This window comes from Perognathus longimembris, unplaced genomic scaffold (genome assembly GCF_023159225.1).
Source record: "Perognathus longimembris pacificus isolate PPM17 unplaced genomic scaffold, ASM2315922v1 HiC_scaffold_5933, whole genome shotgun sequence".
NCBI classification, from domain to species: Eukaryota; Metazoa; Chordata; class Mammalia; order Rodentia; family Heteromyidae; genus Perognathus; species Perognathus longimembris.
The window spans coordinates 612,727-684,815 of NW_025961415.1; the positions used below are offsets into that span (position 1 = coordinate 612,727).

Genomic DNA, 72,089 nt, shown 5'->3' on the forward strand with positions numbered 1-72,089 from the left:
CAATCTGCCTTTAACAAAAGCCATTGTCTTACAATGAAAAAATGTTACATGGCAGGAAGTGTCATGACAGGATTGTCAACCTTGGACTGGTCATACCTATGTGCATCAGTCTGAGGTGAGATTAAACCTCTCCTCTCATAATTTCCTTCTATCCCATGCTGAGAAGATTAAGCTATAATCTTTAAAAAATGCTTCTTTTTAACTTTTATTAAATGAGTTTTTATATATCAAAAGTATGAATCATTTCACATGACATGTCCTTTGTGTTCCATGAATAAAGTATAATCTTAAAAGTTACTGTAGACCAAATATCATTGAAAAGTGCCAACCTTATTCACCTTTCAAATGAGGAGGGTGGGGGCCTGGAATCTAGCTCATTCATCCACCCAATGCAACTCCCTTCTCTGTGATTTTCTCCACATTTCCTTCCAACTACGTTGTTGCATTGTCAGTGTTTTTTTAAAAGCTCTGTCTTTCCCACTTCATTATTATCCACACCAGGAAAGGAATCGAGCAAAGAAGGGTGTCAGGCCCAGGTCGCCTCCCCTGGGGTGGGGATCCAGGCTCTGCTATGCTCTAACAGCTCCCTTTCTCACCCTCTCCCCTGGTCACCCAACCTGCAGGTAAGGCCAGAGTGAAGTGGGGGGCTCAGGAAAGACCTCAAGTGCACACAGCCGTACGAGATCACTTTATCCCCCTCCTTACCCATGAAGAAAGCCAGGCGTACGCGGATCTCAGAGACGCTTCAAGAGCAAATCTGATTAAATAAGGGAGGGGCTAAGGCTGATATGGTAGAAGGTGATGAGAGAATGGGTCATCGACCAGAGAGCTGACGATAGGCTGGCAAGCTTGTCACAGGACCCCCTCAGGAGCTAAGGTCACTAGGATAGCGCCACACCAGGGGCGAAAACCAGCGAGACTGGGGGGCACATGGGCTGGCGATAAAGTTTGGGGGCTGTTCGCAAAGCTGGTTCTTCTGGATCCGGACCCAGAGAATTGTGGCCTGCTTCCGCATTCCCCAGGGCTGGGGGAAGGGTGGCATCTCAGGGGCGCTCTCCAATGCCCTTCCCCCTCAAGGCCAAAGCTGAACCCCAACAGAAGGGTCTTTGTTTCTATAAGTTACAGAATTTCCTCGGTCTGTAAGTACTCTGAGATGCAATTATACCTGAAGTGAGATTAAAACTCTGGCACTATTTTGAAGAAAGCACATAGCCCTCTGTCCCAGTGTCTGTCATTTTAGATTTCACTCTGGGGGAGCATCTTTTCAATCTTGTTCTTAGAGACCAATAAAAATGCATCATGGGTATTCTTTCATACTCATCTATAATACAGATTCAGTAACTTTATCACAGGAATGCATAGTTATGAATATGAATCATATGTGAGTCCGATACCAGTGGCTTGTTCCTGTAATCCTAGGTAATCAGGATGCTGAAATTTGAGGATCAAGGTTTGAAGCCAGCCAAAGCAGGAGAACAGTGATACTCTTACATCTGATTAACCACCAAGAAGCTGAAAATGGAGCTGTGGCTCAAGTAGTAAAGCATTAGCCATGACTATAAAAACCTCAAGGACAGTTCCCTAGCTTAGAATTCAAGCTCTCGGAGCAGCACACCCAGACACACGGTCACACACATGTACACATACATAGAACTATGTACATACCGATTTGGCATTTTTGTAGGTGCCTATTATTCAGGCATGATTACTTTCTTAAGATCAATTTCTAGAAATAGACATTTCAAGGTAAAAAGGAAAAAACTTTGAAGAAAAAGGAAACAGTTCTTTGTATTATGACCATAATAATTGTAAGGTTAAATTTCCTTGTTAGCTGGTGAGTAATGTATTATATTATTCTCTTTTGAAAATCATGATAGTTTTCTAAGTAAAATCAAAATCACTGTTGTGTATTCTTTGGACTTGCAAGAATATTAAACTTTCTCCAGAATCTTCTGGAGGGATCTAGAAATGTCTTCATCTCTTTCCCTATATTCATGGGCTTCCCCATTTTTGCGACTGAGAGTAAAGGAACAATGTTAATTTAGTTAAGTCAAGTTTGCTTACCTGCTACATTTTAATCCTTCCTCCTTTCTGGAATATAGTTTCCACATTCGCATTCTATGGTACACTGGTAGCATTGTCTAGAGAAGAGTTATCATGGTACACTGCCTGATAATAGTAATGCAGTGATGGGCCCCGTGGGAGAATTAATCAAAAATACATTTTTAATAGTAAGTGTGGAAACGTCCAACTTCTCTGTCATTGTTACTGGCCTGGAAAAGTGTAGTCGTGCACAGCATTGCATTTAAATGTGTTCTGACATTTGCTGGTCCATCATCAGAAAACTCTTGGCTTTCCTGAGCCTTCATGGATTTCTTTAATAGAGTGGGTTTAAACTTAGCTATTTATTAAATAATTTTATTTTAAATTTAAATAAAAATTAGCTATTACATAGAAACCTATTCATTATTCATCTTGATGGGATAATGATTTTCAGTTGCATTCACATTGTCTTAAAGGACAAGACTTTGTTCCTTTTAACGTCTGAATAGTATTACATTGTACATATGTACCACATTTTATTCATCTATTCATTATCTGATATTGATTGACTTCATGTCTTGTCTACTGTGAATATGCTACAGTAAACTTGAGTTACAAATGTCTTGATATGTGGATATTGTTTCTTTTGAATCTACGTCAACTTGTGAGATTGTTGGATTACATGTTAGTATTACTTTTAACCGAGGGTGAGGGGTTTGTACATTGATCTTGCCAAGTTGCATTCCCACCAGCAGTGTCTAAGTGTTTCTTTTTCTCTACACCTTACTTAGTCCTGCTTATTATTTGCCTTTTTTAATAACAGCCATTCTCACTGGAGTAAGACTGAGCAGACTGAAATATTCTTAGTGTCCCTCTTAGCTTTGGAATTCTGTTTCAGCCTCACATCAAGTGATCTCTCTTACCATTTCAGACCCCCAGTCTCTACAATATATTTAGCAGATAATAATTGCAACTCAGAAATATTGATATTGATAACATAAAATCAATTAGTCAATTAATGTTAATTGCTCTGCTCTGTAGGTTTGAGAAGCAGAGCAGTGAAGTACAAGAAACAGTTCCTGCCTAGTGGTTCCATTGGAGGGGAAGCAGGAAGTAATCAAATAATCTGGCATAAATTTGCCAAGGACAGGTACAGGGATGGAAAATTACAGGAATGAGTAGAAAGTGAAATTCTCTTTAGTTCTCCTGAAAAAAAAATAATGAAGGATTTCATTTGTGATTGGAAAAGAGTTATTTTAACTTCCTTTCACATAATTTGATTAAACACCTACAGACTTTTCAAGGACAGTATCTTATATCTAACATTGTTTCCTTTCAGTGTCTTTCCCATTTTTTTCACAAAATTTTTGCTTCATTGTCCTGAGTTGTAAGCCATCTCCTTTTATGTTTCCAGTCTCCTTTGCATACACAAAGGACTACCTGATTGGATAAGATGTACTGCATAAAAGACATTTCCTCACATGATTATATCCACAAAGTTTCTGAACTTTTCCTCACAACCTCTATTTACCCTGGGCAGTTTGCTAGTGGAACACTATCAGCTCCTCTTTTCTCTGGTCACAAAGCCAGACTATTGGCTTCCCTCAATCACGGTATTCTGAATAACCCACTCTCAGCATATAAAAGGTAGCCCCAGGAGCTGGGGGAGGCAGAAGAGAAGAGGCAGATATATCCAGAATCACAGATAGCAGTTTATTAAGTACTTCTTCTGGACACTAGAATAGTTTAGATCAGAAAGAAGGGGGTATATATTGGTCAGGTCAAAAGTGACTTCATCCAAGCCAGAATGCGTCTGGTTTGTCTTAACATCAAAGAGTCAGACACATTTGTGGCTCCAGGGTCCAGGGTAAAGTGTCACATGTCTCTTTAATGGTCTTATCCACTTATAGTTTGTGGAGAAATTATACAGAGAAAACCCACTGGGGTTACTCTGGGGCAATGATGGTAGTTATAACTCAACACGACTGCAGTCATGTAGGTCAAATTCATATACGTGAATTGAGACTTGTGGTCAGAGGGCAGACCTACCTGTCATGAAATGGACAGGATGGATGAGAGCTTTGGAAGCTATGCTTCCCTTCAATGCTCTTCAGGCAATGGTTCCTGGTGGGGAACTGTTCTCATTTAGGGTCCCTGGTTCATTGAGTAGAATATACTTATACCTGAGCTGCCTCATCCACTGTTAAGAACAGACTTATATGCTAAACTCTCTGAACTCACATCTATCCAAGACTCTAACTTTACCTATTATTAGGTAGAGTCATTATACGTGTGTGTGTGTGTGTGTGTGTGTGTGTGTATTCCGTAGTTTAACCAGCTTTCTTAACTAATATCTTATCTTCAAATAGTAGGCTCTACAAAAAGCTGATAAAGATGATTTCATTTAAATATTCAAAACTGGGAATATATAATGAATTAAAATATAAATTCTAATTCTACACAACTCATCCTGCTTTGCAACTGTCATTCCTTCGTGTCCTGAAGATTTTATGTGAGAAGTCTCTGGAAAAAGTTGGGTAGGACAAATTGGGTAATTATCATTGTGCATCTCAACTTTTATTTGTGTATAGTATGTGTGTATACATACATATATGCTCTCTCTTTCTAAGTAATCTTCCTTTCTTTCTCTCTCTCTTCCCATTCTCTCCTTCTCCCTTTCCCTTTCCTTCTCCATTCAATACATTTCACATATGAAAACAGGGACAAACACACCAAAATTACATAATAATGAATCTCAGAAGATATTTGAGGTGGTTAAAGTTATAAAATACATTTGTTTCCTTTATATCTTTTTTCTATATATAGTGGAAAAATCTAGGGCTCAAAAGTCATTGGTGACTCATCTACAATCCCATTTTAGGAGCTGAGTAGAAAATCAAGCCATTGCTTTTCACAGAATGAAGCTCGAAAGGACTTTGGGGATATTGGTGATAGGATTCCATGCTGGAGTCCCTGCTACAGACCTAGCTCCTGTCAATCAGCCAAAGGCATTAAATAGGGCCCATTTAATCTTTACTGTGTTTCCATAGGGAAGTATTGTCTTCATTTGAGAAATGAAGAAACTGAGGCTGCTCACTAAGTGATATTAAGGAGTTTATGTGAACATCTGCAAGTAGCTTAGTGAAGATTCATATTCTGGGGTATTTGGAGTCTTTGTTTTCTGGCATTTTTCCTCTGGAGACAGTGACAAAATCCTTCCCACAGATTCAGAGTGTATTATTGTTATTAGGAAAGAAAGAGGCCTTACCCAATCGGTTCTGCAGGTTTAATATACCAAAGATCTTTTTTTTTTCTTATTGTAAATAAATCCTTTAATGCAGTTATCAAGTTATTGATCTTTGACACAGAAGTTAATAAAATAATACTTCACCTCAAGAATCTCATGGACTTAGAAAAATACACAATATTTACAGTACTAAATGCTCAGCTCACACTACCTTTGGGTTTTCAATTTTGTTAATTCACTGGAAATATGTGTGATATAAATTTACTGTGTGAATAAATGTGATGTGTGGTTATGTTTTTTTGTGATGAGAGATGGCTTACATGTGATTGTTTTTGAGTTTATTTTTTCATATTTTTTTAAAAATAACATTTCTTTTTAATGAGCAGCAATGTAATTACAGCATGGCTTTTACTACCCCGAATATCATTAGCAGCTTCTCTGTCTTCTTTGCTTAAGGCATATGTTGTAGTGAGCACCTAATTTGAGAACATTAGGCCTCAGTTTTCTAAGTAAAATCAACATTTGGGGCCACTGCTTTTTTCTGTGATCGAATGAGAAATGTAAATAAAATGAGGAATTTTTTATACAACGGGACTCAACCAGGACTCAACAGGAAAGAAAAATTGCTAACTAATGTCTCAGATTTACTAGAAAAAAAAAAAACACTTAGAGTCTAGGACAAACAGCTGACCCAAAGACATGGATTCTTGTGAAAAATTATAATAATGGAATCTTGCCTTTTATTCACCCCAGAATTTGAAAGATAGTGATTAGTGAAGAATTAAGGTAGATTTGGTTGGTTTTGGATAAGGTGAAAACATAAGATGCGATTACTACCAAGAATATAGTGAAAGTAGATGTGCTTTGGGATGAAAATCTAGCCAGTGCTATTAGAAAAAGGTAGGAAGAATGTGAAAAGTGATTTTAGAAAGTTCAAGACCCTTCAGAGGCTGACGAACAAACCAACTTATAAAGATCCATCTCATTGTAAAGCAGGATGACATCATTAATGGGGGGATTATGTTGTGGCATTGAGAGGAGATAATGAATACACTTTTAAACAGGTGGATTGGTAAACATGGGTCTGTTTCACCTTGATGTTCTGCAGAGAATTGTCTGTTAGTATGGGCCTTGGGAAACCAGCCTGGAAAGCTGCAGCCTCTGGTCCACCTTTTTTCTGCATGGCCGTCTTGCTTCCAGTGTTTCCCAGGTTCTGCCTCTGAGAAAGAACGGACCAACTATTGGATTCAGAGAGACCACAGAGAAAGAACACACAACTCTGGCCTTTACTGGGTAGAATTGCATTTTAGGAGGAAAATGGCTATATTCAGTTCAGCAGTCTCTGTACTAATGGTGTTTCTTTCTAAGTTCTTTTCTTATTTGTTAGTCTATTTCAAGATTATTTTTCTTGATTGCTTAAAAATTGATTATTGCAAAATTACCATGTATCTTGATATTTATGAGAAAATTTTGCTATTTTGGTTCTCAGAATCCAGTATCACAAATAAACAGCAATTTACATACTAAAATAACATACATTTGTATCTGCCATTTCTGTGGCTACTGAAACAAATTGTCACAAGTTTTGTATTATTTCACATGAAGGTGATGTCTGAAATCACTTTCAATGAGCTGATAAATGATTGGAAAATCTCTATCGTAAAGAGAGGAGAATCCATTTCTTTTTTCTTTTAGACTCTTGTGGATAAGTCACTCCCACCTTCTGAGCATGTAAAATCTTTCTCAAACTCCATATTACAGAAACGTATCTTATTGCATTTAGTGCTTGCTTATATATTCTAGGACAATTTACCTACCTTTAGATCTTTTCCTTAAAATATTTTAAACATTCCTCAAGGTAAAGCTGGCACGTTCCAGGGATTCTGGCTTATTATATTTTAAATGGGAAGTTTTCAGTCTATCACGGTGTACACTAATGATGTTTCTTTTAGGTCAAACAGGTTATACTCTGTTCCATGAATCCAATGTTCTCTCATTTCTCCTCCCCAAAACTCCCCTTCTCCAGCTTTTGTTGAGTGTATGCATTATTAATCGGACAAACACATCCATCTCTCTGGTTTTAGTTTCCTGATCTCTGGATGAAGCTGAAGGCTGATTTACACATTTATTTATAACAGAGTGTTGCGTGAGCTGGAAAATGACATTTCTGACTTGCCAAACCTGCATTTCTGGAAAAGCAATGAGTTGAAAAGGCTCCCTAAATTGTTATTCTTAGGATTCAAGTCCAACTGGTTCACCATGTATGGTAGGTCTGTTAACCTCTGCTCAGCTTTCCTGCGATTTTCTCATCCATGGTATTAGGTGGTGCAAAGAATGACATTAAAGTTACTCTGGCTCCTAGAGCACTCTGAATAGGATGTTGGTGGAGATTTCTACCGTGTCTCTTGACTGTCTCCCTTCACTGCACTTCTTGGGCTATAATAGAGGATCCTGGCTCCATCAAGTGTTCCCTAGCATTCTCCCTCTCTATGATGCTTCATGTCATCATCGTCTGTGCATCAACTTTGCTTTGAGCAGATTTGTCTCCATTTACTGATAAAATGCTGCACTTGGTTGGTTACAGAGTACCTTTTTCTCACCTCTTTTTCTTTGTGAATATAGAAATTGAGTTCTACAGCGACTGTGACCCCTTCAAGCTTTTCACGTATTATTTACATTTATTTAGCATTTGTCTACCATCTTGAACTTCCAGGTCCACTGAGGTAGAGGTGACAATATATTTTTCCCATCATTGTCTCCATATCCAGCCTTTTGAATTCTTCCCCTCATAAATAAAGTAAGGGTTGTTGGAAGGAAACCTCTACCTAGTTCAGGCAGAAGAGAGTTTATTACAAGATCCAAACCTCCAGCATGCACCAGATGTAGATGTGCAGACAGAGAACTTATGGTGGAGAGAAATTGCATAGTGGAGGGCGAGGAGGAGTTGTGGCCACAGTAAAGGTGGAAATGATCTCAGAGCCTGGGGGACCTCTCATTTCCAGAAAGAGGCATGATCTGGGTGAATGAGGAAGTGGCCTCCGAGCATAAAGTGAACTCAGAGCCTGGGTCCTTTTGTTCACTCACAGTCAGGTGAGTGACAGTCAAGCGATTGACAGTTACAGTTGATTACTAGTTTGGGGCAAGTGATCTCCAGTAATGCTACAGATGCTGTCCTTCATGAAGGGAGCTTTTCTCCCAGGCGGACCTAACAATAAGTACTTGTTATTAATGAATGCATTGGGATCTACCAGCCAGACCGTTTAAGTTTCCACCTTACAATGAGCAATTTCCTCAAATTTGGCCTTCATTGTATCCTGTGAATTAAGTTATATAAGCAATAACATAAAGATACAGAGTTAGGGGAAAATGGGTCTCATGAAAATGTAAAGCTATGATTTATCAGTAAGGTTTGGCTAAAAGAGATTGCCATGTGGTTCCGGCAGAAAAGAGTTTATGTGGGGAGAGGGGGCTGGAGAGCAAACTGCCAACCTGTACAAGATGGAGGTATGGGGAGAGAGAAGGGAAAGACAAAGGAGAGGAATTTGTGTTGAGTGGGATCATTTTGGAAATGTGGGGGGTGGGACCACAGCCAATATGGAAGTGATCTCAGAGGCATGACTGGGGCAGTTCAGGAAGTGACCTCAGCAGATGAGAAAGTGACCTCTGAGCCTGAGGTGAGGTCCTTGGCTGACTCATAGCCAGGTGACTGGCAGTCGCGATTACTGCTTTCAGGCAGGTGATCTCCAGTAAGGCTACTTGCTGTCCTTCATGAAGAGGAAAGGGGGAAAGGCTGTTCTCCTGGGAAGACCTAACAGTATTTTCTCACTTCTGCTATAGTGACCTAAGAAACTAGTCTCACAAACCTCATGTAACGGTATTATCCTAGTAACATATTCTTATGCAAAAGGAGTCATTCTTACATAGCAGTAGTTTTGAACACTTGTTTCAGAGTTTGCATATCAGAAGCATCAAAACAAAATTGTTGGAGCTGAATGAGTGGCTCAAATGTCAGAGGACTTGTCTAGCAAGCCCCAGATCCACAGTTCAAGCCCTACTACCACATATAAACCAAAAGAATAACTTAGGTTTCTCTCAGCCTCAGAGAAACTATGAATGAATGAGTAAATCTGAGTTTCCTAGCTCTGAATACAGATTCAGAGTACATGTGTGAAGACTCCCTTTCCCCTTTCTGAGCTGAAATGCCAGGGCTCTGCCTGCCTGACTCATGCCTCCACCCTTTTTGCCTTGGCTAGCTTCCTGGTTGCTCTGCCCTAACCTTTACCAGAAGGTACTCCCCAAGCTCCTTCGCTTTGTGCTGTGTTCTCGCTTCAGAAGGGCAAGGAGCAGGTATCTATGTTCACCCCTTTATCCTCTGGCCTAGTTCAATGTCTCACAGATTGTCTCATACATTGTGAAAATGTGCAGTAAAAGCTCTCAAGTTGATGAATTATTTAATTCTGCACTACGTACACAAATGGCACAGAGCTGACTAGCCAAGGCGAATACTGTTGAAAGTGGCCCACTTGGTAATTGTTTCCTTATACAGGAGGTCTTGTGCATTTCCCAGGCTGTTCAGAGAAGAGGAAATAAATGAGCAACCATCATGATAAATTAAGAGTTCTGTTAGGTAGTTGTGGATGATATGTGTCCTGGCTCAAAAGGATATAACTTGCCTGGGGAACTCCCTAACTAGATTTTCATTCTCACCAAGGACTTTGCTTTGCCTCTTCACTTTTTTTATTTATATCAGATGGGTGGTTGAGATAATTAAGGCCAAAGTCTGCATTGCATTATGGTTTGGAGGCAGCTATTGCCTTATAGTTTCATTTACACTTCCCTGGCTTCTCCTTAAAATTTTGAGAGCCTTCTTTTCAAAATCAAGACAGCTTTGTTAAACTTCTCCTTTCCCTCCTTCCTTGTTTCAATGAATAGGAAGTCCCCTTGGAAACTCACTAGGCAAACCAGAAGAGAAAGAACTAATGAAACAAGAGTTAGTGTTATTCTCTCTGATGCTACAGGGTAAAAAAGACAGAAAATATTTCCTGCTTTGGTAGAGCTTTCATTTTATTGTTTGCTCAACTCATAATAGTTTTTTTTAAGTTAGTTCCATTCCTCTTTCATTTATCTATTTTTTATTATCTTTTGTAAGCTGATGAACAGGGAGGTTACAGTTACATAAGTAAGGTAATGAGTACATTTCTGTAATGGTTTGTGAAAAAAAAGTCTATGAATTACTACCTCAACAGATGTAGTATTCTTTGTGTTTCATCATTCATACTAGTTCATACCATTTTTGTTCTCATTTTGAAAAAGACTCTCCTGATTTGTATCTCCTAAGGGTTATCTTCTGTTTCAGAGCAAAGAGGGTCTACATTCAGCCTCTGGGAGTGAATTCCATGATCCTAGTCCTGTTGATCTTATCATCCTGGTAAGTGATTGCTTTAAGAATGGATATGTTGCACAGTCCTGGACAATGATATAACAAGAAATTAAAGATTGAGTTGGGGTCTGGGAAGATTTGTCTTATTCATTTGATTTGCAGAGTGGTTATACTTACCTAAGTCAGATTAAAGAGTATGTTTCTTTTTGACATACGTTCTGCCATATTTGTTTAAGTATATGGATTTTAGGTTTTGTTTTTTAGGAAATTCACCTCTTCCTTTAGTATATGACAACAAAGAGGAAAGGGTCACGTTTCTCTTCTCTTACATACCACTATACCTCAGCACAAGAAAATGTTGAATGACCTAATGTGTGTGTTTCTGAGATCCTTTATAATATATTTTTTATCTATTAAATAATTAAAAGAAAGGAAATTGTATAAGGGAGACAGGGCAAGTATACTTGAAAACTTAAGGAAGACTGTGCAATTGATTCTTTCTAGAGAGAAACTCCAGAAGTGGGAGGTCCAGTTAACATTATTTCTATAAGGGTAAAGGGGCCCTTATCTCATATGTATCACTGTAGACTCATTAATAGGAACTTTGATTCCCAAAATATCCTTTGTTTAATTCACTGACAGCAGAAATAATGCAGTCTCTCTCCTACAGCCTGTGTTAGAGATTACTCAAAATCTCTACCATCTGCCACCCAGGCAAGTGCAACAATAGCATTATCTGTACCAGAGCCTCAGTGTGGCTACAGTATATATGGTTATTCACACATTATCACCTTATTGCCTGAATGTGATAAAATCTTGGAAGATAGGAATGCTTTACTAATTAACATACCACTCAGAGTATCTTGAAGCTACCAATCAGTAAGTACCTTCTGAAGTCTTTCTTAACCCAATTGCCCATGGCTCAAATTATACTGAATTAATATAAACATAGACTTTGACTGAACACTAGGTTCAACCCAAACTTCTACTTCGGGACGTTGTTCATTTGTAGGCACCTTCTCCTGTCGCTTGCTTGTGAAAATTCACTTAGGGAGAGACAGGATCTCAGAAAGTCTAAATCATATGGATTATGGAGGTTGAGCTGTATCTACACATTAGTCTTCCCCTTCCCCAAAGCATTGGGTTTTTTCAAAAGAATATTCACATTCATTACCAAGTAAATTTCCCAACAACTGGGTTTCAGGAAAAGACAGGTCTCAAAGCCTTTATCTCATGGCCTTCTCTTTATTGTTTTCTTTACACTGGGATGTTCATACTTCACTAAGGCCAGCCATTTACCCTGGTCTCATTGGAGCTGTGGTTACAGTCTTCAAATAATGGCTGGCAAGAGTAAGCATCCATTTTACCTTCAAAATAAAATCCTACAAATTATGGCTAAAATACAAAGTGTACCTGCCAAAGAAAAGAACTCACGGAAAATTTTAGTATAGCAAAGGGTGGTCAATACCTTCTAAGAACTAATTCTTGGGTTGTACAAGTTTCCAATATTAGTTACTTATGAGTTCTGTGCACTGAGCTTGAGAACTTTGGTGTATTCTATTTATACTTAGATAATGAAAGCAAATTTTAAAAATACACAGATATGTATTCTCATCTATAAATGTGGTTAAGTTTCAGCCTGTATGAAGTTGTCCATGAATTTCATATACATCTCATATCCATCATCTTGATCTGAGCTGTCCTTCATCTGATCAGAAACGAATCCTTGTCCCTTAGCTTCTATTTGAATTCTTAGTTAAGGTTTGCTGTTTTCCTCTGAAGTTGTCACTCCCTAGCTTCAATGTGATTAATTTGTAATTAATGTTATTAACACATTCTAGTATCTTTCACCTTCAAATGCAAAGTACTCCCTAAACTTTTTTTTGTTTTGCCTTTTATAACTTTTTCCAATGGCTGCCCCATTCCTCTGCTTTGTTTGGTAGCAAAGGTCTTCAACAAATTTATTTGCTTAATTCATTTTCTCATTTGCCAGCCTCTCTTTTTTCCCTCACTCCTACTGTTGTTGAAGCCGATCTTTAAAGGTCGCTAACAATCTCCATCATGCCAGTTTCAAAGGTCAAGTCACCAGCTCTCTTTGGAATTACAATGTCAGCAGCTTTTCAGTATTATACACTTGCAATGCTTTTTAAAAATTTTCCTCACTTGGCATCAAGGTCGCCTGCCGTCTCCTTTCCTCCATCATCTCTGTCATCTCTGCAGGTTCCTTTTTCTTCTTTTCTTTCTTGTTTCTCCTTGAAAGATTTTGCAGAGTTGTGGCCATCCCCTCTTTCTATTTAGAGTTTGTTCTTGGAGTCTGTATCCAAGTCCAGAGCCTCGCAGACATAGTTTGTAAGTGACTTACAGCAACATGAATGCTGACATTTTCTGTTGATTTCTAAGTTAATATCTCCCATTGACATCTAATAATCATATCACACTTACCATGTCTAAAACGAAAATTCAAAACCATTGTGTTTCAAAATTCTTCTCCTCCTCCTCTTCATGTCAATAAATTGTGACACCAGGCACTCAACTATTCTTCTATTTTCCTTGTGTTGCACTGACAATCTATGAGTATGTTTTATCAATTAAACCTTCACAATTCAGGACCAATATGACCACTTTTAACCGCCTTTCTATTTGCTCCTACCTCATTCAAGATCTTAAGAACACTTACATTGTTAAAATAACCTTCTGACCAGTGCCTCTTACACATAAATATTCTCGCTACAGGAGCTGGTACAACTGTTGTAGGTTGAATTCTGTCCCTGCAACACATATTACAAGGATAACCTCCTACTATTTCTGAATGTAGCTGTATTTGGAGATAAAGTGATCATCGAAGTAACAAAATTGAGTTCTCCAGTGTGCTCCTTAAAAGAAATAGTGCCTGTAGAGAAAGTATGTGTAGACTCAAAGGCACACAAAAGAAAGGCCATGTAAAGACTTAGGGAGAAGAGAGCCACCTACTGCTGAGGCAGAAGTCCCTAGCAGCATACAGTCAGATCTGCTTCCAGAACTGTGCAAACATTTCCATCCCTGAAGATCCTGGTTGGTGGCACTTCAACATTACATCCTCACCCCACAAACACAATAATCTCTCACCAGCATAAATCATACCATTTCACTCCATGGTACAAACTTCCAATAGTTCTTAGTATTGCCACAAATTATACTAACTCTTTCATCCATTTCAACCATTCCTTAGCCTATCTTGTTTGATGGTATTATTTTTCTTCAAACATTCCTCATTCATCTTCAGTTATATTGTCCCTTTGTTACTTCTAGAACATTTCAGCCTCAAGAGCCTTGTTTTTCTTTTTCTTTCTCTCCTTCCTTCTTTCCTTCCTTCCTTTCTTTCTTTTTCTTCCTTCCTTTCTTCTTTCTTTCTCCTTCCTTCCTTCCTTCCTTCCTTCCCTCCTTCCTTCCTTTCTTTCTCTCTCTTTCTTCTTTCTTTCTTTCTTTCTTTCTCTTTCTCTTTCTTTCTCTCTCTCTTTCTTTCTTTCTTTCTTTCTTCTTTCTTTCTTTCTTTCTTTCTTTCTTTCTTTCTTTCTTTCTTTCTTTTTCTTTCTTTCTTTCTTTCTTTCTTTCTTTCTTTCTTTCTTTCTTTCTTTCTTGTTCTGTGAAACCTCAAGTTACTGGCTTCTATGGAGCTTTCACTTTGCATAATTTTGGGACTCTCATATCTTCAGAGACCTACTTTGTCAATCATTTCTAAAACAAATTTCCCCAACATGATCTCCTTATCATTTTGTTCTGATGTTTGTGTCTTCATATATCTCATCTCTGTCTGAAATAATCTGTTTCTTTTGTCTATCCATTTCAGTAGAAAGTATAATCTGTAATGTTTCTTTTCTTTTCTTACTTATTCTTTCTACAAACATACGACCTTACAAAACTGTGTGTGAAATTATTTTGCCATTATCTTGAACTGGCCACTTAGTAAGAGGTAGTTGAACTAATGAACTTCTTTGCATTTAGGTCTTGTTCTTGTGCATTGCTTATGAGCTTTTTAATCTGTCAAATGTCACATGACAGCAATAGTTCACCTTTGCTACATGCTGACCAATGCTGATCATTGAGCTAAGGACTTAAACAGGTGTTATTCAAAAGGATGGTTAGATTGTGTTACTCCTTGAAGAGATTCACACAGACCTGATTAAAAGAATGAGGTGACATCTTACTATCTCTACTTGTTATAGTTTCTGAGAATGGCCAGATTAAGAAAGGGTGACTGCCATGGGTCCCTTTGTGAACCTTGGGTCCAGCCTTGCATAAGAAAGTCAGTGTAGGGGCTGGGGATATAGCCTAGAGGCAAGAGTGCCTGCCTCGGATACACGAGGCCCTAGGTTCGATTCCCCAGCACCACATATACAGAAAACGGCCAGAAGTGGTGCTGTGGCTCAAGTGGCAGAGTGCTAGCCTTGAGCGGGAAGAAGCCAGGGACAGTGCTCAGGCCCTGAGTCCAAGGCCCAGGACTGGCCAAAAAAAAAAAAATAAAGAAAGTCAGTGTAATGCAAGGATTGGATGACCGATATGCTTGCTCTGACATTTGGCTATTGCTTCTCTGGCCTACTTTACCTGAGCCAGGTTCTCAGCTGAAAGTGACAGGAATTGTGGACAGGTCCCTGACGCTTTTGATGAAGTTTCTCCTGTTTTCACTGAGAATTACTTGATGAGTCACAGTGAAATCATTTATTGAGACCAGATTCTGACTAGACATACCTTCTGGTTTAACAAGACATTCAGATGGTCACTGAAAATTGTAGCTATCATCCTCTTCACCCCAGTGTTTGAATTCTTATCTCTAGATACAAGGACATAAGACAAGAAAAATAGGAATGAGATAATATGAAACCGTAAATAATGCAACAAATAAAAACCCTAGTATTCTCTCTCCTTTACAAGACAGTTTGTACAGCCAATCCCACTTAATATTAATAGATATTAAAAGATAGAATGTCTCAATCTCATTATTATTCCAGAAAGAAGAAAACTGAGATTAGCCTATTTTATTACCAATATAGGTCATGCCCTGTCCAAGAATCCTATCTCTGTTCACGATCAGCCCATAAAATTTCTACAATAGAAATGTTTGGAGAAAACCTTAATGAGTAATGAAAATGTCACACACTTTATAGCAGCCATCTGGAGAGGTCCACATTACTTATTTGCTGTCATTAAAATGTGGAATTGAAGTAAATCCCCAACCCAAGGGAAAAGCCACATTTCAATGTGGGCCCAGCTGCCTGTCCTCCTATCATTCCCTGTCCCAAGATTCATCTCCTCCGGGGTCTGGATCAGTACCTCTCCTCTAAATACCTCCACCATCCCATTCACAGCAAAACTAACAATAGCCTCCGCCACTCCTGCATAACTGTTGAGAACCATTCTCTTTGCAGGGCCCTGTTTTAGAGACAAGGAAGCCACCTCTCAGATTGCATGAAGACTGGCCGACACATTTCCAGTTCTTGCAGAAATGACTAAACCAGAGGTTCATTGGAAGTGAACCATAGTTGTTGGGTATATTCTCAGAGCCTGTGCCAAAACTGATCAGAGTCAGTTTCTCCAGTAAAATGTTTTCCATTCCTATAGACATGTAGTGAGGTATGGGGTCATACTGACAGAGTCTGGAGAACCATGGTGTTTCCTCACAATGAGCAACAGAAATGCACACCTCAGGATTTCACAGTTCTTGGTTACACACCAAAGACACTGTGTCACTCCCACTACAGTGCATCCTGATTATAGAACTCCAAGGTGGTTAATACACTACAGTCTCACACCTAACAAGCAACACTCTTGTTTTTGTAAATCCAAAGCCTCTGCCTTGTCCATGCTCAGAGCACATCCGCCTGAGCTGATGGGGAAGTGGAAGCCACATTTTAAAGAGTGCATTAAAGAGTTCCACTGGTTACTTACTCCTTGCATCCATTGAAACACTTTAGTCTTCTCACACCATGGGAAGCCCTGTTGCGGGGGCTGGGGGTGGTGGTGGAGAGGCTGGGGGAGTGGGTAATTTGTGCTGCTATTGTTCTTCCATGAAACATTAGGTTATTTGTGGACATTATTCCCCATAGTGGGAACAATGTGAGCTATTTTACCACAACTGGCTTGGTTGACCTTGCAGCCAGCAATTTCCTGACTCTCAAACCCAGTGGGCCCAGGCCATTCAGGCAAGCCCCAGGTGGCCCTGGAATAGGAGGCCTGATGGCTGCTAACTAGAACTCATGTCCTTCCAAGCAGAAATCATGAAAGAACGTGTGCCAAGAATCAAGGAAGAGGAGGACAAAGTCTTTCTTCCTGCTCAGTGTTTTCTACAAGGCGACAGTCATTCAGAGAATGCAAATAGGTCATGATAGCTGCTCCACAAAGAGCCTCCAGGGAGACAGGGCCTGTGGTGAGGTGGTGTGGGGGGCACAAAGTTTTGGACAGAGGATCTGCACCTGTCTTGTCACAAGTAGTGATAGGCTGTGTTATACAAAGCTCATTGGGCCAAGTCTCAAAGAAACACAAAGCTGAGTGTGTCCGCCTTGGTTATGAATATTTTCTGTGAAATTTCAGAGATCAAATGAGAAAAAGATATGGAGATATGATATTATATTGGACAATGGAAACAAATATACCAAGCTTTCAGCTCATCAGAATAATAACACAGAAAAAAATTATCCTTATTTCCTTTCACCATTGAGTAAACACAAAACTCAGAAAACATCAGGAAGGCATGAGAAGAGGAGCAATTGAAAATGATGTTTCACTTGGCATTGTACAGAAAGGTCCTTCTTCCTATGGGGAGACAGAGGTGAGAGTGGGATGCACAACAACTAAAAATAAATTAAAGGAAACTTTCAAGGACATGATGGAGCTCGATGAAGAAGAGATAAACTCAGATGACTCTACTTTTGGAAATTATGTTAAGTGAACTTTTACAGCAGGTGTGGCTAAGAAAGTATTGAGTTTTGTTCAGCACTAACACAGGTCCAAGAGCTCTCACGTACAGGAATCTAAAGGTGTGAGTCACAGATTCTTCATGCAAATCACTTAAAATGCTTATGAAAAACATCCTTGAATCCTCTTCCTATGGTACTGACTCACAATCTCTTGGGATGAAACCAAGAGTCTGCATAATAACAGATTTCCTGGGTGCTGTTGACATACAGTGTAGTTAGAGAATTACTCTTTTGATCACTACTTTCACATGGGGTGTTACCTTAGATATCTGGAGCATACTCATTCCTCTATCCTACTCTTGGAGAAAATGATTTATCATTAAATCACTGAGGTTGAGTGATGATATTTGCAAAGGCTTCACAGGACATTCCTCAACTCTTAACAAGTTTAGATCCACTTGTTTAGGTCTCCCTTTTATGTGTGACAGCTAGGACTCTGTCCAGGTAAAATGGCCAGATAAAACACAAGTCAATCAATTAAATGTGAATTTCAGAAAAATAACGAATCTACCTATATCGATGTGCACATTGCAATTATTACATGGAATAGCTTGTGGTAAAAAAAAATCTAACTATTTTGTGCATCTGGCAAACTTAAGTCCAGATGTCACAAACTCCAAAGCCCCTCCCCTTTCAGTTAGTCCATAGTTGTCTCTTTGTCCCATTTAAAGGATAGTTGAAATTTGGATAGGATACCCTTATTTCTAAAAAGATCATACAGACATCTAATAAACATCAATTAATAGAACTGTACAAGTGCTGCTGAAAACATAATATGAGGTGAAAATATCTGGATAAACTAATGATATGAGGTTCGTTGTGTTTTGTTTTGGATGGTACAAAAATAATCACAAATGTGGTAGATTAAAGTAATAAAATACTTAGTATGTTTGAGTTATGTTTCAAACACTCTCCAGGGACTCAGTGAACTGAAACCATGGCATCTCTGCAGGCTCTGGAGAAAATATTGTTTTCTTGCCTCTTAGTCATCTAGAGACTAGCCACATCCCTGGACTCAGGGCCGCCTTTCTCCACCTTCAAAGCAAGTGGGGCTACAACTCTTTGACTATCCCAGTACAGTCTCCTTCTGAAAACAGCTGGGAAAATTGGTCCCCTTAGATATTTGGCCCACCTGCACAATTCAGGACTATCTCCTCACCTCAAGGTCTGACTTTCTTCACACATTCAGAGCCAGCCACTGATTCATGTTGGAACTCTACAGATTTCAGGAACTAGAGTGTCGTTCTCTCTCTGCTTGCGGGATGGAGGACATTCTTTTAGTGATTGCATCCCCTAAGTTATTTGGAAGTCAATTGTAATGAAATTGTCTGAAAGTAAAGCAAGTTATATAGCAGGATTTTAAGTATTGTTATAAAAGTACTGTGCTTCTCTCAACATCGATTGCTAAATTTGAAAAATTTTAGCAGAATCAGTGGGAAACTGGAATGGGAGAATGATAAGAGATCGAAAGAGTGAATGATGAACCATTTACTTAAACATAGCTTATCCCATTTCAGGGATTAGTCTAAGCATTTCAGATCTTCAACCCTGCCATTCACACGCGGCAGTGCAGTATACCCAGTGGTCGTGTTATTATGCTCTTTTTAAAGATGGGAAATGAGGCCTGGACACACCTATAGCTTACTCATATCTCGCAGTTTATTCTCTTCCACACACACATTCACAAGATTCCAAGTAATGAAGGAACAACACTTAAAAATCTGTTCAATACTTAGTGAGAGAAAAACGTGAACATGCGAAAGCTGTTACCAATCACTCTACTTTTCACATTACTATGATTTTTATAAGATTCAGGAAAAAAAAACCCACAAAGTTCCCAAGTGTTGATGACATGTATCCTTAGTTGTTGATTTCAAAAGATGTCCTTACAAATGACCACTTAAATCTTGATCTCTTTGTTTAAATGGCTATTGCCTCCGTGAAGTTTTTTAATTAGCATCTAATAATTGTAGGTCAATAGAAATTCTTCAAAACCATTTGGTAAAGGAAATGTAATGTGGGGGAAAAGGCTACATCTTGGTTTAATATGTCCATTTAAGTAGATGTAGGATGTAGTTTAAGGTAGCATACTACTATCTCGTGGGATCAGAAACATCTATCTTAAAACTCAATCAGGGGGGCTGGGGACATAGCCTAGTGGCCAGAGTGCCTGCCTCAGATACACGAGGCCCTAGGTTCGATTCCCCAGCACCACATATACAGAAAAAATGGCCAGAAGCGGCGCTGTGGCTCAAGAGGCAGAGTGCTAGCCTTGAGCGGGAAGAAGCCAGGGACAGTGCTCAGGCCCTGAGTCCAAGGCCCAGGACTGGCAAAAAAAAAAAACAACAAAAAACAAACTCAATCAGGGTAGTGTGAGGTGCAGTTACCACCCATGATCAAAGCCACAGACTGCTTGAGACCCGGGTTTCAGATGGCTGTGACTACACTGCAAACAGAGGCTGGGACTTTCTGCCTTATGGAGGCTGATTCTGTCTGGAGAGATGGAAAAGCTAAAGCCCAATGTTAGCCCAGACTTTGACCTAGGAGACCCAGGAGAACTCAGTGAAGACATGACCCTCCGCAGCCTTCTCTTCAAGTGCAGTACCCATCTCCAATGCCAATTCATGTCTTTAGCTGTTCCACGTCATGCACATAGGTAAGCCACTGAGAATACCTTTCAGAACACATGTTCCTGATGAAAGACACACTCTGTACTGACACAGTCATTGGCTAGAAACTGATGAGAATAATTAAAGACAGAACACTCTATCCCACCTCAAGGTCTGTTCCCTCAGGTTCTCTTCATTAGGAGAGAATTATTTACAATTCATTCAGATGAAGAAAATGCAAAGTTGCTTCCCATTCTGCTTTACTGATTAGTTTGTGAGTATTCTGTGCATTCCGCATGCCTTCTGGATTTGTGGTCCATCATGTTTCCTCTAAAAGGTATCCTGCCAGATTGTCCCTTGTGAATCATGACCAATGAACACTCACTGGTTTTCAGCTGGGTTTGTCTAATGGAATACACCAGCAGGAAAGCTGATATATGCATAGTGTAATTCTACGATTCTAGCAGAATGAATGGCATTGCTCCATTGGTAAGGACATGGAAAGACTTGGAAAAATTCATACTAAGTGAAATCAGCCAAACTCAAGTGAGTGATAAGGTATGGAATGCTGTATCTACTTTGAATTTGCATGTGTTTGTGACATTTGAGGAAAGATGGTGTACTGGTGGAAAGCAGCCATAAAAACATGGGAAGGACAACCATCCTGGAAGAGGGAGAAGAATATGTAAAATGTCCCCCCGAACAGCATTACCCCTGTGTCCACAGAATAGTAAACAGCCAGGAAAATAAGGGAAAGGATGGTGGAGGTCAGAGAAGTTAGGAGGCCAATTCCCTTCATGGAAGGAGATACAGGGGAGTCTAGGGGGCTTGATTGTTATCTTTCATAAGCTATGAAGTCATCATGCTATAGAATAAATTGACCTGATTCCCTTTTTGGGAATCACTCTTCTTCCCAAGAGATATTCCTGGTTTTTCTGTGAAATCAAGTGATTCCCAATTATTGAGTCATCCAATTATTTGACTAGAGAACACAGTATCTTGAGTCACAGAGTGGAACTGGTGAGGAATGGTCTGATTCTGGACACATGAAAAAAGGAACCAACAAGATGTTTTAGTAGATTGCATGGTTTGAGTTGGCAGAAATGGGGTGTGGTGTGGGGAGTCAGTTTTCAAAGTGTCTCTTCAGCCTCCAAGTGGAGATGTCAAATAGCAGTTTGCAGGCTGGGGATATGGCCTAGTGGCAAGAGTGCTTGCCTCATATACATGAGGCCCTGGGTTCAATTCCCCAGCACCACATATACAGAAAATGGCCAGAAGTGGCGCTGTGGCACAAGTGGCAGAGTGCTAGCCTTGAGCAAAAAGAAGCCAGGGACAGTGCTCAGGTACAGAGTCCAAGGCCTAGGACTGGCCAAAAAAAATAAAAAGCAGTTGGACCTTCAAGTCAGTGTCCAAGGGAGAGTCTGGGTAGAGATGAGCAACTGAGACTTGTGAGCAGAAGGACTGTACATGACACCATGTATTTGGGATATTGTGCCTGGAAAACAAGTCTTTGTGAAGGTATTAAGGATGAGGAAGAATAAAGAAACAATTGCATGAAGCAAACTGGGAAACAAACCAGGAGGGATGCATGGTCCAGGAAGCCAAATAAGGAAGTGATTGCCAGAAAGGAGAGATTTTTGTGCCAAGATCAGGTGGAAAAAACACAAGATAGATGGAAGAATTATGTCATAAGTGAAGTAGAACATGGAAGTCTTGAGTGAATGAATCCAGGAGAAAATTGTTTGAGAAGGGGTTTTGAGAATGTAACTGCAATCGAGGACAAAAATTGCAGTGATCACTGGAGGTTAAGATGAAGAATCAAGGGCTGGGGATATAGCCTAGTGGCAAGAGTGCCTGCCTCGGATACACGAGGCCCTAGGTTCGATTCCCCAGCACCACATATACAGAAAACGGCCAGAAGCGGCGCTGTGGCTCAAGTGGCAGAGTGCTAGCCTTGAGCGGGAAGAAGCCAGGGACAGTGCTCAGGCCCTGAGTCCAAGGCCCAGGACTGGCCAAAAAAAAAAAAAAAAGATGAAGAATCAAGGAAGGTTTTTTCCTAGTGGAAAAATACTTCATGTGCAATTTTAATCTGATCCAGAATGAAAGGGGAAATTAATGGTGGAGGAAAGAAATGGTTCAATTGCTGGCTGTGTTCTTGAATAGACAGGATGAGACATTAAGATGGGAGGACAGAGAACTTGGCTCATTGAACTTGGTCCCAGGAAAATAACAGTTGAATTATTTAGAGCCTTCTCAGCAGATTAATGTCAGTCAATGATAAAAGATGATTCATATCCATTTTTTATATATGTTCAGCTATTCATGAAATTTTTTGCAGAGCTAGGTTTCCATTTGCCTAAGAGGAAGTGAAATATGCAGATACATGATTAAACACTGCAAGGGAAACTTGAAGGTAAGAAAGCTGTGATTGTGTTTGAAGAGAGTCATCAAATTAGGAAGCTCTTTTAAAATTTTGGGAAACAACTTGTGTTTCTTTTTTCATTTCTTTATTGTTAAAGTGATGTATTGAGGGGTTAAAGTTTCATATGTAAGGCAGTGAGTACATTTCTTATCCACCTTGTTACCTCCTTTCTCATTTCCCCCCCTCCCAGTCTCCCTCTCTCCCCATGCATTGTACAGTTGGTTTATACCATATAGTTTTGTAAGTATTGCTGTTGCATTGGATTGTCTTTTTATCTTTTGTCCCTCGATTTTGGTATTTCCTTTCCCTTCCCTATTCCAATACACATATGTACAGTATCAAGGGTACTAAAATCAGTTACAGTGATATCAGGGATAAAACCATTGGAAAGAAAGACAAAAGAAAAAGGGCATAATTTCACATAGCATGTTGAAAATAACAACAACGAGATACCACTTGTTTCCATAACTTGGAGTTTATTTCGCTTAGCATCATCTTATTTGTTCATTTAAGGCTAATAGGTATTGAATAGAACCTAGAAAAGGAAGTTAATGAAATAGGCAATTTCTGTAACAGAATATTAGCAGAGAACTTCCCAAATATCCAGAAGGATAGGCCCATCCAGATACAAGAAGCTTTTAGAACCCCAATCAGACAAGACCAGAACAGGACATAGAGACCAAGAAAAGAATCCTTAAAGCTGCCAGGGAGAATAGAACAATCTCATATAAAGGAAAACCAATCAGAATTACTCCAGACTTCTCAGCAGAGAACATGAAAGCCAGGAGAGCCTGGAATGTGCTATGCCATACCCCCCCCCCAAAAAAAAAACAACTACCAATCAAGAATACTGTATCTAGCTAAGCTCTCATTCATAGCCGAAAGTTAAATAAAAACCTTCCAGAGAAAGGAAAGAATCCTTAAAGCTGTTACGGAGAAGAAAACTATCACATATAAAGGAAAAGCAATCAGAATAACTCCAGACTTCTCAGCAGAGACCATGAAAGCAAGGAGAGCCTGGAATGAAGTGTACCAAACACTAAATAAAAATAACTACCAACCAAGAATACTGTACCCAGCCAAACTCTCATTCATAGCCGAAGGTTAAATAAAAGTCTACCACAGTAAGGAAAAAGTGAAACAATATATCTCCACCAAACCAGGTTTACAGAAAATCCTCAAAAATGTACAATACAGGGAAAATAATCAAGATCCCAATACAAACAGAGAAATGAACCCTAAATAGTAAACATCAGATCAAGAAATGGGAAGACACAGCTTTTAACAAGATAGTGATAATGAAAGAAACAAACGATCATCTCTCAATCCTAACTCTCAGTATTAATGGACTTAATTCTCCAATCAAACGACATAGGCTCATAAGTTGGATCAAAAATCAAGATCCATCTTTCTGCTGCCTCCAAGAGACACATCTATCCAGCAAAAGTAAACATCTTCCAAAAGTGAAAGGCTGGAATCAAATCTATCAAGCAAATGGCCCCCATAAGCAGGCTGAAGTTGAAATCCTAGTATCAGACAATATTGACTTCAAATTAAAAAAAGGTAAGAAGAGACAAAGAAGGCTACTACATTCTAGTAAAGGATCTATCCTACAAGAAGATATAACCATTCTAAATATCTATACACCAAATGCAGGAGCACCCAACTTCATCAAACAAACACTACTGACTCTAAAAACACTCATAGACCCAAACACATTGAGAGTTGGGGATTTTAACACTCGACTATCACCTCTGCACAGATCAACAAGCCAAAAACTGAACTAAGAAACCACAGAACTAAATAATTGCATAGACCAACTAGACTTAACCAATATCTACAGAATATTCCACCCAGCAACAACAGAATACACATTCTTCTCCGCAGCACATGGAATATTCTCCAAAATAGATCACATCTTAGGGCACAAAGAAAATTTGTACAAATTCAGAAGTATCAAAAACATTCCCTGCATTCTCTCAGAACACAATGGAATAAAATTAGAGCTCTACTCAAACAGACACCACAGAAAATCCTACAATTCAAGGAGAGTAAACAACATATTGCTGAATCATCAGTGGGTCATTGAAGAAATTAAAACGGAAATTCAAATGTTTATGGACTTCAACCAAGTTGAGGACACAAAGTACCAGCTACTTTGGGACAAAGCAAAGGCAGTACTCAGAGGAAAATGTATATCTCTGAGTACATACATCAACAAACTGGAGAAACAGCAACTCAATAATTTAAGGAAGCACCTTAATTTTCTGGAGAGAGAACAGCAAGCCAAACCCCTAGTTAATAGACGGAAGCAAATAATTAAAATCACATCAGAAGTAAATCAATTAGAGAAGAAAAAAACCATCGAAAGAATCAACAATACAAAGAGTTGATTCTTTGAAAAGATCAACAAGATAGACACACCCCTGGCAAACCTGACCAAAAAACGAAGGCAGCACACTCAAATAAACAAGATAAGAGATGAAACAGGTAACACCGCCACAGAAATAACTGAAATTCAGAAAATAATAAGGGACTATTTTGCAAACCTTTATGCCAACAAATTCGGGAACTTGGAAGTAATGGATGATTTCCTAGAAAAAATTCACATCCCCAAACTCAACCATGAAGATTTAAACCTTCTAAACAGACCCATATCCAGTATTGAAATAGAAACGGCAATACATGATCTCCCATCCAAGAAAAGCCCAGGTTCAGACGGATTCACTGCAGAATTCTACAAGGCCTTCAAAACAGAACTCACACCAAAATTTCTCAAACTCTACAATGAAATTGAAAGAGAACGTTCACTACCAGACTCATTCTATGAAGCCAGTATAACCCTCATCCCAAAACCAGGCAGGGACTCATTTCGGGAAGAGGCCTACAGAGTGATTTCCCTGATGAACGTAGATGCCAAAATTCTCAACAAAATTCTGGCCAATCGACTTCAACAGGTCATCAAAAAAATCATACACCATGATCAAACTGGATTCATCCCAGGGATGCAAAGTTGGTTTAATATACGCAAGTCAATTAATGTAATCCATCACATCAACCGGAGCAAGGTAAAGAACCACATGGTTTTATCTCTGGATGCGGAAAAGGCGTTTGATAAAATCCAGCCCCTATTTATGCTAAAAGCCCTGGAAAAACTGGGATTCCAGGGAACATTCCTGAATATAATCAAGACAGTTTATGACAAACCAACAGCAAGCATAACTCTAAATGGTGAAAACCTAAAGCCATTCCCTTTAAAATCAGGAACAAGGCAGGGATGTCCACTCTCTCCCCTGCTCTTCAACATAGTACTAGAATTCCTAGCCAGAGCAATTAGGCAAGAAGAAAATATAAAGGGGATCCAAATAGGAAAAGATGAAGTTAAACTTTCTCTCTTTGCAGATGACATGATCCTATACCTAAAGAATCCCATAGACTCTACCCCCAAGCTACTAGAGCCGAACCAAAACTTTGGCAAAGTTGCAGGATATAAAATAAACCCTCAAAAATCAATAGCCTTTCTCTATGCTAACCACCCGAAGACCAAGGCTGAAATATGGAAAGTAACTACTTTTGCAATAGCCCCCCAAAACATAAAATACCTAGGAATGACCTTAACCAAAGAAGTGAAAGACCTCTTTGATGAGAACTTTAAAAGCTTGAAAAACAAAATTAAGTCAGAACTAAGGAAATGGAAAAACCTGCCATGCCCCTGGATTGGGAGAATTAATATAATCAAAATGGCAATATTGCCAAAGGCTATCTACAAATTCAATGCAATACCCATTAATATCCCAACACCATTTTTTAACGAAGTAGAGGAAGCAATCCAGAAATTCATATGGAACAATAAAAGACCTAGAATAGCAAAAACAATCCTAAGCAGAAAGAACAGTGCTGGAGGAATTACAATACCCAACTTCAAGCTGTATTATAAAGCTATACTAATAAAAACAGCTTGGTATTGGCACCGGAACACGCCTGAAGACCAATGGAACAGAATTGAAGACCCAGAAATGTACCGACAGAATTACGCCTACTTAATCTTTGATAAAGGAGCTAAAACAATAGAATGGAAGAAAGATAGCCTCTTTAACAAGTGGTGCTGGCAAAACTGGCTCAACACATGCAACAAACTAAAACTAGATCCTTATATATCACCCTGCACCAAAATCAATTCCAAATGGATTAAAGACCTTGAAATCAAAACCAACACCCTGAAAACACTAAAGTAAGGAGTAGGAGAAACACTTGGGCTCCTTGGCGCAGGATGGAACTTCCTTAACAAAGACCCAGAAAGGCTACAAATCAAAGAAAGCTTGGACAAATGGGACTGCATCAAACTGCAGAGCTTCTGCCTGGCAAAGGACATAGTTCCCAAGATAAACAGAAAGCCCACAGACTGGGAGAAGATCTTTACCGGATATTCAACAGACAAAGACCTCATACCTAAAATATATGCAGAACTAAAAAAATTACCTTCCTCCAAAACAAAACCGCAAAGAACCAATAGCCCCCTCATCAAGTGGTCTAAAGACTTACAAAGAGACTTCTCTGATGAGGAAATGAGAATGGCCAAGAGACAAATGAAAAAATGTTCTACATCACTGGCCATAAAAGAAATGCAGATCAAAACAACATTGAGATTCCATCTCACCCCAGTAAGAATGTCATATATCAAGAAAACTAACAATAACAATTGTTGGAGGGGATGTGGCCAAAAGGGAACCCTACTTCATTGTTGGTGGGAATGTAAACTGGTTCAGCCACTCTGGTAAGCAGTATGGAGATTCCTCAGAAGGCTAAATATAGAACTCCCCTATGACCCAGCAGCCCCACTTTTGGGTATTTATCCAAAAGACCACAAACGAAATCACAGTAATGCCACCCAGCACAACAGTGTCATTGCAGCACAATTTGTCATTGCTAAAATATGGAACCAACCCAGATGCCCCTCAGTAGACGAAGGATCAGGAAAATGTGGCACATATACCCAATGGAATTCTATGCTTCTATCAGAAAGAATGACATTGCCCCATTTGTAAGGAAATGGAAGGACTTGGAAAGTTTCCAATAGGACTTTGTGGATGTCCTCCCCCCTTCCAAAGCCTGCCTACTCCTGACCTGTAACTTGTTCCTCTCTCCACTTTTAAATGTGCAGTGTGCTGTTTTATGACCATGCTTCTTGCAGAGCAGAATGCCTTTGAGATTTTCCATGTGGTTTGCATATCCATGGCTTGCTGTCTTCCATACTGAGCAACATCCTGTTATGATGTACTCAGTCTGTCTATTCCCCTATGGAGGAGCACTTGGCTTGTTTCGAGTTTAAGAAGACTACACTCAGTCCACATACCATTTACATATGTGCTCTTTTGTGATAATAGAACTTCATTTGATGTTAGCAAATTCTATGGAATAAGAGCTTATCCCATGGCAAGAGCATGTCACATTTTATGGGAACCCGCTCCATAGTCTTCCAAAGGAGCTGTGCCATTGCACTCTTGCAGAGAGCCTACAACCATCTGTGAAAAAGGTTCTGGAGAACATTTGTCCTAATGACTGGTAACACTGACTATGGTACTTCGACATACAATGATTTTTTTCCATGTTAAATGTCTCAATATTATAAATTATGTATCACTTCTTTTTAAAATTTTTATTGTCAAACTGATATACAGAGCAATTACAGTTTCATACCTCAGGCATTGGATACATTTCTTGTATTGTTGGTTACCTCCTCCCTCATTATCCCCTCTCTCTCCCCCTTTCCCTTTCCCCCGATGAGTTGTTCAGTAGATTTACACTAAAGAGTTTTGCAAGTATTGCTTTTGTAATCATTTGTCATTTTTGCTCTGTGTCTCTCGATTTTGGTATTCCCCTTCAGTTCCCTAGTTCTAATACCTGTACACACGGTTTTCAATGTAATCAGATAAGATACAGACATAGTGCAGGTACAACCACAGAAAGGGGATACAAGAGGATCATCAACAATAGAAGCTACGGTTTCACATCACATGTTGAAAGTAATTACAACTGTGATATAACAGTCATTTCCATAACATGGAGTTCATTTCACTTAGCATCATCTTATGTGTTCATAAGGGTATAGCTATTGGGTTATTGTGATCCTCTGCTATGACTTGCCTAAACCTGTACTAATTATTCCCAATAAGGGAGACCATAGAGTCCATGTTTCTTTGGGTCTGTCTCACTTCACTTAGTATGAATTTTTCCAAGTCCTTCCATTTCCTTACGAATGGGGCAATGTCATTCTTTCTGATAAAGGCATAAAATTCCATTGTGTATATGTACCACATTTTCCTGATGTATTTGTCTACTGAGGGGCATCTGGGTTTGTTCCAAATTCTAGCTATGACAAATTGTGCTACGATGAACTTTGTTGTGCTGGTGGCTTTAGTGTGTTCTTGTTTGTGATCTTTTGGGTAGATGCCCAAAAGTGGGGCTGCTGGGTCATAGGGGAGCTCTATGCTTAGCCTTCTGAGGAATCTCCATACCGCTTTCCAGAGTGGCTGAACCAGTTTACATTCTCACCAACAATGAAGTAGGGTTCCCTTTTGGCCACATCTACTCCAACATTTGTCATTGTTAGTTTTCTTGATATAGGACTTTCTTACTGGGGTGAGATGGAATCTCAATGTTGTTTTGATTTGCATTTCTTTTATGGCCAATGATGTAGAGCACTTTTTCATGTGTCTCTTGGCCATTCTCATTTCCTCATCAGAGAAGTCTCCATTTAAGTCTTTAGCCCAATTTTTGAGGGTGCTATTGGATCTTTGCGGTTTTGATTTGAAAAAATATAATTTCTTTAGTTATGCATGTATTTTAGATATGAGGCCTTTGTTCGTTGTATAGCCGGTAATGATCTTTTCCCAATCTGTGGGCTTTCTGTTTATCTTGCGAGCTAGGTCTTTAGCCCTGCAGAAGCTCTGCAGTTTGATGCAGTCCCATTTGTCCATCCTTTCCTTGATTTGACGCATTTCTGGGTCTTTGTTAAGGAAGTTCCATCCTATACCAAGGAGCCCAAGGGTTTCTCCTACTCCTTCCTTAAGTGTTTTCAGGGTATCTGTTTTAATTTTGAGGTGTTTGATGCGTTTGGGATTGATTTTGGTGCAGGGTGATATATAAGAATCTAGTTTTAGTTTGTTGCATGTGTTGAACCCGTTTTGCCAGCACCATTTGTTAAAGAGGCTGTCTTTATTCCTTCCTATTTTCTTAGCTCCTTTATCAAAGATTAAGTAGGCATGGTTTTGTGGGTTCATTTCTGGGTCTTCAATTCTGTTCCATGGGTCTTCAGGCCTGTTCTTGTGCCAATACCAAGCTGTTTTTATTACTATAGCTTTATAATACAGCTTGAGGTTGGATGTTGTAATTCCTCTGGCACTGTTCTTTCTGCTTAGGATTGTTTTTGCTATTCTGGGACTTTTATTGTTCCATATAAATTTCTAGATTGATCCCTCTATTTCATTAAAAAATGTGTTGGGATATTAATGTATTGCACTGAATTTGTAGATAGCTTTGGGCAATATTGCCATTTTGATTACATTAATCCTCCCAATCCAGAAGAATGGGAGGTTTATCCATTTGCTTTGTTCTGGTTCAATTTTGTTTTTCATGTTTTTTAAAGTTCTCATCATAGAGGTCTTTCACTTCTTTTGTTAAGGTTATTCCTAGGTATTTTATGTTTTTTGAGGCTATTGCAAAAGGAGTTGCTTTCCTAATTTCAGCCTCGGCATCGGGTCATTAGCATATAGAAATGCTATTGATTTTTTAGGGTTTATTTTATATCCTGCAATTTTGCCAAAGTTTTGATCAGCTCTAGTAGCTTGGGAGTAGAGTCAAGGGGGTTCTTTAGGGGTAGGATCATGTCATCTGCGAAGTGAGAAAGTTTAACTTCATATTTTCCTATTTGGATCCCCTTTATATTTTCTTCTTGCCTAATTGCTATTGCTAGGAATTCTAGTACTATGTTGAAGAGCAGGGGAGAGAGTGGACATCCCTAACTTGTTCCTGATTTTAAAGGGAATGGCTTTAGCTTTGCACCATTTAGAGTTATGCTTGCTGTTGGTTTGTAATAAACTGCCTTGATTATATTCAGGAATGTTTCCTGAATCCCACTTTTCCCAGTTTTTTATGCTAAAAAGTATAAATGGGTGCTAGATTTTATCGAATGCTTTTTCTGCATCCAGAGATAAAACCAGGCGTGCTGCCTTCGTTTTTTGGTCAGATTTGCCAGAGGTCTGTCTATCTTGTAGACTTTTTCAAAGAACCAACTCTTTGTTTTCTTGATTCTTTCGATGGTTTTCTTTTTGTCTCTAATTGATTTAATTCTGATTTGATTTTAATTATTTGCTTCCGTCTATTGACTTGGGGTTTGGCTAGTTGTTCTCTTTAAAGGAAATTAAGGTGCTTCCTTAAATTATTGAGTTGTTGTTTCTCCAGTTTGTTGGTGTATGCACTCAGATATAAATTTTCCTCTGAATTTTCCTTTGCTGTGTCCCAAATGACTGGTAGTTTGTGTCCTCAACTTCGTTGAACTCCATAAACATTTGAATTTCCATTTTAATTTCTTCAATGACCCACTGATGGTTCAGCAGTGTGTTGTTTACTCTCCATGAATTGTAGGATTTTCTGTGGTGGCTGTTTGAGTTGAGTTGCAATTTTATTCCATTGTGGTCTGAGAGAATGCAGGGAATAGTTGTGATACTTCTGAATTTGTACAAATTTTCTTTGTGCCCTAAGATGTGATCTATTTTGGAGAATATTCCATGTGCTGCGGAGAAGAATGTGTATTCTGTTGTTGCTGGGTGGAATATTCTGTAGATGCTGGTTAAGTCTAGTTGGTCTATGCAATTATTTAGTTCTGTGGTTTCTTAGTTCAGTTTTTGGCGTGTTGATCTGTCCAGAGGTGATAGTGGAGTGTTAAAGTCCCCAACTATCAATGTGTTAGGGTATATGAGTTTTTACAGAGTCAGTAGTGTTTGTTTGATGAAGTTGGGTGCTCCTTCAATTAGTATTTAGATATTTAGATTGGTTATATCTTCCTGTAGGAGAGATCCCTTTACTACTGTGTAGTAACATTCTTTGTCTCTTCTTACCTTTTTTTTATTTGAAGTCAATATTGTCTGATACTAGGATTTCAACTTCAGCCTGCTTATGGAGGCCATTTGCTTGATAGATTTGATTCCAGCCTTTCACTTTTGGAAGATGTTTACTTTTGCTGGATAGATGTGTCTCTTGGAGGTAGCAGAAAGATGGATCTTGATTTTTGATCCAACTTATGAGCCTATGTTGTTTGATTGGAGAATTAAGTCCATTAATGTTGAGAGTTAGGATTGAGAGATGATTGTTTGTTCCTTTCATTATTACTATCTTGTTTAAAGCTGTGTCTTCCCATTTCTTGATCTGATGTTTACTATTTAGGGTTCATTTCTTTGCTTGTATTCGGATCTTGATTATTTTCCCTGTATTGTACATCTTTGAGGATTTTCTGTAAAGCTGGTTTGGTGGAGATACATTGTTTCAGTTTTTCCTTACTGTGGAAGACTTTTATTTGACCTTTGGCTATGAATGAGAGTTTGACTGGGTACAGTATTCTTGGTTGGTAGTTATTTTTATTTAGTGTTTGGTATACCTCATTCCAGGCTCTCCTTGCTTTCATGGTCTCTGCTGAGAAGTCTGGGGTAATTCTGATTGCTTTTCCTTTATATGTGATTGTTTTCTTCTCCCTAACAGCTTTAAGGATTCTTTCCTTGTACTCTACTGATCCTGTTTTGATCACAATGTGTCGGTGGGATGTCCTATTTTGGTCTGGTCGGTTGGGGGTTCCAAATGCTTCTTGTATCTGTATGGGCCTTTCCTTCCTGATATTTGGGAAGTTCTCAGCTAATATTCTGTTAAATATGTTGCCTATCCCTTTAACAACTTTTTCCAAGTTTTCCTCAATACCTATTATCCTTAAATTGGGCTTCCTGCTCGTGTTTGGAATCTCCTGTGGCTATCTGTTTTGTTGATTGGACTGAATTTATATTGATTTTTGATCTTTCTCCATAGAATCTGGGGAATCTTCAGCTCCTGAGATTCGATCCTCTGCTTCAATTAGTTGGGGCTGTAGGGTAGCTACTAGATTTCAAATCTCTTTTCCTTCTGACTGGTCTTTCCTGATTATTTTCATGTCATCTCTTAGGTCTTGCATTGACTTCTTTACTTCATTAATTTGGTTTTGAGTGCTGTCTCTCAATCATTTACCTGGGTATCTATCTTTTCATTTGACTCTTGAAGTTCATTTATCTTTCTATTTGTTGAGGACATGAAATCATCTTTTACTTTATGGAAGGATTGCTGTATTGATTCAAACTTTTCATTTAACATGTTTTTCAGTAGACTTTGTAGAGCATTTTGAGGGTTCTCTTCTATGTCTTTCATTGACTGCTCTGTTTCCTGCTTATTTGGAGTGGGAGAAAAGACTCCATTGTTTTCCATCTTTCTTGGGTTTCTTCTGCCCATTTGGATTGAGAATGCCAATCTACAAGCACCTGTGAACACCATTAGCAGCCCTTACCAAGCACTGTTGTGTAAATCTTTTAAGTTCACAATTATATACAGATACCTTGTATACCTGTTTATAAAATTAGATTTGGTGGTCCTAAAGAATATAATTTCAATATAACAACTGATCCTGCGCCCTGTATTCAGTAGTTACTTATTTTCTGTTATAACCCCATGAGCAATTCTTGTTCTTATATTAAGTTCTTTTAGGACTGGCTTTCTCTATAAACCCCTTTGATTCATTCAGATTAAGCTGGGATACCCTCTATCCAATAACCAGGAGTCAATGGAACCTGGAGGTCCTGGCAGTAAGTCAAAAGGGTAAGTTAGAGGTAGTAAAGTGAATAGAGTAAAATGTATTAGGGTGGTGATGATTTTGGTTTAGTTTCAGTGACGTGGAAATGTGGAGCAGAGTAGAATCAGTAGAAAGAAAAAGGTTAAAATGATAGACAATGGAGAGTTAGCGCAAAAGAGTGGAGGTGTTATTCATAGGAAAGTAATCTTTAAAGAAAGAGAACACAAAGAGAGAAATAAAGAAAAAATACTGGAAGACAGATGCACAAAACAGCAAAAAATTTTTTAAAAGAAAAAATAAAAAGGAAAATAAAAATTTTTTAAGTTTAATAAATGTTTGAAAAGAAAAAAAAATGGAGTCCTCTTTGTTTGGGTGGTCTTTCCCCAGTCTCTGGTTTTCTTGCAATGGTCTGCAGTGTATTTTCCTGATTGACTGGTTTGACTTGCCTTCAGTTTGCAGGTGGTGGATCTTTTCTGACCCTTCTCCCCTGTTGGTGCAATCCTGGGTCTCTGTGGTGTGCACAGCTTGCAGGTAGGCGTTGGGCATCCTCTGTAGATGGCGATGTGAGCAGTCTCAGGAACCGTGGCTCATCTGTCTGCTCTGGGGCCACAGCCTTTAAATCCTGGCTTTGAATAGTCTTTGGACTCAGCAGGGTGGGGCACCTCTAGTCTGGTTTACCCGGCTGAAAGTTTCTTGCCTGGGGGCGGATCCTCCCTCCTGGGCGGGGCAGCCTCCTTGCTGGAGGTGGCTATGGGATTCAGCTCCGTTTCATGCTGGTAATTGGGCTTCCTTTGTGATGGGACCATTTATCTGTCTCGGGAACGGTTTGTTCTCCATTCAGGCTGTTCCATGCCACTGGTAGCTGCTCACCGCTATTGTTTTAAATTTAGAAATTCTGGTGGGCAGGGCAGGGCACCTCTGGCTAAGCCGCAGCCCAGAAGGAGTCTACCTCTTGGGCAGGGGGTGTTCTCCTGGGCAGAGCTGGCTCTCACTGGTCGGTCCCTCTTACCCTTTACAAAGATGGCTCCTTTGTCCTCGCTTTCCCCAGGCCCAGTTTAGTTCCAATCTGGTCTGACCCTATGCCAGTGGCAAAGATGGTGCTTTGCTCTGGCAGTGGGGGAAGGGCTGCTTTCCAGAAGCTGTTCTCTGGGCGCAAGTGAGAATATATTTTGTGGGGTACTCATGCTTTCTCTGCGATTTAAGCCTGTCCATGCTCAGCCGCCATCTGGAGGATTTCTCCCTGGTCTAGGCTGTGTGCTTTTGTGGTGCAGAGTGTGGGTCCCAGTGCCATATGCTGTGCCAGCGGTGGCACTGGCATGGTGGTGGGACGCCGCCCGGAGCTCAAATCTGTGTTTTCAGATGAGCAAAGTCGATTTTTCCTTCCTGGCCAGACTCCCTGTACTGTTAGAACTTACTCTGGCTGTTTTTCTAGGAGTAAAAGTTTCTATGGAGTGAGAAAACTATGAAGTTGGAGGTTGCTCAGCTAGAGCTCTGCTGTTTCTCCGCCATCTTCCCAGAAGTCCCCCAGAAATCGTTTTAACTGTTTCTCTTTAAAACAATGCAATATCCATTTAGACTTTAGGTAATGTCCAAATCCAATTTGAAACTCACCCATTATTACATCATGCTGACAGTTTTTAATCTTGAACATGTTTATACTCACTCATGCACAAGTACTTAAAGAGAAAAAAATGAACATTGGGCCATACATTTGCACTGGCAAGAGTCATTTACCAATCTTAAATTTGCAGGTGATCAGGATTTAAGCAAAAACCAAAACACCAAATACATTTCTGCTGAAGATATATGCAAGGGGGTACCTGGAGCAAGACTCAGCCCACAGACAGCACTTGACTCTAGTCATTATCCTAATTTATTAGAGCATCTTACATATCAATTGACCCTTTATTTACCTTCAGTTGGAAGAACGGCAGTTACCTGAGACTGATCTCTTAGCCCACCAGATGGCCTGACTACCTTAGGCCAAAATTTTTTTTTTTTGGCCAGTCCTGGGGCTTGGACTCAGGGCCTGAGCACTGTCACTGGCTTCTTTTTGCTCAAGGCTAGCACTCTGCCACTTGAGCCACAGCGCCACTTCTGGCCATTGTTTTGTATATGTGGTGCTGGGGAATTGAACCCAGGGCGTCACGTATACGAGGCAAGCACTCTTGCCACTAGGCCATATCCCCAGCCCATCTTAGGCCAGTTTTAACCAGTGGCAATTCACAACTTTAGCTAGATGTTAGTACAATGTCCTCAGGTGCCTGCATACTCCCAGCTGCCTTATTACAGAAGGAGACACAGCACAAAGCTGGCTTTGATTTCCCATATAGAGGCATAAGACTGAACACAACGAGAGACTCAAGACTAAGGCAAACACAGAATGTAGAAAAACATATAACACAAAACAGGACAGAGACACAGACTTACTTCTGGAAGATTTCTAAGTAATGTTTGGATTGCATGTCAGCATTGACACACTGGCTGTCAGCGTGGTGGAAACAACACAGGGCCCTGGAAATTCCCAGGGTGCGTGCTTTTTCTTACCCCAGCCTTTTTGTCCACAAACAAGTAAAAAGGCTTGTGGATATTCTCCTGGCCTTTTGGTAACTTACACATTACTTTACTGCCACTTTGGCTTTCCTTCTATGGCCTCCTTTCACGGGGCTCAAACTCCCTTTCCTTCTCTGTTACCTCAGCCCAAGTGGGTCGATGAGTCAGAAAAAGTTTAATACCTGAGGTTTCTCTGAGAAGAGGGATTCTGTTTTTTCCAGTTGAATAGATAACTAGAGGAGAAGGGAACATGAGTCTCCTGGAAAGACTTCCTCCTCCTCCTCCTCCTCCTCCTTCCTCCTCCTCCTCCTCCTCCTCCTCCTCCCCTCCTCCTCCTCCTCCTCCTCCGGCCTTCAGCTGTTTAGGAAGCATTGGCCATGATTTCAAGGCTAAAACTGTGGTTGAAGTTTTTCCAGGACCCAGGGCCACCCAGTGCTGAGGGTGGGCTATGCGAGCTAGCAGAAAGCAGTCCATTTCCCTGAGAAAACACAATCAACAGATAACTTAGCTCCTTTCCCCCCCCCAAAATACTTAAAATATTGTAAGACCATGTCTAGGGAAGTTCCTCAGTGGATGCCGCTTATCCCATGTCTTCCTGTAAAACACGCCCAATAGCAAGCAAAAGCAGAATCAAGAACAGACACTGATAGCCACAACCATACACAGAACAAGGAACGAGTTCAACATACATGTCCTACACTATGAGGACCTTCAGAAGGGGTCAAGGTGTCTCTTGACCACCCTGTCCTTAGAGAGCCCCTGCATCCAGTGTCTCTCTGTCTCAGGGCCACAGACAGTGCACTTTTCCCATACAGACACAGAAACAGAGACAAAAACAAGTTGGTCGACCAACCTCAGACACACACATCTACACCTCTGGTTGTTTCTTTTCTTCACAGAGGCCTCTCCCCCCCACCCCGAAAGAAAGGTGGTTAAGGACTCTTCCCAGTTAGGGAACCAATGTTATGGAGTTCTAGGGAGGGGGTTTTCTGTCCCTCTAAGAATACACCACTCAGAGTGCCTACAGCAAAAAGATGGGTTTATTGGGGAAGCATAAAGCGAACTGACCATCCAGTGACACAGCACAGACTTGGGAACTGCCACCATGACCCCAAGCAGTCCTCAAATTTGGTTTATAAAGGTAAAAGCATAGCACAGATGTAGGGGGTTGACACAAGAAGTTGAGGAAGAAAGAAAGAAACAAACAAGCAAGCATGACACAGATGTAGGTGGTTGATGCAAAGCGGGGGGGGGGGGAAGGTAGATCAAGCAACAAACAAGTTAAGCAAGCCATTCATAGAAGCAGAATTTGGGGGTCAGGTTGACCTAATAATCAAGATGGAGTGAGCTCTACTCCCCCAACATTTCCTACCATGCTTCCCTAATCAAGATGGAGTCAGCTCTACAATACTCCCAAGTCTGCACTGTGTCCCTGGCCAGTCAGCTCTCACTATTTTGCTCGGAATAAAGCTTGAATTCTTCTGACTTTCATTGTGTGCTGTACTTACTGTATGCATACCCCGACATATCTTAAGGTGAGGGCAGGGGCTAAGTCCTATAGCACCGTGCCCACTCCACTGGGGCATCCAGCACAGAGGGTGTGGTCTGCGCTCCACAAAAGGAAACCCTTCACCAAAACTGGTGAAAATGCTGTCCCTCCAGCCATGGAGACCCCGACCTCCAGGAGACCCCGACCCCAGGAGAGCCGGAACACCAGGAGACCAAACCCCCAGGAAACCTTGACCCCAGTGGATTGTGATCCCCAGACTATGACCCCCATGAGACCCTGAGACCCAGATCATGACGCCCAGAGAACCTGATTCCAATCCCTGAACCCAAGTATACCCTGACCCTGACCCAAGGAGACCCCAACCCAGGAGACCATGAGTCCCAGGAGACCTTGACGCCCAGGAGACCTTGATCCCAGGAGATCCTTACCCCCAGGAGTCCTCAATCCCCAAGTGACCCCCGACCCTAGGAGACCCTGACCCGTGGTGACCCTGACCCCCATCCCTGACCCACAGGAGACCCTAAATCCATGGACACTCCAACACCTAGGAGACCCGACCCCCAGGAAAACCTGACCGCAGGAGACTGACCCCTGGATACCACAACCCTCAGGAGACCATGATTCCAGGAAACCCTGACCAGAGGAGAACCTCACCACCAGGAGACCCTCCCTCCCAGGAGAACCCAACCCCCAGGAGACACTCACACCAGGAAACCCTTATCCCCAGACCCAACCCCCAGGGGACCCTGACCCCAGGAGACCTTGACTTCCAGGAGTCCCTGACTCCTAGGAGACCCTGACCCACAGGAGACACCAACCCACAGGATACCATGACCCACAGGAGTCCCTGACCCCAGGAGACTCTGACCCCAGGAGACCTTGACCCCAGGAGATTCCTACCCCCACGAGACCCCGACCCCCAGGAAACCCTGACCCCAGCAGACCCTGGCCCCCAGGAGACCCTGACCCCCAGGAGACCACAACCCCCAGGATACCATGAACCTCAGGAGACCCTGACCCCAGGAGACCCTGACACCAGGAGACCTTGACCCAAGGAGATCCCAACCCTAGGAGATCACGACACCGAGTAAACACTGACCCCAGGAGACCCAGGCCCCCAGGAGACCATAACCTCTAGGAGACCCTGATCCCCATATTAAATAATGTGTCCCTGAAATGATATCATTTTTTTCATTTGTTTTATCCTGATTTATGTATAAGGAATTAGTTTGAATCAGTTCCCAAAATCACATCTCATCAAACAATGTTCCTCCAGCATTTCTGCCTGAACCATGGCTTGAATGTTACAGAACACTCAAGTATTCTGACTGAAGTTTTAATTAATGACTTGGTATCTGAAATGCTGCCTGGGATAATTCCCTGTGCTGGCTATGGTGAATCCTGCTGTGATGAGCATAGTTGTGCAGGCGGCCTCATGAATCCTGCTATCATGAACATGGTGACCCCATTCCATCATGGTTTATGTTCTGTTGGATCAATGCCTGGGTGTGGAATGGCTGGGCCACAGGGGAGCTCCATGTTTAGTTTTTTGTGGAAGCTCCACACTGCTTTCCAGAGAGGTTGAACAAGTTTACATTACCTCTAGCAGAGTTCCCATTTCCCCACATCCTTACCAGCATGCGTTATTGTTAGTTTTCTTGGTCATGTCCATTATACTTGAGATGTGGTGGAACCTCAGCATACTTTGATTTATACCCAGGGATATTGAGCATTTCTTCATGTGTCCATTGCTCATTTCACTTCTTCTGTTGAGAGGTCTCTATGTCATTAGTCCATTATTAATTAGGTGTTGTGTCTTTTAGGGTGTACATTCTGAAGCTAAACTTCTCCTTAGATCTCAACATATTCTGTGGAAATTTCGGCCAAAGAGACCACCACAGGGTTCAGGCAGAAAAGAGTTTATTGAAGGGGAGAGCAAACTTCCAGGCAGCAAAAGATGGAAGTGTGCAGAGACGGGGGAGAGGGAAGGAGGAAAAGAGGGAGGGGAAAGAAAAGGAGGAAAAGAGGGAAGGGAAAGGGAAGGAGTGAGAGGCTGGCGGCAGGACCAGAGGGAGGTGATCTCAGAGCCCAGGGAACCTATCGAGCGAGGTGTGACCAGGGTGGATCAGTCAATGACCCCAGCAGATAAAGAAGTGACCTTAGAGCCTGGAATCCATTGCTGACTCACAGTGAGGTGATTACTGGCTCCAGGTAGGTGAGGAAGAAGAGGACGGGGCTATTCTCCCCAGCAGGACCTAACATCTGGATATTAGGTCCTTGTCTAATGTATAGCTGGTAAACATATTCTCTCATTCTGTGGGATTTCTATGTAGCTGGTTAACTATTATCCATAAATCTATAAAGTTACATGGTGTAGTGTGCAAATACATGCAGAAAAAATGGCCTCCGTCTGTGCTTCCTGCCTGGTGTTGCCCATAATAAACAACAAAGGGGGGATGTAAGTTTGTAGAATGTCTCCCAACACTGACATCGGATTTGCCCTTGACAAAGTGACTCTGCCCTTGATGATGGTACTTGAGGGGCAGGGGCACCTCCCACCCTAGCACCATGAGGGTATCAAGGTACCCCCTGGGAGACAGTCCAGGACCATTTTCCTTACTCCTTTATGGAACTTGGCCTCGTCGGCTGTGCTCTCAATCAACTCTTTTGTTCCACATGACTTTGTCTGCATGGTCTTTTGGGATATTTTCCTTTCAGTAAAAAGTGAATTAACTGAAGTGTAATCAACTCTATAGAGGCCTCAAACAGTATAATTTGTTTGGAAAAAAATGGGACAAAGCCTAACAAAAGAAGCAGCAGAAAATGGGTACATCCGAGGGTATGGGATGGAACCAAGAAGAAAGGGCTAGAGGAATGAAGGTGAGGAGGGAGGAGAATTCAGTGAAGCATTCCTTCAATATATTAAAAAAATCTAAGAATAGTAGTGGAAGGATTGGGTTGAAGGGGTAACACTGAGCAGGATGTTTTATATTCAAAAATCCCTTTGTTAAATGGTACTTCCTGTGTTCAACGACTTCAGGATAATTTTAAAGGTCTTTTAAAAGGAAAATGAATGAATTAGAGAAAGGCTAGATAGCAAACACTTTCAAACAAAACAGTTTAAAGCTGACTTGGACAGGAAAGTGCTTGATCTCTCGTCTCTAATGAACGACTGAAAATCAAGAGTGGTCCTGTGGTTCTTCTCTACCTGTCTGTGACCTTCCGGTCTTTCCTTCTTTCCATCCAATATTCACTTCTTTCTCTGCTTCCTTTTTTTCTCAGATCCTGCTATTCTTCCTTTTTTTCTAGTCTGCCGCCTTCCTTGCTTTCTCCGTTCCTTCCATTCTTTCTTCAACCTTAACTCTCTGCCTCTTCCCATCATCATTTGTCTGTTTCTGTCTTTCCCTCATGTTCCTTCCTTAATTCCTTCGTTCCTTCCATCCTTCCTTCCTTGCTTCCTTCCTATTGTTTGTTTTGGTGTACCTGCGTAGACATGAGGTGAATACATCTTAAGATTCAAGAGGAGCAAATGAAGTTTGCCTGGATTCCCATAACATTTTTATGAAATCTCAACAATGAGTGCCTTAAAGATGTAGGCCTCCACGCCAAAATGTATGGGGTATGAAGAAATAGTTCTCTTGCTCTCATGGGAGGTGCTTCCTTATTTGACATTAATTCCTATCCCCCCTACATTTTCTCCAAAATTTGGTCTAGGCATTGTTGTCTTTGGAAATGTGTCATTGTTGGGGTTTTGTATTTGTGGCAGCGCTGGGGATTGAAATCTGGGCATAGGTGTGCGATGAGCACACTCTACTACTTAAGTCAAAGATACACTTCTGGAAAGGAAGACAGAGACAAAAAGAGAGAGTGAGAGAGAGTCTGGGAGAAAGAGAGAGAGTGAGAGGGAGAGAGAGGGAGAGGGAGAGAGAGACAGAGAGAAACAAGGAGTGGATGAAGGTGGGAATGTAGGAAGGAAGAAAAGAGGAAGGAAGGTAGGAAAGAAGTGGAGAAGAGAAGAAGATATGGAGGCTAGCAATCAGGTAAGGGACTAAGTAGGTACTAAAAGAAAGGATGAAATTGTAGGAAAGAAGGAAAGGAGTGAAAGGAGAACAAAGAAAGGAAGGGAAGAAGGGAGAAAGGAGGGAAAAGCAAAGGAAGAGAAATAGAAAATGAACAGAGGAGAAAAGAAAGGAAAAGGAATACAAAGGGAAGGAGGAATGAAGGAACAAAGAAATGAAAGAAAACACACAGAGATGGACCATCCCCAAGTCTTTGTTGCTGGGGCCTCTCCTAGCACGTTTCCCCGCCCCAGGGCAGCTCAGCATCATGGGAATGCTTGGAGGGGTTTCAGGATACGGGTGGGTGGGAATTGTTTCTGTTTCAATGTAATTTACATTTCAAAGAGCAGGTGGGGAACACGGCCCTTAATCCTATCACTTTTGTTTAGGAAGCAGGGTTTGACCTCATCCAGAGAGGGACACCCTTTCTAGTTGTACTGGGTGTGGCTCAATAAGCCCAAGAGTAGCTGCTCTCTGATTGGTTAGTGAGCACTCCTGAAGGCGGGGCCTGAGGTATAAAGGTACCCAGAGCTCAAAGAACAGCAGCAGAGTCCTGGAGTGCGCCTGTAGCCAGTGCCTGGCCCTTCTGGGATTCAGAGAGCCCTGCACACCAGATCCGCATTTCATCCAGCAAGATGAGCGCCGGGACCCCACCCTCACTCCAGCAACTCGCCAGGAAAAGTCTGCTGAGCCACCATGCCCTGACCACCTCTGCCCTGGACAATCTGCCGCTGCTGCTGATCCCTTCGCTCTTTGTGGAGGCCTACACTGGGGGCCACAGAGAGGTGCTGAAGGCCATGGTGCAGGCCTGGCCCTTCCCCTGCCTCCCCCTTGGGGACCTGGCACAGCCACCAGACCAAGAAACCTTCAAGGCTGTCCTGGGTGGGCTTGATCTGCTACTGGCCAGAAGGGAGCGCCCCCGTCAGTGGAAACTGCAGGTGCTCGATCTGCAGGGGGAGCACCCAGGGATCTGGACGCTGGGGTACCCTGCCATGGCACAAATCTCCTACCCAAAGGTCCTGCCTGTCAAGCCAAGAGCAAGTCCCTGGACAGAGATGGCTGAAGAGCAGCCCTTGGTGATCGCCATCCACTTGACCATCGACGATGGCACTCAGGATGATCTCCAAGCCTTCCTACTCCACTGGGCCCGGGAGAGGAAAGAACGAGTCCGGCTGTGCTCGAGGGACCTGCAAATTCTGTGTGACTCCAGCTCTGAAATCCAGAAGGCTCTGTCAGTTGTGAGTCTGGACTCTATCCAGGAACTGCTGGTGAGCGAACTGTGGCATGGAGAAACCATGCAAACCTTTGCTCCTTACCTGAGCCAGATGAAGAACCTCCGCAAACTTACTTTCTGCAATATGCGTGGGGACTTCTACACTCCCAGCTCTCCAGATTTCTCTTATTCCTCCCAGTTGGGGGCACAACTGGGGCAGCTGCAGCGTCTTCAGGAGCTGCATATGCAAGAAGTCCTCTTCCTTGGTGGAAAGCTGCCCGCCATCCTCAGGAGTCTGCCACCTTTGCAGGCCTTGTCTCTGAGCACATGTGACCTTCAGGAAGCTGACCTGAGGTTTCTATCCCAGTGTCCCTGCACCATGCAGCTCCAGCACCTGCGGCTGAGGAATTTGTCTATGGACAGCTTCAGTCCTGATCCCCTGAGAGCCCTGTTGGAGCAGGTGGCTGGCACCTTGGAGACCCTGGCCCTGGAGGACTGCAACATCAGTGATGCCCACGTCTCAGCCTTTTTGCCCACCCTGAGCCAGTGCTCGAAGATCAGCTTCTTCAGTTTCTATGGAAACCACATCTTCATGGACACCTTGCAGAGCCTCCTGAGAGTCATTGCCAGGTTGGGCCACTTGAGCGGAGGAATCTATTCTCCCCCTCTAGAGAGCTACGGGTCCACGGGGAACATTGACCCTGACAGTATGACCCAGGTTCTGGCTAGTTTGGCCCAGGCACTGAAAGATGTAGGGACAACCCAGAAGGTCCAGGTCTGTACCGATTTCTGTCATTACTGCAACACTTTCCAATACTACAGCCTGGAGCCGGATGGTTCCTGGGTGTTCACAGAAGAGGGGCCTCATGGCCTTGCTGCTCTGCCTGAGTAGTCGATCTCCTGTCTCTGGGAATTTTTTCTCAGCATCACAACGAATCCGGCGCCTTAAGAGAGTTCTCCACCTGGGCAGATCTCCAATTTCTGTTTGTGCGGAAACGGACGGTTGTCCTGAGCTTTTCAGTTCAACTGTTGGTCTGGAACCCCAGGAACTTCTGTGACTTCTGGGGATACCCGTGTCATGTGCACACTCCATCTGAGTCTGGAATGAATGCCCTGTGGAAAGAACTAGAGCACAATCTTGTTTCTCCAAATGGTTGTGATCAAACTTCCAGATCCTGGGGCCACCACGTGACCGAGTACAGTTCACTGTTACCACCCATCACTTCATTGCAAAAAGAGAGGAAACAAAAAACATGAATATGAAGATGTCATTTCTCAGGATACCACCATCAGAGGAATGTTCCTGCCTAGAATCCTAGCTCCTCAACCAATTAGAAATCCGAGGATCACGGTTCAAAATCAGCCTTGTTTGCAACGTGCATGAGACTCTCATTTAAAACAAACCTCCAGGAAACTAGCAGTGAACGTTGAGAAAACAAGGTAGAGCGCTGGCCTTGAGCAAAAGAGTTTAGGGTCAGTGCTCTAACTCAGGGTAGAAACAAGAATCCACCAAAAAAAAAAAAAGATAGTCATTAAGGCACCGGCTGCTTCTTCATATGGCTAATTGTAACTACTCAGGAGGCTGAGATCTGAGGATCACAGTTCAAAGTCAGCCGAGCAAGATGCTATGAGGTTTGGGTTTATTTTTTTTTTTAAATCTCAAATTAACCACGAAAATCCTGAAAGTGGAGTTTCTGAGTCACATGGTAGAGGGCCAACCTTGAATGGAAAGAGCTGAGGAATAGCCAGAGTCTAGGCCATGAATTAATTTCTCAGTACTCCCACCCACAAAGAAGCCAAGCAGAAAAACTGAAAGAACATGGTTTTATCATTGTAGTTGTTTTCAACATGCGACATGAAATGATGCCCTTTTCCTCTGATCTTTCTTTCCTGTGAGTTTCACCCCTTATATCCTGTTAAATTATTTCAGTACCCTGGATACTGTATATATGTGTGTTGCAAGTTGGAAGGGAAAGGGGATACCAAAACCAAGAGACAAAGGACAAAAAGACAAACCGTGCAGCAGCAATACTTACAAACATATATGATATAAATGAACTGTAGAACTTGTGGGGGGGGGGTCACGAAGAAGGAGGAAATGGGGAGGCAGAAGGCCAGGGGGTGGGGGTGCGGAGGAAGGAAGAGGTAAAAAATACAAATGAGAAAAAGTCTTGCCTTCTTGGAGTTGGAAATCCTTTATTGAATGAATAAATGAAATAATTGAATCAAAGAACACATGGACTTTCTTTTGTGTACATGGTTTATAAGGAGGTAATCTAAAGTAGCTTCACTGAAATGCTCCTTGTCATCTCTCAAATAAGACCATGAACAGCGGGAGGGATTGTCAGCTGGACACAGTGTAAAGGAAGTGTTATGAACCCTCCCAGGCCATGTGAAGGGCACTTCCCACCCGCCCTTCCCTCACAAGTCTGCAGCTCATCCCATACTCCTACACTGATATCCTCAGACACCCACCCTAGCTATGTTTTTGTCACAATGAATCCTCCTCTGGCCACACTTCCCCAGGGCATATATTCCCACGAAATCATAAAAATAATGAAATAACAAAGCACACACAACACACCAGGGCCTGGTGTTGCACACTTGTCATCCCAGCAACTCAAAAGGCTGAGATTTGAGGATCACAGTTAAAAGCCTACCTGGACAGGAAAATGGTTGACACTCTCGTATCCAATGAACCACTGAAAGCCAGAAGTTGTGCTGTGGTTCTTCTTTACCTGTCTGCCAGCTTCCAGCCTTTCCTTCTTTCCTTCCAATCTTCACTTCTTTTGCTGCTACCTTCTTTTTTTATATCCTTCCATGCTTCCTTCTTTCTCTTCTGCCTGCCTTCTTTGCTTTCTCCATTTTTTACTTGCTTTCTTCCACCATAACTCCCTGCCTCCTCCAATCCTCCTTTGTCTGTTTCTGTCTTTCACTCTCTCATGTCCTTCCTTCCTTCCTTCCTTTTTTCTTTCCTCCCTTCCTTCCTCCTTTCCTTCCTGCCTTCTTCCCTCATCCCTTCTTTCCAAAAATATTTCAATTATGATACATATAAGGAAAACACTGCCAGTTAAGATAGGATGCATAAAAATATCACCCTTATGATATTATTCTCACAATTTGGAAGTTTCTTGGGTTTACCAGATAGTCAGGACAGGGGACTTGGCCTGACTATGGGAGACAATGAATTTCTTAAAAAGAGAAAGATTTTTCTCCAGGGGCTGGCAAATAATTTGAGACTCAAGATTTTCAGCTGGGTCATGCCATTTGCCACTATTATCCTAAATTGTGTGTATGTGTGAGTGTGTTTGTGTGTGTATGCACATGCCTATTCTGGAGATGGAACTCAGGACCTAGTCACTGTCTCTGAGAGTTATTAAAAATTAAATTTATTTATTTATTAGGTATATTTAGTACCAAGGAATTGAATCCAATGCTTCATGCATGCTATGTAGTCCTGAGGATCATGGTTCCCAGCCAGCCCAAGCAAGAAAATCCATGAGACTCTACCATCAATGAACCACCAAATAGCCAGAAGTGGAGGTGTGGCTCAAGTGGTAAGAGTGTCAGTCTTAAGCAAATCAGCTAAGGAATAGTGCCCAGACCCCTGAGTTCAAGCTTTAGTAATGGCACACAAGCTAGTGAATTAATGGAAAAAATAAAATGAGGAGATATTCTTATGGGATTCAAGGGAGGCGATTCTATGTCCCTCCAAGAGTCCACCACTCAGAGTCTCAAGTAAAAAGATGGACGTATTGGGGAAGCAAAAAGCAAACTGACTGGCCAGGGATGCAGCACAGACTCGGGAGCTGAAACTACAACAGTGAAAAGTGGGCTGACTGGCCAGTGACACAGGCCAGATTCAGGAGCTTCCACTGTGACCCCAGCAGTCCTTAAATTGGGGTTTATAAATGTAAAACCATAGTACAAATGTAGGGGGTTTACGCAAGGGGTAGAGCAAGCAACAAACAAGTTAAGCAAGCCATTTACAGAAGCAGAATTTTGGGTCAGGTTCACCTGATCTACTCCCCTAACATTTCCTACCATCTTTCCCTAGTCAAGATGGAGTCACCTGTACTCCTTACAATAATATAATACAAGGCATGCTAGTTTTAGAGTCAGAGACCTGGATTCTAAAACTTCGGAGACTGCAGACAAGGCTGCCAGCTCCCTCCTATGCAAAGGCCCACAGCTTCCTCCTATGCAAAAAATATGCATAACATTTACCATACAAGCTGTACTGGGATGTTTATTATAAGCGGCTTGTGTTATGAAAAATAACCATACTTCTGGCTTGAGAAGTGGCACTATGGCTTAAGTAGTAGAGTGCTAGCCTTGAGCAAAAGCTCAGCGACAGAGCCCAGGCCCTGAGTTCAAGCCCCAGGACTGGCACATGCACACAGAAAAAGTTGAATGATTAAAATACTACTAACTTAAGTGCTTCTGGAGGATGCTAAAGTTGATGCCTAACTTATTGATCTGATCATTTTGTTTCTTTATGGATTCTTCACTTCCTAAAGTATCTTCTGATTTTATTAACTTGCTTGATGGGTTATTCAGAAAGATCCTCAGAAAAGGCATGGATGACTTTTTAATGAGAATGAGTAGTGGGTCCTTCCTTCCTTCCTTCCTTCCTTCCTTCCTTCCTTCCTTCCTTCCTTCCTTCCTTCCTTCCTCACTTCCTTCCTCACTTCCTTCCTTTCTTGCCTTCCTGCCTTCCTGCGTGTTTCATGGACTTCCCTGCCCAGGCTGGCTTTGAACTATGATCCTCAGATCTCAGTCTCCTGAGGATCATAGGGACAACAGGCATGTGCCGCCATGCTGGTGAAAAAGTGACTCCTGCTGTTTGTGTTTTTGCACAAGCTGATTTGGGTGGAGCTGCTGCAACATTGGTTCTGGCATGAGCAGGGATATTGAGGGATGAACAAGAAGGGGGCCTCAAGGACCTGAGCCTCAGGTGGGTATGAGCCTTTCCTTTGCTCATGGGCCCTGCTTGGAGTCTGTTCCTGCTTTCACCATCCTGAGGTGGGAACATCAATGATGCATTTGTCTCATGAAAGCTTGTTTTATGACTTTACTTAAAATTTTTTGGGGTTCTTGATTTTATTTTCTTCTTTTAAAATTTATTTTATTTAGTCAGTCACGGGGCTTGAACTCAGGGCCTGGCCACAGCCCCTGAGCCTCTTTGTGGTCAAGGCTAATGCTCTATCACTTGAGCCACAGCACCATTGCTGGTTTTTGAGTGGTTCACTGGAGATAAGAATCCCACAGAGACTTTTCTGCAGGGGCTAGCTTTGAACTGTGACCTTCTAGATCTCAGCCACCTGAGTAGCTAGGATAACAGGCCACCAGTCCCGACTCTTTATGACTATTATTATTTTGTGTGTTCAACTTTGTGATTTGCATCTATAACTAGAGAGAGAGAGAGAGTTTCAGTGTTGTGTGTGTTTGCCTTGGCTTTTTCTTGTTTAGTAGTAGAACCATCATGGAATGTTCTGGGCTCCAAGATTCCAGGGAGTTTTTGAAGAGCCTTCAGAGTTGACAAGCCAAATTCAGAGTGGCCAGTGAATGTGCCGCTCTTTAAAACCAGGTAAGCTTTACTAAAAAATACTAAAAATGTTTATTTAATGTAGGCCTTGAACTCAGGGCCAAGGTGCTGCCTTGAGCGCTTTTGCTGAGGCTAGCACTTTATCACTTGAGCCATAGCACCACTTCCACTTTTCTGGTCATTCATTGGAGATAACAGTCTCACAGACTTTCCTGCCATGGCTGGCTTCGAACTGTGATCCTCAGATCTCAGCCTCCTGCGTAACTAGGACAACAGGCATGAGCCACGATTGCCTGGCTTTTTAAAGTTTTTATTTAATTTTATCCCTTTATTGTCAAAGTGAAGTACAGAGGGGTTACAGTTTCAACCTGGGCCTCCAGCCCTCAGCGCCCTGCACAGACATGAAGCGCTGGCTCTGCGCTCCCATCACCAGCCTTCTGCTGATGGCCCTGCTGTACCCAGGTAAAGCAGAGTGGAGCTGGGCCTGGGTGCCAGCGCCTGTCCTAGGGGACTCTTTGGGTAGCGATGTCTGCAGGGCTGGGTCCTCAAGGCAGCCTTTTCTTTCTTTCTTCCTTCCTTCCTTCCTTCCTTCCTTCCTTCCTTCCTTCCTTCCTTCCTTCCTTCCTTCCTTTCTTTCTTTCTTTCTTTCTTTCTTTCTTTCTTTCTTTCTTTCTTTCTTTCTTTCTTTCTTTCTTTCTTTCTTTCTTTGCCAGTCCTGGGGCTTGGACTCAGGGCCTGAGCACTGTCCCTGGCTTCTTTTTGCTCAAGGCTAGCTAGCACTCTGCCACTTGAGCCACAAAGCCACTTCTGGCCTTTTCTATATGTGAGATATTGAGGATTCGAACCCAGGGCTTCATGTATATGAGGTGAGCACTCTTGCCCTCTATCTTTTATATCTCAGCACCCTGCTTTCCTGTTTTCTTCGGGGACGTCTTCCCCACATATTGCTCATGTCCCACTAGGATCTACTCTGTATTTCCATTCATTAACCAAACGTTAACAGCTCCTCAATCACTCTTTTTGGGCGAGTGGGGTGCTGGTGACGGGTGTTACTTTTTATTCTGGGCCTGGAGCCTCCTGGAAGGCTTCTACACATCCATTTTTCTACTAGGCCCCTTTTTCCTACTCATGGAGTTCTTGCACCCCTTTTATGTGGTGGACTCCCCACCCCGCCTCTTACTCTTGGCTTCCTGGGTTCTAAAGGAGATGGGAGGTACCTGTGTACTGGGCTGCGCATGGACCCCCGAGGTTTGATGCTTAGAGTCGAATCCTGCACCCAGAGATTGCTCCTCACAAGCCACTTATGAGCTCATGTCACTCACTTACCTTTTGATATTAAAGTCACAAAGAAGAGAACAGAAAGCAGTGGGTGGAGCCTCATGGTTGAGGGCCCAGAGGCAGTGGCCAGTGACCCTCAAGGGGCTCTTGGGCTTTTATTCGCTGGGGGTGGGGCTGCACCTCCTCTGGGGCAGTGAAGCTTAAGACACAGAAGGGCAAAGACAACTCTGCTGGAATGCTTCTGAGCTCTGGAGCCCTGAAACCAGGTGAGCAATTAGCCTAATTACAGGAAAGCAGGTGGCTACTTATTTCCTCTTTCTATGCATTCTGGATTTCACCAAGGGTCAGGACCAGGTGCCACTTTTCTTTGTTGTAAAACTTACAAGCGTAGTTTCTTATTTATGTTTTCTTTCCCATTGCATGCTGTAATGAAAGTATTATAATTCAGTGCATGCATACAATGTGTAATGAATGATAAAGTCAGGGTAATCAGGTCTGTCTTGGGAGGGTTCCATTTTTTTTCTAGGATTGTGTGTGTGTGTGTGTGTGTGTGTGTGTGTGTGTGTGAGAGAGAGAGAGAGAGAGGGGTTGGTGCTGGTCCTGGGTCTTGAAATCAGGACCTGGCCACTATCCCTAAGCTTTTGTGCTTAATTAAGGCTACCACTCAAGCCACAGCTCCACTTCCTGCTTTGTGGTAATTTATTAGCAATAGTAGTCTCAAGGACTTTCCTGCCGAGGCTGGCTTTGAACCATGATCCTTGGATCTCAGCCTCCTTTACAGCTAAGATTACAGGTGTGAGCTAATGGGCAGCTGGCACTCTTCCAGGTTTTTTGTTTGTTTGCTTTTTGCCTTACTTTTCAGCTAAGTCTTTAAGTTCAGACTGGCCTTCAGATGTGATCTCCCTGTCTATGCCTTCTCTGTAGTTGGGAATACTGACACATATTAATATGCCAAGCTTATTTGTTGAAATGGAATCTTATTCACTTTTTGCAGGGAGAGGGAAGGGAGAGGGAAGAGGAGCTGAGCTGGCCTTGAACCCCTTTTGTCCCAATCTCTGCTTCCTAAGTAGCCAGGAGAGGCCTGAGACACCATTCCTGGCCTCTGTGCTAAGCTTCTAACCCTTCAACCTAGCAGACAATAACTCCTGATTGCTTCAGTTGGCTAAGGTTGTGACAATTTCTCACAGCAGGTCACATAAAAGCAATGCAGTGGTTTATGCAACGGGAGGAAATGCTCAATAATGGGGACTGGCTACAAAAGCTCCGGGCCCCTGCTCAGACATGGATTTTGATGCAAGCACTGTTGTGTTCAGGACCCAGATCTGTGGTAATGGCTGACATCTGCTTTTTCATTTGGCTTTGGTCAGAGAGGGAAACCCTGTCAGTCTTCCCGGAAGAGGGGTGTGTCTCCTCCTGTGAGTGGTAGAAGGCTTCCGTGTGGCACACACACAGCAGGTGTGGTGAAAGCGCCCCGCCCTGCCCAGCTGGTTTCCAACCCCACCCAGTGGAAGGATGGAATGGGCCTGGAGCCAACCAGTGATGGAGGATAATAGGTGTAACACGAGTTTTACAATAGGGTTTTGTTTATCTTTCTTCACTGCTTATTGAGGAATCAGAAAGAATATTGGTGAGAAAAAGAAAGATGGCGGGGAAGAAAAACATTAAAAATGTCAAGAGGCTTCGGTTACTCCTGGGGGTGGTGTTCTCGATCCTGGGATGCTTGCCAAGTGGCAGGCAGCAGAATCTGTTGTCTAAACACTGTCCAACATACACCTCCGTTTCAATGCAGTATCTTTGGCAGGAGCCATTGGGTCGCTCACAGATTTCCTTGAACTTGCCTCTGACTGCACAGAAAGAGGGGCATGGTAACCATTCATCAGTCTTACTGTATTTTTACCTTTCTATGTGGGGATGGGGACAGTGATTGGAAACAACTTTGTATGGATGCTTGTTGTTACTTGATTTCTCATACCTATGCTTTAAAAACTTGGGAAATTTTTCTTGAAAAGCACCCAGCACTGCTGGATGTTTCTAAGTAATAAAAGATGGAGTAGAGTGTCCATTGGCCCTGCCTGAGTTCTCAGGATACATGTTACTTTGTATTCATTTTCCTTACATTACCTTCTATTCATTTTCCTTACTCACATCATATTCTATTCCTTTTCCTTACTACCTACTCTCTCCTCAGACAGATGCAAGAGAGACTACTTGTACATAGTATCACTACTTTTTCTTAGAGTAGAATGTTTTTAGAGAAGGGAAATATATTTCACTTTCCCTTCCCTCTGATATTATAGGTCATCATATATCTTTCATATCTGTATATCTATAATACATCTGTATCAGCTATATTTTTCAAAAGTGGACCTGAAATACAACTTTAAAGGACAATGCACTTCAAAGAAATGGGCAGAGAGAGTATTTTCTGGGGGAAGGAAACCATATTCCTTCATATTCAATGTGTAAATATGTTTGTGTTGGTGCTTGCTATTATCTGTGGTTTCATTCCCCCCAGGTACTATGTAAGTGTGTGTGTGAGTGTGTGTGTGTGTCTCACAACCAGTTTCAAGCCTTGGAATATGGCAAGAATTCATTAAAGCACTGTGGAACAATTGCTACAATACTGGCATTTTCCATCCTGCAGCCTGTTAGTGAGAAAACTTCCTGTTACTCTGTGTTCCCATGTCTTGTGATATTTTACTGTGGCTGAAGCAATTGAGTCCTCCAATCACAGGACTTTGTGAAAATATCCTATCATTACTCATTGCAACAGTTCAGGTTATGTAGAGAACATTTCTTTGTGTTGGGAGTTCTTTGGGAGTTAGCCTTGTCCTTTATATATTGCAGACAAACTATCACTTATAGACATCTGCTGTTGAAGTAAAGTTGAGTGTTCCAACACCATCATAGGCTACCTCTTCTCTCCACAGAAGAACTGGAGTGAGGTCAAGAAGCAAGGGCCCCTAAGGTCACCTTTCATCCAGTGACAAGGACAGGGCCATAGCTTGCATTCTCAGCTTTATTCTAGTTCCTTCTCTTACAACTTTCGCTGTTCTCCTCTGCAGAATCCCAGGCTTTCCTGTGATCTCATTAAGATCCTGTGATCCTCTCCACTGGCCTTCCCAGTGTCTTCCCATTCCTGCCACCCCACACTGGGCTTGCCAGTCATGTTTTGCCTCTGTTCTTCCCTCCCATGTTTAGCAGGAGTGGCCGCTCAGTAAGTGCTCAGGAGGCAGACAGGCCACAAGGGGTTCTCAGAGGTGACTGGGCTGCACTGTGAATAAGAAAGAACCGTACAGGAGGAGGTTACCAACATGAGGTGCTCCCCAGCATCTATTTCTGTGCTGATCATGACAAAGCTGGTTTCTTGTTTTATTGAAATACCTTTACATCATCTTGAGAAATGCCTACCCTTCCCTTCAAAGAACAGAAAATGCAGTTGAAGTGATTCTTTGCATGCTCCCTGAGACTCTAGACGTGAGGTATAAGTTCTTTACAGTGCTCAGAGCAGCTTGACATGTGCTCTGGGAAGATATTTCCAGACCTGCAAAGCTCATGTGATATAACAGATAGAAATGTACTTCTCACATGTGTAAACAACACACACACACACACACAACACACGCTCATTAACATACAGACACTCTTAGTGTTCACAAATAATCAACACGATTGTTCCTATGAAGTCTATACCTACAAGACCTTTTCAACTTCGTGTTTTAGCCTTTCAAATCTTGTGTTGGTTTTTCTATGTTTTATTCATGGGGTTGCTCTTCCCGCCATCCCTCCCTCCGTACCTCCCTCCCTCTCTTCTTTGTCCCACTCCTCTCTCTATTTTTGTTGGTAGTGGTGCTTGAACTTGTGGAGCTGGGGTGCGCAAGGCTAGAGCTCTACCATTTTGAGTCACAGCACCTCTTCTGGTTTTCTGGTGCTTAATTGGAGAAAAGAGTCTCAGAACTTCCTGCTCAGGTGGGCTTTGAACTAGGATCCTCAGATCCCAGCCTCCTGAGTAGCTAGATTTATAGGCATGAGGCACCAGTGCTTGGCTGTCATGTGCTAATTCTTCCACAGATCTTACTAGTGAAGTCTCTTTCTTCCTTTTAGAGAGCTCTTTGTTGGAAGTGTGAAGACTTCTACCTGGATTGCATAGCGAAGTGACTAGTCGCAGGATTCAAAGTCATCATATGGGTTTGTTCCTGATGCACTTGCTTTCTAACATATAGTGGATGCTCAACAAATATCTGATAAACCAAATTGGCTTTCCATCTCTATTTTCTCTACACTTCATTATAGCCTTATTATTATCTTTCATATCTATTACCGTTAAGGACTTACCACTTAAGAAAGCAATTTATTAATATGATATATCTTGATCAATGTCACCCCACTCAACATTCTCACCCCTCCTTCTCCTCCCCACAGTCTTGTTCATTTTACTTTATTTTATTTTATTGCCATACCTGGGGATTGAACTCAGGGCCTAGGCTTCTTTTGCTCAAGGCAGGCACTCTACCACTTGAGCCACAGTGCCACTTCCAGCTTCTTCTCTGTATGTGGTATTGAGGAATCGAACCCAGGGATTTATGCTTCCCAGACAATCACTCCACCACTAGGATGGCCACATTCCCAGCTCAGTCTTGCTAATTTTGTAATATACATTAGATTCCCAACTGCATTCTCCCCACCCCACCCCCAGTGCCTCTTTTTCCTATTGCATTTGCAACATCAGACTTGTCCTTAAAGCTGCCCCTTGCTACCCCGCCTGAAGTATTATTTACTCGGCCACAGAAGATGGATCACAGCTCCACATATAGAAGGAGAACCTCTGGATTCACAATTCACAAGGGATAATCGTGCTTTGCATTACCTTTTCTGTTGTAAACTTTCAGACCTGTCTGTTTGAACCAAAACTTGTACATTAGCAGTTGCTAAAAATATAAGAAGGATCCCCTATGCTCTTAAATACCCATGACTTTTCTACTCTTACCTTAACATGCGAGGTTCTGAATTCTTAGGAAAAGATGAGAAGATATTCCCACTGGTGTGAAGCAATGCATCTGTTTTCCTGGGCATCATCATCAGGAGCCCTTTCCAGTTATTAGACAAAGTGGGGGCTGTTTCCAATGCTTGCAAATTTCTGTACCCCAGCCCCAAAGTCATACTGAGGACCTAGTCTAGGAACCGCGCCAGTACAGACAGGCAGAGATGCCTGGCAAAGGGCGTTTCTAGGCCAGACTCCTATCATCTGGAAGCTCCCAGTCCACTGCCCCCAACATTCTTGGTCCCTTGGGCAGCACTCTATGCTTAGAAGCTGCACCCAAATCCATGGGTTTCTTTGCCTTTTAAACATCCAGTCAGCCAAAGCAGAACTTACATGTGGGTATGATTTACAACACTGCAGCCCTCGCAGTCAAAGACCTTCCAAATTTCTGGGGAGACACCCACTTCCCCTTTCATGGCACAGGTGAGAGGGGCTGTTCACTCCTGACATCCTACCAGGCCCCTACCTGAGCTCCTCCACACACAATGTTGTTACCTGGTAGAACTTGGCAGAGAATGAAGACCAGGAGGATAGCAGGCTTCATGGTTGGAGAAAGGAAAAGCTTATTTGCAGGAGGCAGAGAAAGCTTCTGTCTGTGGCTGTCTAGAATGAGCAGAATGTCTTTGTCTGGGCAGAGAGAGTCCCTCTGTACCTCATTAAGAGACACTGGGGACAGAGTTGCTCTTGGTGTGATGAACAGCATTGGGGGAGAACTGAGAGTGCATGCTGGCCTGAACCCTCAGAGCCTTGGGAAGATGTGGTCACATAGTTCTGACCATAGAACTTTGTGCAGTAGGAACACAACCGACAAACATTTCAGCAACAGTGAAATCTTATGTAGTAAATTACATGCAGTTGGGTTATAATGAGCAATGTTTTTACATAGTGTTTCTGTACCCAGGGTCGCAGTGGGAGCTCTGTTCTGTCTGAGCAGCATGCAACTTGATGGCACTTCTGTGAATGAGGATTTGAGTCAAGTATGAGAAGCATGAGACAAAGGCAATGTTAATGAGTAAAGGGGCGTGACCACAGGAGGAGAAGGTGAAGTGGAGCACAGGACCAGAGACCTGGCCAGGAATATTAGGACTGTCCACAGAGCCTCAGTGTTCCCACTGTGGGGCTCATGTTATTCTGTAGAAGAACGCAGTGTCTTAAACCTCACCGTGACAATGTACATTCTCCTTGTAAACGAGTACCACCCCAGAAGTTTACCAAATGGACTCATGCATTAAATGGATGTTTTGAGCAGAGTACTTAGGTAATACTTAGAATACTTAGATATTTCTTAAGGATAAATATTTAGGTTTTCTTTTCTCCCTTGGAGGTCATGGAGGTAAAGCTCAGGGCCTGAGCACTCTCCCTGAGCTTTTGAGATCAAGGCTAGTGTTCTAACACTTTCAGCCACGGCTCCACTTGTTTTCTGGTGGTTAATTGGAGATGAGTTCCCAGTGATAATTGTGATCTTGATTGTCCCTTCTTATTCCCCTAGATTGTTTGCACTGCTTATGTGTAACCACTTTTGTTAGGAGGGGCCCTAATCAATTTCACTGTTTCACTGTTACTGACTACTGGCTCAGCTCTGTAAACCCACTGGCTTCCATGTAAAGCACTGTGTGTGGTTTCCCTGTCTAAACCCTGCTGAAAGAAGGCTGGCCTTGCACTCTGCTGCCTGCCCTGTGCAGTGTGGTCCTGAGATAGTAAAGGCTCCTCTCCCTGCTTTACTGAGTCGTTGGTCATGTTTACAGGAATTGGGGACACATCAGTCTGGTCCTGAGTAGGAACGAGGGGACCCGAGGGGGAGGAGAGGGGCTGATGGGGAAGGGCTCTGGAGAGGGCCAGAGTGAGTCACAGGCCAGGTGGCTGAAAGACACTGTGTGAGAGAGAGGGCTGGAGGAGGAGGGGAAGGAGGAGGAGGATTACAGGGAGGAGGTGGAGCTTGGTGGGGGTGTGGGGTGGTTGCCACCTCTGCAGAGGCCAAGCCTGAAGGAAGGGGATGGAGGTCATGTGCTCCATCCCCCTGTAAGGGGTAAGGTGAGGACTTGTCTGCCTGGTCCAGTGAGAGTCTAGCAGTTTGGCAGGTACTAAGTATGCAGGACGGCACAGAGAGCAGAGCAGTTTAGAGCAGGAAACAAGAAGGGACCTAAGTTGGGGAGCCCATCTACTTGCTGAGTGTATTAGGGAGGTCAGATCTGGCCAGTGGCATCATTAACTGTGGAGGGACTTCAGACTGACTCCAGCTCAGATTAGTGCTGAAGCCAACTCCATCTCCACTAAGCTCTCCCCCACCCTATCCAGGAAGCAAACCTTTATTATGATAAGTTACGCAAATTGACCACCTGAGGCTTGGGAGCTTAAAGGGAACCTGTGCCCTCCCATGGGTAGGCATATCCACCTGACATCAAATCCATGTGCCCTCCAGAGTGACTTCGAAGGTAAGGCATTCCACTTCACAGGGCCTGTCCATTTTCATTCAGCAGAGTCTTCTATAATCTCCTTCCCTGGATGCATGAAAGAAGCGGTTGGTTATGAGTTACTAGAAAGAGAAGCAAACCAGTATCACCAGTCTCCCATCAGAATTCCTCTCATATAGGCATCAAAAGATCAGGAATGTATATATTACCTAAATATATCGGTCTGAGCTCAAAACTCCAGTAAAATAAATGCAATATCTTTATTAGTTATTAGGAAAAATTAAGAACTCTTCATTCCAAAAATCAAAGAGGCATTTCTTATGCAAACATGTATAATTATGGTTTTGTATACCAATAGAATAATTCTTGCCATTAAACTGGCCGCCTACTTTCTATCTTTTTTTTTTCAAATTTTTATTATCAAACTGATGTACAGAGAGGTTACAGTTTCATACGTTAGGCATTTCTTGTACTGTTTGTTACCTTGTCCCGCATATCCCCCTCCCTCCTCCCCCTTTCCCTCCCCCCCCCACGGAGGTGTTCAGTTCACTTGCACCAAACACTTTTGCAAGTATTGCTTTTGTAGTTGTTGTTTTTCTTTTTTTTACCCTGTGTCTCTCAAATTTGGTATTCCCTTTCAATTTCCTAGTTCCAATACCAGTATACACGGTTTCCAATATACTCAGATAAGATTACAGAGATAGTGTAGGTACAACCACAGGAAGGTGATACACGAACATCATCAATAATAGAAGCTACAGATACACATAGGACGTTGAAAGTAGTTACAACTGTTTCTATAACATGGAGTTCATTTCACTTAGCATCATCTTATGTGTTCATAAGGGTATAGCTATTAGGCCTTGTGATGCTCTGCTATGACTTGCCTGAACCTGTACTAATTATTCCCAATAAGGGAGACCATAGAGTCTATCTTTGGGTCTGGCTCACTTCACTTAGTATAATTTTGTCCAAGTCCTTTCATTTCCTTACAAATCTTTGATAAAGGAGCTAAAACAATAGTATGGAAGAAAGATAGCCTCTTTAACAAGTGGTGCTGGCAAAACTGGCTCAACACATGCAACAAACTAAAACTAGATCCTTATATATCACCCTGCACCAAAATCAATTCCAAATGGATTAAAGACCTTGAAATCAAAACAGACACCCTGAAAACACTAAAGGAAGGAGTAGGAGAAACATTTGTGCTCCTTGGCGCGGGACGGAACTTTCCTACTTTCTATCTTGAATAAACACTCTGTTCCAAAAAATATTTCCAAGCCGGGCGCCGGTGGCTCACATCTGTAATCATAGCTACTCAGGAAGCTGAGATCTAAGGATCACGGTTCAAAGCCAGCCGAGGCAAGAAAGTCTGTGAAACTCTTACTTCCAATAAACTACTCATAAAAAGCATGAAGAGGGTCTGTGTCTCAATTGGTAGAGCACTAGCCTTGAGCTGAAGACCTTAGGGAAGCACCCAGTCCCACAGTTCAAGCCCCATGATGGACAAAAAGAATTCCAAATTTAGTGTCTGATATAGAGAAAAATGTAATTCTGTGCAATTTATATTGCAGGCAGATAAATGAGAGAGCATGCACATTGCCCTGTGTTCGTGGAGTTTTATATACAAAGCAAAAATAAATACATGCTAGTCTTCCCCATGCTGTTCTGCAAAGTCATGTCCTACATCTTCTGAGCCAGCCTGTCAAGCACCTTACCAAACAGCCATGCCCAGCCACAGGCCTGACACCAGCCCCAGCCCCAGCAGGACTCGGTGAGGAGTTCTTCACACAGCACATGCAACTCTTTTTTTTTTTTTTTTTTTTTACTCTCACATTTCAGTCCTTTCTGCTCTTCAGTTTCCTTATGATACCACATTCGTTTTTCTCTTCTTTATTCTAATCAACAGCTCTGTTAGTCTTCACCATGGTCATATTATCATTCCCATTTAGAGAGGAAATTGCAGCCCAAAGTTCAGCTTGTGAGGATCAGAATTAAGATTCCAACCCAGGTGGTTTGCCCTGCTATCGATCATCAGATGTAGTCCCATCTCTGAGCCTCTTGGATCATCAGGGCAGTGGCGATCATAACGAGTGGCCCAGTGATGGTTAGTAATGGGTTCTTATCAAACACATTGCTCAGTTTTGAAGAAAGCATGTGATTCAACACCTACTTCTCCACATAATCTGTAGTCCTGTAAGGAACAGGTGGAGAAGACAGCCACGAATGTCTTCCTCTTACCTTAACCCACTGTTTGCCATCTGTGGAAAGAGACTACAGACAGATATTTAGTCCCTAATTTTATAAGCGAGGGCTTCAAGCATGCAAACACCCTTCTCTGACTGTCCTTTAGTGCTTGGTCCTTGTTTTCAAAAGGTCACTGTGAATACAACTCCTCAGAACAACTTTCTTGAACTCTTATGTAGAACCAAACACCCATTTCTGTGGCTTTTCTTTTTTTCTTTTTTCTTTCTTTTTACTTATTTATTTTTTGGCCAGCCCTGGGCTTGGGCTCAGGGCCTGAGCACTGTCCCTGGCTTCTTGCTCAAGGCTAGTACTCTTCCACTTGCGCCACAGCGCCACTTCTGGCCATTTTCTATATATGTGGTGCTGGGGAATCGAACCCAGGGCTTCAGGTATAAGAGGCAAGCACTCTTGCCACTAGTCCATATCCTCAGCCCTCTGTGGCTTTTCTTTATCCTTTGTTTCTTGTATGAAATTTATGCTGCATCAGGGAATTGGTGTATCATTTACATATTCATACCTTTAAAAGTTACTGAAGGGGGCTGGGAATATGGCCTAGTGGTAAAGTGCTCGTCCCATATACATGAAGCCCTGGGTTCGATTCCTCAGCACCACATACATTGAAAAAGCCGGAAATGGTGCTATGGCTCAAGTGGCAGAGTGCTATGCTAGCCTTGAGCAAAAAGAAGCCAGGGACAGTGCTCAGGCCCTGAGTTCAAGCCCCAGGACTGGCAAAAAAATAAAAAAATAAATAAAAAAATAAAAGTTACTGAAGGTGTTGTCTCTTAGAATCCATTTTTCTCTCACCAGCCGAAATAATAGTGTAATTAACTTGAAGCAATTACAGGCAAAGACTTGTAATTTATTTTTATGTCTGCCTTTTTTTTTTTTTTTGCCAATCCTGGGGCGTGGAGTCAGGGCCTGAGAACTGTCCCTTGCTTCTTTTTGCTCAAGGCTAGCACTCTGCCACTTGAGTCACAGTGCCACTTCTGGCCTTTTCTATGTATGTGGTGCTGAGGGATCAAACCCAGAGCTTCATGAATATGAGGGTAGCACTCTTACCAATGGGCCAAAATCCCAGCCCTGAATTTTCTTCTTTTTTTCTTTTTTCTTTTTTTTGCCAGTCCTGGGCCTTAGACTGGGGGCCTGAGCACTGTCCCTGGCTTCTTTTTGCTCAATGCTAGCATTCTACCACTTGAGCCACAGCACCACTTCAGGCCGTTTTCTGTATATGTGGGGATTTGAACCCAGGGCTTCACATATATGAGGCAGCACTCTTGCCCATAGGCCATAGTCCCATCCTTGAATTTTATTTCTGTCTCTTCAATTTGCCTAACTTCAATTTAAGGATAAGTGATTGGTGTACACTGCTACAAGATAGTTCATCATAAACCTATACACTATAATCTATGCTGCAAAAGGTTTTCTTCCCTAAACTAACAGAGGGGATTAGTTTATCTCATTTTAAAGATTCCCTTCCAGTCAAAGGTGACCCAAATGGGTGCAACCTCACTGTTTTTTTTTTTCTTTGCCAGAAAAATAAACTCTGGCAACTGGCTTGCCTGACACCTATTTCGTTAAAACCAGTTATGATATTTTTTATACATTCTTGAAATACAGATTCTAGATGGATTTCCAGCCTTATCTCTCTAAGGACATCTCTCTTACCTGGAAAGTGTTGCACAAGAAGAACAAGGCTGGTAACAATGAAGGAAGAGATTCTCATGGCTCCAGATACCCGTGAGGAGATGACAAAGCCAGTGAAGTGGTCGAGTCTCTGCTTTCTTATAGAGAGACATTGACTGCTTGGAATTGGCCAAGCTGGAAAGTATGCTTTGCTTTTAATGTTCACTGAGAGGTCACTATTTTCCATGCTCTAATCTAATACTGGCCCTTAATAAATTCTAGGTAAGAGAGCATGCTTAAAAACTACTTCTGTGTGGACTACCTTGTTGCTTTTAATTGTAGTAAGGTGGCCCCTTGTAAGACTCACTGATCTGAAATCTGTGTTTCAAAGCCAGCCCGGACAGAGAAAGGTCCCTGTGAGAGACTTGTCTCTAATCAGCCAGCAGAGTGCTGAGAATGGAGTTGTGTGGAGCTCAAAGTGGTAGGGTGCTAGTCTTGAGCTGGAGAGCTGGGGGACAGCGCTCAGGCCCTGAGTCCAAGTCCAGTGGAAATCCACTCCACCTGGGACAAAAGTGATAGAGCATCCAGAGGCAGTAAGCCACTGCTTGGATGGCAGAGATGGTGTCAGATCCTAGAGTCACTCCTGTTTGGCCTTTCAAAAGTTAATCAAAGCCGGGAATTCATAGAAAAATAGTTCATAAGCATGCCTTTCCAATGCCCATGTCTGTCTACTGGTCAGGAACTTGTCAGTCATCTGTGATAGTGGTTAGTAAGAGTAAGTTTGTCAAATGAGAGGATAGTTTAAAATCTCAACCACTTGCATCTACTTAAAGCTCTGACTGGCAGTGAGAATTTTAAGCTGATACATCTGTTTAGGAATGAAGGCTTGTAGACCTGAGATTATGTCCTTATTGAGATCTGTTAAAGGCCTGCAAAGGTAATTTTTTTGGGTCATCAGAGATCAGTTCCCCAGACAGTCAGAAAAAAGCTTTTACAAACTAGAATGTTAAAATGCACAAATTTGTAAACCTGAAGTCACCTATCTGGGCTTAATATTAAAAGAGGGCAAGCGTTGGCTGTCAGATGCATGTAAAGAGACTAAACATCTATACAGACAACCGGTATGCTTTTGCCACCATACATGTCCATGGAGCCATTTACCAAGAGAGAGGGCTACTGACAGCCGAAGGAAAGACCATTAGAAACAAGCAGGAGATTTTAAGCCATATCCGGGCCTTATGGGAACCAGCAAAGATTGCCATTATGCACTGTCCTGGTCATCAAAAGGGAGTTGATTTAGTGACTAGAGGGAATAATCTGGCCGACCAGGGAGCTAAGGAAGCAGCCCTTCAGCCCAGAGCAGAAGTATTGACTTTAGTAGACCCACGGACACGAGCTTTTCCTCCTGTGCCCCAGTATTCCCAGGAAGACTTGGAGTGGATGGGGAGGATTCCCATGGCCCATAAAACCCTGGACAGAGAAGGAAACAATGACTGGTGGAAAACTTGTGAAGGGAAACTTATCTTGCCACAAGGGCTGGGTAAAAGGATCCTTAAGAGAATCCAACGAGCCTCTCACATGGGAAACCGAAGTATGCAGTACTTGCTCTGCCACTCCAAAGTATGAAAGATATTGTTAAAAATTACAGGGCCTGTCACCTCACCAATACCCCAATCAACCAGTTACTAAAGGAGCTCACCTCCGTGGGAATAGGCCAGGTGTGTATTGGGAAGTAGATTTCACAGAAATTAAACCTGAAAAATTTGGAAGAAGATCCTGGAAGAAATCCTAGCCAGGTATGGTTTCCCATCCACCTTTGGGTCGGACAACGGACCGGCCTTCGTCTCAAAAGTAAGTCAGGGAATAGCCACTGCACTGGGGATGGATTGGAAATTGCATTATGCTTATAGACCCCAGAGTTCAGGACAGATAGAGTGAATTGGACTCTAAAAAAGACCTTAACTAAATTGGCCTTAGAGACTGGCGCAGACTGGGTGTCACTCCTTCCTTTTGCTCTGCTTAGAGGAAGAAATTCTCCCTATCAGCTTGGCTTTACTCCTTTTGAAATAAGTCTTCAGATTGAATTGCTTACTGATTTGGATGATGCTGAATTTTTGTGTAAACTCGATTGCAGCTCCTGCACAAGAATATGTGACCCCAAATTAAGGCATTATATGATTCTGTTTGTGTCCCTACCCCCTATTTATTCAGAGCAGGGGACTGGGTGTTCGTCCGAAGGCATAACCCCAAATCCTTAGAACCACGGTGAAAGGGACCCTAGACGGCATCATCACTTGGGTTCACTGCTTCTATGCCAGGCCAGCTGACCCCTTTGCCCTGGACGATGACTACCGTGGTGGAACATGGGAGGTCTCCAAGTACCCGACTCAGCCGTTTCGCCTTCGCCTCAAGAAAACAAAGTTAAACTGAACATTGTTATAATTTTCTTTTTGCCTTCTTTCTACCTTGCCTTCTTACTACCCTGGCTAGTGTTAATGTTATTTTGGCAGCTCACTCCAAAGGGAGGTGACACCCTTATTTTAGGTAGTTTTGGGCTTGCTCAGGAATACGGGTATAGCCACCCGACCCTTAGAGCACAACTGAGAAGTTTATGTATTATTTTGTTGCTTACATTTGGATACTAAACACTATACAGCTAATGGTAAGTCTGTATAGCTGAAAGTTAGTTTTCAGTAATCTGCAGTCCCTTGGTAAGGGTATAGGTTCCTGGCTAGGTAAGTTCAACGCCCCTGAGTCAGCCTGAAAAAGTTACAGAAGATGGATGATCTTCACCCATCAGCCCCCCTTTGAAACCGAGGGACCAGAGTTGGTTTTGGATACTACTTTGTGCCCCACTGGCCCATGCCTTACCTCTATATCATCCCCTAGACATGCAAGCCATTGAAATGGACAGAATGGAGTCATGATTGGCTCCCAAGGTACCAAAAAGAAAAAGGGAGAAATGAAGTGCCAGACTTTGAAGTCAGGCCCCACTTTACCACATGAACCCCACCTTACCACGTGAACCCCACTTTAACCCTGAGCCAATCAGATTTGTACCTGTGTCCTAATCTTGCTTGCTTGAACACCTGATTGTTGTAACTTTGTTTTTTGCCTTTATAAGCCCTGTGGAATCGTAGCTCGGGGCTCCCTCCTAACCTCCGCTGTGTTGGTGGGTAGGTCGAGGCCCGAGTTGCAGCTTGCTTAAATAAAGCCTTGCTTTGCTTTTGCATTTCGGAATGTCTGAATCTTGGTGCTGTTCTTGGTGGTGGTCTCGCGACTTGGCAAAACACGACCAGGCCTCTGAGAAGCAGAGCCTGGCTTTGTTCATTACCCAGAGACAGAAGCCAGAACTGTGATGCGCTGAATCCAGTCAGCAAGACACAGAGAAGACACATTTTGAGGTGGGATTAGGAGTGTTAAAAGGCCTGCGTCTGCCCCACTTTTGGGTATCTATCCAAAAGACCACAAACAAAATCACAGTAATGCCACCAGCACAACAATGTTCATCACCGCACAATTTGTCATAGCGAGAATCTGGAACCAACCCCTCAGTAGACGAATGGATCAGGAAAATGTGATACATATACACAATGGAATTTTATGCCTCTATCAGAAAGAATGACATGGCCCCATTTGTAAGGAAATGGAAGGACTTGGAAAAAATTATACTAAGTGAAGTGAGCCAGACCCAAAGAAGCATGGACTCTATGGTCTCCCTTATTGGGAATAATTAGTACAGGTTTAGGCAAGTCATAGCAGAGCATCACAAGGCCCAATAGGTATACGCTTATGAACACATAAGATGATGCTAAGTGAAATGAACTCCATGTTATGGAAACAATTGTTATATCACAGTTGTAACTACTTTCAACGTCCCATGTGTATCTGTAGCTTCTATTATTGATCATGTTCTTGTATCACCTTCCTGTGGTTGTACTTACACTATCTCTGTAACCTTATCTGAGTATATTGGAAATTGTGTATACTGGTATTGGAAGTAGGAAATTGAAAGATAATACCAAAATTGAGAGACACAGGGTAAAAAAAGACAAACAACTACAAAAGCAATACTTGCAAAACTGTTCGGTGTAAGTGAACTGAACACCTCCGGGATGGGAAGGGAAAGGGGGAGGAGAGAGGGGGTATGAGGGACAAGGTAACAAACAGTACAAGAAATGTATCCAACGCCTAACGTATGAAACTATAACCTTTCTGTACATCAGTTTGATTATAAAAATTTGAATAAATAAATAAATAAATAAAAATAAAAATAAAAGGCCTGCGTCTGCAAGCAGAATCTTGTCACAAAGACTGGTGGCCCCGGGAATACACACTTAGCATTGTTAGAAAAAGGAGCCAAGAGAGCAGAATGAGCCGCAAAACAATACTAACAACCCAGACCAAACCTAATGGAGCTCTGAGGGGTGACGCCTCGCTAGGAGAAGAAGGGCTAGGAGATGGGGCCCGCATAGGAGGCTGGCATCAGGGTGTCTGGCCTGCTCTTCCCCTCAAATTTGGCCCCCTGTTGGCGATGGGGTTTGGACCCAGGAAATTCAGGTCCCAGACCCAGACTCTATGGATTCAGGTGGTGCCCATTGGGGCTAAACCACACTATGTCTTTACACATCCCCTTTAGGTCTATGCAACCCGCTCCATCTGCAATTCAAAGGATGGCTTGTCTCCACTCTGGGCCTTGGAAGCTGGGTGGACAGCCCTTATGTAGTTAAGTGAAGATCTGTGTTTACATTTGATCTTCATCACCTTCGGTGTGACATTTTTATTACCTGGGCTCAGGTCTCTAGGACTGACTTTTCTTGAAAAGTTGACCATTGTATGTGGACATCCCTTTTAAGAGAGAATGCATCCTGCCAATATTTAAAAATAGGTTTTTTTCATTGAGAGAGAATGCACTTTCCACAAGGAGGAGCTGTTTTCCCAAGTGTTTGCTCTTCCAGGATACATGTGAACGGGGACAGGATCCTGAACTCAGGGCCTAGGATGTGGTCCTGAGAGTCTTTTTCCCAAGGCTAGCCCTCTACCACTGGAGCCAAGGTGCCATTTCTGTTTTTGTTTTTGTTTTTGTTTTTTCTAAGTATTTTATTGAAGAAGAGTCTGGAAGATGTTCCTGCCTGAGCTGGCTTAGGAAGTTGATCCGCTGATTTCTGGCTCCACAGTAGCTAGGATTGTTGTCCTGAGCAGACAGTGTCTGGTAAGATGTCTTAACTACAACCACCAGGGCTGGCTCATTTCCAGGGTATATGGACTTCTATACGGAAGATAATTGCCTGTGCCTGTATTATAACTTTTTCGGGAAAACTTAGTCATGAGGGTATTAAAATGAATAAAGCACACCCAACAGACCAGATAAATTTTAATGGACAGTTGAAGAGGGCCATCGTAACCACAGTGATCTGAGGAGAGTCAGGAGACCCTGCAAACAAGTCTGGGCAGGGCTCAAGTATCTTAAGTAGGGTTGGAGGTGGCCCGATACAAAAAGTTTCAGGACATGCTTTGCAAGTTTGTGGTTTTGCTTTAAGTAACTTACCCAGGCCTGGTTCTGGGAGCCTGCTCTACACTCACTGAGCATGCCCAGTTTTAACCAGCTGTGGCCTGCGTGGTGAATGCAGGTGCCTTTTACCTGGGAGGAGCAGGTATACACCTCCATGTTTTTTAGAGTGTAGATTACCATCAAATTGTATGTAGTGTATTTAACGTTGTGTTATGGGGTTCGGGGACTGATGATGAAAGAGACCACTCAGTCAGATGACAATCGGGGATGTAAAGAATCTTGATGAGCGAGAATGTATGGGCAGGGTCAAGGCTGGGACCTCAACATGGAGCCTGGAGCCATCTCAGAAGGCTGCTTATAAGCCCCCTTTTATTCTAACTATAGGAATCAGTCACACACAGGTCAGGGTGTCTTGACCTTTACTGGAAATCACCTGACCATCAGGTGTTAAAACAGGATGCAACTCTGCAGGGGGGGAAGGAGGGGAGGAGGGCTCACAGGTGTGGACAATACCCACAAAGCAAAACAAGTTCAAAGCAAGTTTGATAAGTACAATAAAACTTTGGCAAATAAAGCAAAAAACCATTAAGGCAATCATTAAAGTAATCAAAATACTCTTTAATTCTTGGTTCTGGGTGTAACTGGTACTTACTGCGGACCCATCTAACTTCTTTAAAACATGCAAATGGAGTAACTATCAGGTTTGATCTCTCTCCTTCATTTCTTTTGCAAGCTCCAGCAGCTCCAGCCCCAGCTGTTTGTGCAACTGTTATTTGACTCAGGTTTGTCCCTCCCTAGGTCAACTACCTTGTCTAAGCCTGCTGTTTCTAGGGACCCAAAAAAGGAGGCTCCCCTATGCCTTTTACTTGGTTTCCACAAGTTGACCAAAGACCTGGAAGGACACCCAGACAGGCCTGAGCATCAGCTCTGGGCTCTCACTGCAGGAGGGGCCCAATCCAATTCCTATGGATTCTCCTCTGGCTGTCTTTTGCCTAACCTGGAGTCACTAAACTCTGCGACCTAAAGCCTCATAAGCTCATGTGTAAGGTCCACCCTGGGGGATCCAGGCAGACACTCACACTCATTTAATTCTGTGCCCAGGACCTGAGTTACCTAGGTAACTGACACACCTGGAGGCAGCTACCTCTGCCTTCTCTGAGGTCACATCCATTCCACCTGGCCAGATCTCCTGCCTTTCTCTATATAATCTGGCTAACAGCAGCATCCCTCCCCCATTTCCTTTTTGCTCTATTTTCCTTTCTTTTCTCTTCTTCCTTTTTCTCTGTCTCCCCTCGCCTTGATCTTGTGTGGGCTGGCAGTTTGCTCTTCCCCCACTCCCACCAAACTCCTTTCTCCTGGACCATGTGCTGTGTTTCCTTCCTGGCCAACCTTTCAATATGCTCATGTCATCAAATCTGGCCTCAGTATTTTTTGAACAATGAGTCCAGGTGTCTCTGTCATGGGACACTTGATACCGACATCCTGGGGGACCGACACATCTGCAGGTGCTTGGTGTAATAGGTAGGTCAGATCTTTCCAGTGCCATCACTAACTGTGGAGCTATTCCAGGCTGACTCCTTCTCAGATTAGAGCAGGAGCCAACTGCATCTCCACTAAACTCTCCCCCGCCTTACCCAGGGAAGCTCCCCTTCATTATGATAAGTTATGTAAATTGACCACCTGAGGCCTGGGAGCTTCAAGGGCACCTTTGGCCTCCCATGGGTAGGCTTATCCACCTGACATGAAATCCATGTCCCCTCCAGAGTGGGTGTATCCACCTGATGTCAAATCTACGTGCCAATTCTAACTGGAATGATAGGTTGGTCCAAATAGATACTAAGAGTCAGACTGTAACTCTATTGGCCACCTGCATGTGGCCTAGCATGCTCTGTAAGTGCTGTATCCTCATTGGCCAATGGTGTGTGGCAAGTTTGACTGTGATGTTTGCCTTATAACCAGGCAGGAAGGCCATACAAGCGCGGTTCCAGCTCCCGAGTCTGGGCTGTGACCACGGCCGGTCGGTTCATATTTTACTTACCCAATACATCCTTCTTTTTGTCATCTTGCAGCTGGAGACTGTGTTGGACTCTTGGAGGAATGAGGAATCCTCTCCCTTGGTGGGGGACCCCGGTTCATTGTAGAGAACCCCCACTCTACTTCATACTGGTGCATAGATTTGACGTCAGGTGGATACGCCCACTCCGAAAGACAAATGGATTTGTCATCAGGTGGATACACCCACTCTGGAGGGCACATGGGTATGACTTCAGTTGCATATATTACACTGGGCAATTAGACGGGCTCCCCAACTTAGGGCCCTTCTACTTTCCCGCTCTAAAGCACTCTGCTCTCCATGCTCTCCTGCATACTTAGTACCTGCCAAACCCCTAGACTCTTTCACTGGACTAGGCTGATGAGTCCCACTTTAACCCTTAGGGGGTGGGGAGAACAGCTGACCTCCATCCCCCTCCTTCAGCTCCAAACTCAGCGGACCCTCCCCCTCCCCCTCACCCCCACAAAGCTTCTCCTCCCCATCCTCCTCCTCCTCTTTCACCTCCTCCTCCAGCTCTCTCTCTCACACAGCCTCTTTCAACCACCTGGCCTGTTACTCCCTTTGGCCCTCTCCAGAGCCCTTCTCCATTGGCTCCTCTCCTCCCTTTGGGCCCCCCTAGTTCCTACTCAGGGCCAGACTGATGTGTCCCCAATTCCCATAAGCACCACCACTGACTCAGAAAAGCAAGGTGGGGATCCTTTACTATCTCAGGACCACACTGCACAGGGCGAGAAGCAAAGTACAAGGCCAGCCTTCTTTCAGCAGGATTTACACAGGGAAAACCACAGATGGTGCTTTACATGGAAGCCAGAGGATTTACAGAAGCAGAGCCAGTAGTCAGTAATAATAGGAAACAGTGAAATTGATTAGGAGCCCTCCTAATAAAAGTGGTTACACATAAGCAACGCAAAAAATCTAGGGGAAATAGAAGGGACAATCAGGACCACAAGTGTCTCTGGGAACTCATCTCCAATTAACCACCAGAAAACAGAAGTGGAGCTGTGGCTGAAAGTGGTGGAACACTAGCCTTGATCTCAAAAGCTCAGGGACAGTGCTCAGGCCCTGAGCTTTAGATCCATGACCTCCAAGGGGAAAAAAAAATTCCTAAATATTTATCCTTAAGAAATATCTAAGTATTACCTAAGTAGTCTGCTCAAAACAACCATTTAATGCATAGAGTCCATTTGGTAAACTTCGGGGCTGGTACTCATTTACAAGGAGAATGTACATTGTCACGGTGAGGTTTAAGACACTGTATTCTTCTACAGAATAATAGGAGCCCCGCAGTGGGAACACTGAGGCTCTGTGGACAGTCCTAATATACCTGGCCTGTCTCTGGTTCCGTGCTCCATTTCACCTTCTTCTCCTGTGGGCCAGCCCCTTTACTCATTAACATTCCCTTTGTGTCCTGCTCCTCATACTTCAGACTCAAATCCTCATTCACAGAAGTGCGATCAAATTACATGCTGCTCAGACAGAACAGAGCTCCCACTGTGACCCTGAAGACAGAAACACTATCTAAAACCATTGATCAGTATAACCCAACTGCTTGTAATTTACTGCACTGCGTGTAGATTGAGTTTCTACTGCACAACGTTCTATGGACAGAACTATGTGACCACATCTTCCCAAGGCCCTGAGGGTTTAGGCCAGCATGTACTCTCAGTTCTCCCCCAAGGGTGTTCAGCACACCAAGAGCACCTCTGTCCCTGAGTGTCCCTTAATGAGGTACAGGGAGACTCTCTCTGCCCAGATAAAGACATTCCGCTCACTCTAGACAGCCACAGAGGGAAGCTTTTTCTGCCTCCTGCAAGAAAGCTTTTCCTTTCTCCAACCATGAAGCCTGCCGTCCTCCTTGTCTTCATTCTCTGTCAAGTTCTACCAGGTAACAACATTGTGTGTGGAGGAGCTCAGGTAACAGTGCAGGCCTGGGGCCTGATAGGATGTCAGGAGTGAACAGCCCCTCTCACCTGTGCCATGAAAGGTGAAGGGGGACTCTCCCCAGAAATTTGGAAGGTCTTTGACTACGAGGGCTACAATGCTGTAAATCATACCCACGTCCAAGTTCTGCTTTGGCTGACTGGATGTTTAAAAGGCAGAAGGAACCCATGGATTTGTGTGCAACTTCTAGGCATAGATGCAGCCCACAGACCAGGAGTGTTGGAGGCAGTGGACTGGGAGCTTCCAAATGATAGTATTCTGGCTCGGAAATGCCTTTCACTGGGCCTCTCTACCTGTCTTTACTTAGGTGGCTCCTATGCTGGGGCCTCAGTATGACTTTGGCCCTGGAGTAAAGAGATTTGCAAGCATTGGAAACAGCCCCTGATTTGTATAATAACCGAAAGGCGCTCCTGGCAATGATGCCCAAGAGAACAGATGCACTGCTTCACATCAGTGGGAATATCTTCTCATCTTTTCGTAAGAATTCAGAACCTCGCATGTTAAGGAAAGAGTAGAAAAGTCATGGGTATTTAAGAGCATAGAAGATAGTTCCTATATTTTTAGCAACTGCTAATGTACAAATTTTCTCACTAACAGGCTGCAGGATGGAAAATGCCAGTATGGTAGCAATTGTTCCACAGTCATTTAATGAATTCTTGCCATATTCCAAGGCTTGAAACTGATTGTGATACACACACACACACACACACACACACACAACACACACACTTAAACATTACCTGGGGGGATGAAACAGATATAATAGCAAACACCAACACAAACATATTTACACATTGGATATGGAGGAATATGGTTTTCTTCCCTCAGGAAAATACACTCACTGCCCATTTCCCATGTATCATGCACACTCACACCTTCCTTGCACACTCACCAACTTTAACATTTATGCCCACGTCTGGCTTGCACTCCCATCTCCTGTATACATGCCTGTCATGCACACTCACGTGTGCCTTGCACACTGACATACATTGCACAGTCACATCTTCCTTGCACACTCACACCCATCCTCTGCACGCCTGCCTGCGTCATATAAGCCCAACAACGACTCCTGTGGGCACACCTGCTTGCACACCTGCCTTCACCCATGCCCTTGCTCACTCACCCAAGGTTGACGTGTACCAGGTCCGTGGGCAGGGTGCGAGGCATGGTGCGGATGCCGCAGAAGGTGCAGTGGAGCTTGGCTGGGGCATAGCAGGAGCAGAGCCATGGGCTGCCGGGTGCCAGGCGGGCAGTGGAGATGCTGCCCAGTAGCAGCAGCAGCAGCAGCAGAAGCAGGCGGAGCACAAGTGACACATTCCGGAGGACAGGACAGGGACCCCACGGATGACGCAGAGGCCACTGGTCACCGTGGCTGCGGATACAAGTGGGCAGAACTGACATGTGCCAGGTGGAAGAGGAAGTGGAAGGTGAGTAGGAAGTGGAAAGTTAACAGGAAGGAGAAGGGGAAGCAGAAGGAGAAGGGGAATGGGAAGGAGAAGGATAACCAGAAATGGAAGAGGAAGTAGATGTGGGAGTGGAAATAGAAGGGGAATAGGAAGTGGAAGGGTAACAGGAAGTAGACAGGAAGT

General features: G+C 42.8%; 2 protein-coding genes across 2 annotated transcripts; one reads left to right on the forward strand and one right to left on the reverse strand.

Moving 5' to 3' along the window:
• Positions 1-20,121: 20,121 nt before the first annotated feature.
• LOC125345603 (PRAME family member 8-like) lies at positions 20,122-43,738 on the forward strand. The gene is made up of 5 exons (XM_048337687.1): positions 20,122-20,276; positions 20,839-20,996; positions 42,231-43,156; positions 43,232-43,363; positions 43,454-43,738. Exons 1-5 carry the CDS (start codon positions 20,122-20,124, stop codon positions 43,736-43,738), a joined length of 1,656 nt encoding a protein of 551 aa, XP_048193644.1.
• Positions 43,739-48,329: 4,591 nt separating this feature from the next.
• Positions 48,330-55,257, reverse strand: LOC125345604 (beta-defensin 108B-like). Its single transcript, XM_048337688.1, has 3 exons — positions 55,209-55,257; positions 51,361-51,516; positions 48,330-48,376 (listed from the first exon to the last, which is right to left on the reverse strand). The coding sequence occupies exons 1-3, from the start codon at positions 55,255-55,257 to the stop codon at positions 48,330-48,332; spliced, it is 252 nt and encodes an 83-aa protein (XP_048193645.1).
• Between the last annotated feature and the right edge of the window lie 16,832 nt (positions 55,258-72,089).

Bases quoted from the DNA above. Each gene is read 5' to 3' on its own strand.
- LOC125345603 (XM_048337687.1), top strand. From the start codon at position 20,122: ATGGAAAAGCTAAAGCCCAATGTTAGCCCAGACTTTGACCTAGGAGAC. The intron at 20,277-20,838 runs GTAAGCCACTGA...GTGACATTTGAG, and splicing joins GTTCCACGTCATGCACATAG to GAAAGATGGTGTACTGGTGG. The intron at 20,997-42,230 runs GTCAGAGAAGTT...TCTGGGATTCAG, and splicing joins TAAGGGAAAGGATGGTGGAG to AGAGCCCTGCACACCAGATC.
- LOC125345604 (XM_048337688.1), bottom strand. From the start codon at position 55,257: ATGAAGCCTGCTATCCTCCTGGTCTTCATTCTCTGCCAAGTTCTACCA. The intron at 51,517-55,208 runs GTAACAACATTG...CTTTCTGTGCAG, and splicing joins TCTCTGCCAAGTTCTACCAG to TCAGAGGCAAGTTCAAGGAA. The intron at 48,377-51,360 runs GTAACCGAAGCC...TCAACTCTGAAG, and splicing joins CGAGAACACCACCCCCAGGA to GCTCTTCAAAAACTCCCTGG.